Source organism: Coptis chinensis, chromosome 5 (assembly GCF_015680905.1).
Source record: "Coptis chinensis isolate HL-2020 chromosome 5, ASM1568090v1, whole genome shotgun sequence".
NCBI lineage: Eukaryota > Viridiplantae > Streptophyta > Magnoliopsida > Ranunculales > Ranunculaceae > Coptis > Coptis chinensis.
In genome coordinates this window covers 68,149,662-68,221,750 of record NC_141460.1, presented here as the reverse complement: position 1 = coordinate 68,221,750, position 72,089 = coordinate 68,149,662, and the positions used below count along the sequence as shown (strand labels likewise).

At 37.3% G+C, this 72,089-nt stretch overlaps 1 protein-coding gene and 1 long non-coding RNA gene across 2 annotated transcripts; one reads left to right on the top strand and one right to left on the bottom strand.

Annotated features, from left to right (window-relative positions):
• Nucleotides 1–16,458: 16,458 nt before the first annotated feature.
• LOC147498527 (binding protein) lies at nucleotides 16,459–38,536 on the bottom strand. Its single transcript, XM_086560490.1, has 25 exons — nucleotides 38,232–38,536; nucleotides 36,922–37,002; nucleotides 36,462–36,561; nucleotides 36,276–36,360; nucleotides 36,093–36,142; nucleotides 35,907–35,972; nucleotides 33,715–33,794; nucleotides 31,383–31,442; nucleotides 30,320–30,419; nucleotides 30,137–30,214; nucleotides 26,884–26,951; nucleotides 26,741–26,809; nucleotides 26,554–26,631; nucleotides 26,372–26,467; nucleotides 24,733–24,803; nucleotides 24,474–24,551; nucleotides 24,254–24,347; nucleotides 21,721–21,819; nucleotides 18,939–19,156; nucleotides 18,744–18,858; nucleotides 18,231–18,362; nucleotides 18,035–18,142; nucleotides 17,854–17,963; nucleotides 17,683–17,775; nucleotides 16,459–17,595 (listed from the first exon to the last, which is right to left on the bottom strand). Exons 1-25 carry the CDS (start codon nucleotides 38,301–38,303, stop codon nucleotides 17,094–17,096), a joined length of 2,703 nt encoding a protein of 900 aa, XP_086416616.1. The 5' UTR covers nucleotides 38,304–38,536; the 3' UTR covers nucleotides 16,459–17,093.
• A 350-nt stretch (nucleotides 38,537–38,886) lies between these two features.
• On the top strand, nucleotides 38,887–41,649 carry LOC147498526 (uncharacterized). Its single transcript, XR_015195511.1, has 2 exons — nucleotides 38,887–39,281; nucleotides 41,294–41,649. It is a non-coding gene; the product is annotated as an uncharacterized LOC147498526 (long non-coding RNA).
• The last annotated feature ends 30,440 nt before the right edge of the window (nucleotides 41,650–72,089 follow it).

The window sequence follows — 72,089 nt, the reverse complement described above, 5'->3', positions numbered from 1 at the left end:
CCGAATAGCCATCAAGAAAACAGTAGTAGGCATGACCGCTAAACGCGTTCTAGCATCCGGGTCAATGAATGGGAGAGGGAAGTGATCTTTACGGGTTCTCGCATTAAGTTTGCGATAGTCAATGCAAATTCTCCATTTCAAAGGAATGCGAAAGTGGAGATGCACTCACCACTTTCATTTTGCACAACTTGAATGCCGGACTTTTGGGAACAACGTGGGACAGGGACTAACCCGCCACTATCCGAGATAGGGTATATGATACCCGCATCAAGTAAACGTAGAACTTCCTCTCACTACTTCCTTCATGGCGGGATTAAGGCGTTGTGGTTCTCATGATGTCTTTGTGCCGCCATCAAGATGTATACGATGCGTGCATATGCTAGGGTCTATTCCCTTGATATCATCTAAGGACCATCCGAGCGGAGCGGTGTTCACGAATGACATGAATCAAACGTGCCTCTTCGCCTCCGTAGTCAAGTGAGCAGAAATTATTATAGGGTGACTACCATCGGGATCGAGATGCACGCATTTCAAATCGGGGGTAAAAGGTTTAAAACCGGAGTTGGAGGATTGGGGATCAAGGATTCGTGAGGGATCATCTCTTCAATGGAAAAGAGCGAATCCGGTTCTTTCAATTAGTTTTGCAACCAAGCATTAGGGTCAAATAGTGGTAACCGACTCTAATAATGCATGGACCTCCCTTTATGTAACGAAGTCATCGCCAAACTCCGGATTATCAAAAGAAAGAAATTGGTGTATCGTGTGGGGAAAAGAGTTTGCGAAATAATCATGTTCCGGACTATCGACCAAGCTTAATCTCGCCCTCCATTATAGGATCGGAAACTGTTTCATTAATTTGAACACGTTGAGTTCGGCCGTAAAGGTTCTCGAAAAGACAATGTCATTGAACCGTCCCGACAATTTATAAGAGCGTTGGCAGTTGCAAGGAAAGGACGCCCTAAGATGATAGGGATGGAGTCCGCGTGCTACTTCAAGATCTAGAATGACAAAATCAACCGGGTAGTAAAAATCTTGGACCTTTACTATAACGTTCTCTACTATGCCTTTTGGGTATTTGATGGAGCCGTCCCGAGCGAGTTTGCGAGTCATATTGGTAGGTTTTAATTCATGAAGACCTAACCGCTTAAATAAGTAGTAGGAAAGTAGGTTAACACGGCACCTAGGTCTAAAAAGTGCAATAGCGGTATACTTGTCGCCTAACGTGCATGGTACAGATTGGTCGAACTGGTCCTTGTACTTTACCACACCATTGGTAGTGGTAATCGAGGGAAACCGCCGCTGAGGAACGCTTTGTTGAGGTACATTCATTGACGCCGTTTGGTGGTACACATGTCCTTCAAAAACTTGGCATGCTTGGGCAAATGCTTTAGCGATCTAGGAAAGGTAAGTTTATGGTCAAATTTTGAAGGTTTCACGGATCTCATCAAAATGTTCGTCATGTTTGTTCTTTACCAAACGGGCGGGAACGGAGCTTTTTGGGCGGAATCGCGAGATAAGGATCGTGGTATCTTTTCCTAGAGACGTGGGTATAGATTTTGAAGGTACAACTTCGTCCGTTATAGGTTGTGAGGTAGGAGTTGGAAGGATGTTAGTCGGCTTCCGGCGATTTCTCGCCCGCATATGTATATTATTGTCGATGGTTCGCCGTAACGAAGAGTCGTAATGGCATTTACCTCACCCCCGGCTTGGATTACTAGGTCCTGGTGCATTGTTGAGTTCAAAGGCGTGTTTGTAGGCTTAGGGTTTGAACCGCTTGGCCAGGGAACACGCCTTTGACTTTTATGAGCTAACGGTGAAGAGACCATTGGATAGAAGCTAGGATTTGATTATGTTGATTCATGTATGTCGAAAGTTTCAGCCCGTTTTATCTGGCCGTGGATTGTACTAAGGGAGCAGCAGGAACTAGTTCACGGTTGTTATTCACGGGTTGATTTTGGTAGCCATATCCTTGGTTAGCGGGAACAAGGTTTCGGTTGTTTTGGTATCCCATATTTGCGTTGTTGGGAAAATTACTTTGCCCTTGCTGAAATTGTGGAGGATTTCCTTGACGATAGGAATTGTAGTTCGGGGTGGTCGACAGAACGTTGTTGCCACCTGAAGTAGCTTGTTGTTGGACAGGGGGTGCCCAAGCTAAATTCGGATGTTGTCGCCAAGGTGCGTTAGGGATGTTGAAAGCACAAACCTCTTCAGAAGGTTGGGGAGGACACTCGTATACCAAAGGACAATAAGAATCGGCGTGCTCAGGACTTAAGCAAAGAGGGCATGGGGAAGCGTTGGCAGCCATGACCTGTTTGGGTTTTTGTTCATTTACTTGTACCGAAAGAGCATCGACCTTTTTGTTTAGGGACTCGATTAGAGTTTTTAATTCCGGATCGGGTTTGACCTCGAACATAGACGTAACTTTGGTAGGAGTGTCTTTAGAAGATCTAGAAGAATCAGTGTTACCCCAATGGGTGCTTCGTGAGGCCTGTTTCTCAAGAAAAGTGTATGCTTCAGTAGCGCCCTTGTCCATGAAACAACCGCCGTTCATGATATCTAATGTTTCCTTTTGATGGTCAGAGAGACCATTAAAAGAATGAACGGACTAATACAGCGGTGTCAAGTTGATGATGGGGACATTCGAGAAGTAGATCAAGAAATCGCTCCACGCCCAAAAGGATTCCCCGGGGTGCCGGGCGAAAAGAATTGAATCTTTTGAAGCATTTATGTAGTTTTCTCCGAGTATAGAACTTTATCATGAATGCTTGAACAAGTTTGGCCCATGTGTCAATGGATCGCGGCGCTTGTCCGGCGAGCCAAACTAAAGCTTTATCAACTAAGGTGAAGGGAAACAACCTAAGCAAGACTTGTTCGTTGGTAACGGTCGGATGGCGGAAAGTGGTGACTACTTGTTGCATCCGACGAAGATGATTGTACGGTTTTTCATGGTCTAAACCATGGTAAACAGGTAACAAACCGAAAATGTTTGGCGGAATACGAAAATCACCTACAATCGCGATCGAGTTTAATGCAGAAGCGTGTCCTTCTGTAAAGAAGATAAAGATAGAATCCGAAAGGGTTTCTCGACCGTGAGATTTTCTTCACCATAATTAAAGGAGATAATGGAAATGGAGATGTTTGACGAGGTTGATTTACGGAGGAGGAACTATGCCTAGGAGATAACATAAAGCGGTTGTTTCTTGTATTTTTCGACGATGATATGTAAGTTCTAATTCCTTATGTTTACCGGACCGTAGTCTCATACAAATATGGATTTTAATTTAGTGCTCATAAGGAACGAATAATGACCGGAGTTTTTAGAAGTTAGGAAGGAGGGAGTTGAAGCACGCCTTCTAAGAATTGTTAACTTCGATCGGGGAAGCTAGGATAACGTGTGAATATTCAATGAGCGGGTTACCCGAGAGAATTGAGGGAGGTTGTTCGTATGCTAGCACGTTCCTTTAATTAGGCAACCTCAATTTTTCTCAAGTTTCTAGGCAATCGATGGAATAGGATGATGATTTATGATGGTGTATTATCCGGGGTGTTATTAAGATGATTTAGATGAAATTTTTAATTACTATGATTTTTTTTTTTTTTTAATTTACGTAATTAGTGTATTATGGAGACGTGATTACGAAATATGCAATTAAAAACGATAGATGCTAAAATAAAACTAACTAACATATACTAGTTACGCAGAAAGTCTACCCATGCAAATCTATATTACCTATACGTGCAACTATGTGTAAGTTATACGTGAGCTAGGGGAATGTCGAGAACGAACTCATGCAATTGAATACCGCGTACGTGAATTGATGTAACATACACATACAAAAATATTCTAAGCAGGTGGTTTGACGCTACGCATATATCAAAATATATTCGAATCATATTAATTGTGTTACGTGAATATATGATGACGAACCACCTTTACATATGCATGTAGAGAGTTCTCATGCCAACATACAAATATACGAGGTAAAAACAGGTTATAGCAAATAATATCCTCGACAAAGTTTGAGGAGTTTAAGAGTTTGAAACCCAAGGCCCCGCCGATTCCTCGTGATAGCGTCGACTACTCCCAAGCTTATGCTTACTAGAAAAAACAGGACCAAAGAGCCCAAAAGAGTCTTGAAAAGGAAAGTGGCTCAGACACGAAAACCGGAGTGTTGATACTCGAAGTTAGTTTCGCTTTGTTTACTAATTCGGTCTCGTCCGAGACTCTTTGTCCGTTTAGTACTTCAAATTCTACGGAGTATTTAGATCGTGCTAATGAAAATAAACAACTTGGCTCACAGTTATTTGTTAGTAGAAAAAATTACGGTAAAGAGTTAGTATTGTAACAGTAAAATGAAAATTAAAAAGATGATGAGGTAAAGGGGGGTTTTATAGATGTATTCCGGTTATTACGTTAAGTCCAGAGTCCTTGGCGTGCAGCAAAGTATTTGCATTTGATAACGCTCTTTACACACGTTTATTGGTTTTCGGTTATTTATTTCCTTAAGTCCGAGGTCCACGGTCAAAGTCCTAGGTCCACAGTCAAGTCCAAAGTCCAAAGTCCAACGTCCGTGATAGTCGTGACGCGTTTTAGTCAAGTTACCTTACTCACGGGATTGGTAGGATAGGTCGAGTAAGGGATCGCCCAAACCTTAGGGCTCGGATAGGTTCAACCGGAGTTACACTTTAAGTGAGTAGGATTTTTAGGTTTCTTTTTAGTTGGTTTTTTTAATTAAAATAACGGTAATGCAAATAAAATAAATTACTACGGTGATTATATATAGGTAAACAAAAGTAGAGAAACAGGGAGAGAGTTAATCATGCTCATGCAAGAATCATTTTTCAACGGTTTTATTACTAAATCACTACATCTCTAATTCGCCTCGCTTCGAGACGACGCCGAAAGTATTGATCCCTAGTGCATGCCCACATCTCTAGGTCGCGATTTCACTAGCATAAGGAGTTTCGATAATACCTCATTTACGGTATATTATTTCAGCTCCCGCACAAGTTCACATCCGATTTGACGAATTGGAGAGTTTGTCGACACTGCAGAGTCGCGAGACATTTTGTAGCGAAGGCTATTCCGTTTCGAGCATCAACTTCTAACTTTGTACTCGATCATTTTGGGACCGGATGTTAATTCTATGCCTAATTCTAAGTAGTGATTCTAGAATATTAACGAAGTCAATCGGATTTTCACACGAAGCAAAGATAACCCTCCCCCGAGGGGATTACCTCATCATCATAGTAGGAATAATAAAACTTGTTTGTATACATTAAGTAAATAAATGCAGGATGAAATTAAACAAGACAAAGAAATGATCATTTATTAAGGGTAAAATAACTATCAGTATTAAGCTTGAAATAAAAATGGGGAAGGTAAGTAATCTTGAAGAAAAGAAAACTAAACGTAGCTAAAGCATTAATATCTTTGAAGACCTTATAATGAAGGCGACCCCCCCTTCATATATATAGCGATACAAGAGTGACCCGTGAATATTTAAGGTTTTGTTTTATGATAATTGAATGGTTCGAAACCAAACTTTGTTTTCATTTGTTTTAAGTTTTGTCCTTTTGCCATTTTAAAGTTTTGTTTTTAGTTTATGTTAATTCACCTTGTTTGGTTTTGAATTGTACGCGTCTTCTCTCTTGGGATGGTATCAATTTGAAACCATCATTTCATTTGCCACCGCCTATGCCGACTCATCATGCCTTTCGGGCCCATGAGAGTGTGTCCACTTAGTGTGTCCATGTCGTAATCCATGGCCGAAATTGGCGTTTTTACTACTTTTGTCCTCAAGCAGAAGTTCGTTCCGCCCGTCGCTATGGCAGCCTTCACTAGTTAACGTTGGCACCTAAATTTATCCGATTTGAGCATCGGAAATTTGTCGCTTCTTCATATGTGGGCCCGTTCCGCTCGTTCTCTTTTCATTCTTTTGGAAACCGAACACCGCGGTCGAGTGGGAAACTCCAAATATTCTCGTATTCCCCAGACTTTGATGCATGTTTTATCACTATATTCATTTTTAATTGCGGAAACCCGCAAAATGCGAAAATATAATTATTACATGATTATTAAACACATAATCGACCAAAATGCTATGTCTCTCGGGGTTTAATATTACAGTTTTGGGTGCTTATCATCGGGCCAACTTATTTTGTCCTTGATGGTTCCTAATTATGAAATAGTGGGTTCATGAGTTACTTTTCCCCAAAATTTGTCCTTGTGAGTTACTCACAAAAAATAGTGTCCTCTAGAGTTACTTTTTCCCCAAATTGGTCCTCTGGACTATTTTTATATCTCGGGCAGGCTACGTCGATATACTATTCTAACATACTATCTTGACATACCCAGCCGACCCTCAGATCAAACAGAATCTAATGGCCAGATCTACTTTTAGAAAACCAAGCAAATAAAAGAAAATGGGCCACAAGAATTATATTAGAATCACACTTAGCATAACTTTATTTGTTTAGTACTTTAGTTATATTAATTCTCTTGTACCACATGATTTTACATAAAAGAACTATATGCGTGGACTTCAGTGTCCTTTGCTCTCTATTTCCACTCAAAAGATTGGCTCCCATTCAAGAACAAAATTCTTAGTAGTCAAAAGGATTATATGATCCAAAAGAGACCAACATAAAGAGTGAGAAGTGATGATTTATTCCAAGTCAGGAATAACAGGACGTACAGAGAACATCTTCACTTTCTTCTTTCTCGAAACCAAGACAACAAAGCAATACCATGAAGAAAGAAAGAAAGAAAGAAACTAAAGATAACCATTTCTAAACCTCTTCATCTGCCTTCCGGGTGTAAAGGGAAGAGCTCTAGAGTTTTATTTTTTCCTTGTTCTTCGTACAACATGTTATCCTCTTCCAAACACTCGATCACCCAACTCCGATGTTTTCTTTTGTAATGGCTATCTTCCTCCTTTTCCCCTTCTCCCTGCATCAACAATATATAATATATTTTAGTCACAAGGGACTAGTGAGAACAGGTAAAGTTTATATGGAGAATTTAACTGCAACCTTTATCATGAAAACTTTGGATGTGTGGGATAGTTGACGTCAACGAAAAGGGGGAAATGACAAGAGCGTCAGAATATCAAATTGGACAAAGTCAAATTTTAGAGTGTTTTGTTTACGGTGGAGAAAAGAAAAACGTGAATAAAGAAGACTGAGTGGTTCTTGTGAAAAAACAACGTGAATGAAGAAGAAGAAAGGGGTTTTTTTTTTTTTTCTAAAAGAAAATGATATTTTCGTTGTTATTGGTGGCTCATTTTCTTTTATTTGCTTGGTTTTCTTGAAATAGATCTGGCCATTAGATTCTGTTTGATTTGAGGGTCGGCTGGATATTTTCTAAATCCCTTCATCTGACTTTAGCCAGTCCCTATATATATATACTAGCTTGTAGGCCAGTGCATAAGCACTGGTTCTTTTGAAAACATTTAGATTTTTTTTAGAAAATTGGGACTACTATTTTAGTCGCTAACCTGTTTTAATTTTCTAACAAATAGTTTTCAATGAAGTTTTAATTAAGTTTGAAAAACCCATTTTTTCAATTGGGAGAGAGATTCTGTTTTAATAGAATAATGATTCCCATTTCAATTAGATACGTAGATTTTCTCTTAATTTTCAATAGAGAAGGAATTCTCATTTTAATAGGAGAAAGATTCCCTCTTTAATTAGAAGTGTTATAATTTGTTTTAATAGAAGAAGAATTCCTATTAAAATAGGAGAGAAATTCCCGTTGTAAAAAAGGATTTTCGTTCTTCAAATAGGAGAGAAATTCCTGTTTTAATAGAAGATGACGTGTAATTTTAATAGAGCTCGAAAAATACTCCTTGCGGGAGCTTTAATATTAAGATACTAACTTGTAGGCCCGTGCATACACACCAGCTCTTTTGAAAACATTTAGATTTTTTTTAGAAAATTGGAACTACCGTTTTAGTCGCTAACCCGTTTTAATTTTCTAACAAATTATTTTGGTTTAAATACAGAAATATGCAACGTACTTAGGTCCTATTAACACTTGTATCAACATAGAATTTTTTTTCACAAACGATATAATGTACTATGCCCGATTTCACAAAAATAGCAATCTGTTAGGTTCCGTCAGTTAAGTGATGATGTGTCATTGTTTTTTCATTTTCGTTTTATTTGTATTTTCCACTTGGCATGCCACATCAGCATTTTCTACCAACTCAGCATTGCCAACTCAGCACTGCCAACTCAACATTTTCGTTTTTTTAAGTAACTAAAAAATAAATTAATATTTTTTTTGAATTAATAAATATATAAAAAAGAATAAATTAATAATTATATAATAATAATAAAATAATTATATAAAAAATAAAGAAATATATAAATAATTTATTATTTTATTTATTATATATATTTGAAAATTATCAAAAAACTATAAATAATAATAAAAAAATATATATTATTTTATTTATTATATATATTTGAAAATTATAAAAAAAACTATAAATAATAAAAAAAAAAAGATTATAATATAAAAAAATATATATATTTATATATATATATATATATATATATAATAAAAAATATTATTTATATATTTCTTTATTTATATATATATATATTTTTATAATTTATAGTTTTTTTTTTTTATAATTTTTAAATATATATAATAAATAAAATAATATATTTTTTATATATTTTTCTTTATTTATATATATTTTTATATTATAATATTTTTTTATTATTATTTATAGTTTTTTGATAATTTTCAAATATATATAATAAATAAAATAATATTTTATTTATATATTTCTTTATTTTTTATATAATTATTTTATTATTATTATATAATTATTAATTTATTCTATTTTATATATTTATTAATTCAAAAAAAATTATTAATTTATTTTTCAGTCACATAAAAAAAAAAAAAAAAAACAAAAAACAAAAATGTTGAGTTAGTAGTGCTGAGGTGGAAATGCTGAGGTGGAAATGCTGAGTTGGTAGAAAATGCTGATATGGCATGCCAAGTGGAAAATACAAATAAAACAAAAATGAAAAAACAATGACACATCATCACTTAACTGACGGAACCTAACAGATTGCTATTTTTGTGAAATCGGGCATAGTACATTGTATCGTTTGTGAAAAAAAATTCTATGTTGATACAAGTGTTAATAGGACTTAAGTACATTGCATATTTCTGTATTTATACCAATTATTTTTAATAAAGTTTTAATTAAGTTTTAAAAACCCATTTTTTCAATTAGGAGAGACATTCTGTTTTAATAGGAGAAGGATTCCCATTTTAATTAAAAGTGCTAAAATTTGTTATAATAGGATAATAATTCCCGTTATAATAGGAGAGGAATTCCCATTGTAAAAAAGGATTTCCGTTTTCAAATATGAGAGAAATTTATATTTTAATAGGAGATGGCGGGGGAATTTTAATAGAGCTCGAAAAATACCCCTTGTGGGAGCTTTAATATTAAGACTAGCTTGTAGGCCCGTGCATATGCACCGGCTCTTTTGAAAACATTTAGATTTTAAAAAAAAAATTTGGGACTACCGTTTTAGTCGCTAACCCGTTAATTTTTTAATAAATTGTTTTAAATTAAATTTTAAAACCCATTTTCAATTGGGAGAGAGATCATATTTTAATAGGAGAATAATTCCCATTTTAATTAGATATGCTAGATTTTCTTTTTTCAATAGGGGAGGAATTCCCATTTTGATAGGAGAATGATTCCCGCTTTAATTATAAGTGTTAGAATTTATTTTAATAGAAGAGGAATTCCCGTTGTAAAAAAAAAAGATTCTCGTTTTTCAAATAGGAGAGAAATTCCCATTTTAATAGGAGATGACGTGGAATTTTAATAGAGTTCGAAAAATGCCCCTTGTGGGAGCTTTAATATTAAGACTAGCTTGTAGGCCCGTGCATACGTACCGGCTCTTTTGAAAACATTTCGATTTTTTTTAGAAAATTGGGACTATCGTTTTAATCGCTAACCAATTTTAATTTTTTAACAAATTATTTTAAATGAAGTTTTAATTAAGTTTTAAAAACCCTTTTTTTCAATTGGGAGAAAGATCCTGTTTTAATTGGAGAATAATTCTTGTTTTAATTAGATATGCTAGATTTTCCCAGGAGGAATTTCCATTTTAATAGAAGAATGATTCCCGCTTTAATTAGAAGTGATATAATTTGTTTTAATAGAAGAGGAATTCCCGTTATAATAGACGAGGAATTCCCATTTTTCAAATAGGAGAAATATTTCCGTTTTAATAGGAGATGACATGGAATTTTAATAGAGCTCGAAAAATACTCTTGTGGGAGCTTAATATTAATACTAGCTTGTAGGCATGTGCATACACACCGGTTCTTTTGAAAACATTTAGATTTTTTTTAGAAAATTGGGACTACTATTTTAGTCGCTAACCCATTTTAATTTTCTAACAAATTATTTTAAATAAAGTTTTAATTAAGTTTAAAAATCCATTTTTTCAATTGGGAGAGAGATTATGTTTTAATAGGAGAATGATTCTTGTTTTAATTAGATACGCTAGATTTTCTCTTAATTTTTAATAGGAGAAGAGTTCTCATTATAATAGGAGAAGAATTCTCGTTGTAAATTAGAATTTCCATTTTTCAAATAGGAAAGAAATTCCTATTTTAATAGGAGATGATGTGGAATTTTAATAGAGCTCAAAAAATACCTCTTGTGGGAGCTTTAATATTAAGACTAGCTTGTAAGCTCGTGCATACGCACCGGCTTTTTTGAAAACATTTAGATTATTTTTAGAAAATTGGGACTACCATTTTAGTCGCTAACCCATTTTAATTTTCTAACAAATTGTTTTAAATGAAGTTTTAATTAAATTTTAAAAACCCATTTTTTCAATTGGGAGAGAAATCATGTTTTAATAGGAGAATAATTATCGCTTTAATTAGATATGCTAGATTTTCCATTTTCAATAGGGGAGGGATTTCCATTTTAATAGAAGAATAATTCTCGCTTTAATTAGAAGTGTTAGAATTTGTTTTAATAGGAGAGGAATTCCCGTTATAATAAGATAGGAATTTCCGTTGAATAAGAGAAAAATTCTCGTTTTAATAAGAGATGACGTGGAATTTTAATAGAGCTCGAAAAATACCCCTTGTGGGAGCTTTAATGCCCGATATTAGAAGTAGATACTTATTTTAAAGTTAAAATAAGTATGTAAGTAAAACATCACCTATAAAATGAATTCAACTCTAATTTTTTGTGGGTATTACCTACATACCATAAAGATCATCTCCACAAAATTTGAACTCATTCGGAAACCTCTAACCTGGCTAACAATTGTCGTCATCTTTAAAAAGAAATCTAACGGTTCAGAAAATAGTATTTTTGCAATAATATTTTGCCTAAGTTAGGATTTCCAAATGAGTTGAAATTTTGTAAAGATGATGTTTATAGTGAGTAGATGATATCCATAAAACATTAGGTTTGAATTCATTTTCTAGGTGAAGTTTTACTTATGTACTTATTTTAACTCAAAATAAGTATGTACTTCTAAGATCCGATATATATATATATATATATATATATATATATATATATATATATATACTTAGCGTCCAAGCAATTGTAACTATTGTTACTATATAAGGAGAAGGTCTTCTTCCATTCTTCCATTGTAATCATCGAAATATAATAAAATTAGTCATTTTCCAATCTCTTATTCTTTGTATTAGTTTCTACCATTCCAACTGCCACTTATTTAGGTAGTGCGATTTTGGATTATTGGGAGGTACGGCAAAAAATGTACAACAAGTCTATAACTTTACCAGTGTCAACTGTTTTAACTATGACAAGGATTTGGGAGGATAGTACGCAGTACTTGCGGTACTGATCACCGATAATCTGCAGATCCAGCAATCCAAGGTCGGAGTTGATAAATTCAATAGTGGAGGTTTAGATATGCAGGAGTTTAATTGTTTGACCATCTCTTTCATCTTGTCGGCTACATATAGTACAATTGTTGGATTTTGTTTCATTGGGGTTAAATTGTTTTGGTTGCTCTAATCAATTTGGCTGTTTGATCGTGGTTAGAAAATTATAGTGCAATGAGTGTGATAGTGTGGAATTGTTGCGGAATGGGTCTCCCCACAATAGTTAGATTTCTGAAGGAGATGTTGGAGAAAGATAGGCCCAAGCTTGTGTTTTTGTGCGAAACGAAGGCTGGTATGCAGAAGTAATGCAAGATCATTAGAACTATGACTAGACTAGAAACTATCAATTTTATGTTTTTCCTTCGATCGGTTTATCTGGTGGATTATGACTATTATGGAATGATGACTGTGATGTGAATGTCTTATATGCTGATTCGTGGATTATTCATGTGCAAATACATGAAAGAAATTCTTTTGCGTTGTATTTTTCTGGAGTTTATGGCAACACTGATCTTTCAATCTATAGAATTCAGTGGGAATTTGTTCCTTCTCTAAAACCAAGTCCTAATTGTGCCGGCTCTGTGCGGGGGATTTCAATGATATAGCTAATGCTTATGAGAAACGAGGAGGACGACCAGTCATGTATTGGCAATTATAACACTTAAGGACCCTTATCGATAGCTATGAGTTTTTGGAAATGGGATTTGTAGGTTCAATTTTTACATTGAACAACAAGCAGCATTTCCAAGAGAATTGATCGCGTCCTTTGTAATGGTTGTTGGCGTCAATCTTTTCCAAATGCGGTGGTAATTCACAAAGCTACCCTCGAATCTGATCACAAAATTCTGCATATCAAGCTAGATAGTCCAAAACCAAGATTAAAACGCCCTTTTCGTTTTGAGGTGATGTGGGCTACTGATCCCTATTGTAAAGAGGCTATTAAGAACCCAATGGATGTTAGTTTTCGAGGATCAGCTTCTTATAGTCTATGTAGGAATCTGTTTGAATTTAGAGGTGCTTTAATCAGATGGAATCATACACATTTTGGCCACTTAGATACTAGCTAAACTTTATGTTCTTCAGAAGAAATTGGATGAGTGTCGGGTGCTGGGTGCAACAAGCTTCGAACTTAGCACCGTCTGAGGACCAAATATTGGAGGAGGAAAGTATTCTTAAAGAATACGAATGGGTTCTACAGTTGAAAGACATTCATTGGGGAATGAAAGCTCAACATGACTGGTTTGGACAAGGAGAGCTAAATACAACATATTTTCATATTGTGGTCCTGAAAAGAAGAAGGAATGATATTAACTTGCTAATCCAAGCAAATGGGGTGGAATTAATAACAAGAAATGCCATTGGTGAGCACTTATTGAAGCATATATTATTCTGAACTTCTCACGTCATCAGAACCAGACTTAGACTTGGAACTCATGGAAGTTATCCAGCCTATGGTTTCAGAACTTAACAATGAAGAATTGCTTAAGCCAGTGACTATTGATGAAATTAACAATGCAATAAAGAACATTGGATCTTACAAGGCTCCTGGTCTGGATGGTTTCCATGCTTTCTTCTACAAGAAATATTGGGACGAGGTTGGCAACAAGGTGATTAGTATGATTCAAATTTTTTTTGATACGGGGACTTTTGCTAAAGAAATTAATCATACACACATTGTTTTGATACCGAAGTGTCAAAATCCATCAAAGGCAGACCAGTTTCGACCTATCAACCTCACAAATGTCACGTATAAGATGATTTCAAAGATCATAGTGAATAGAATGAGGCCAGTTTTGCAAAAGGTTGTAGGACCATATCAAAGTGCCATTTTGTCAGGGAGATCAATTCATGATAGTGTCCTTCTTGCTCACGAGGCCTTTCATGTGATTAGGAAGAAGACTAATGTTAGCTCAAAGTTCTTTGCTCTCAAACTGGATATACATAAAGCGTACGACAAAATAGAATGGAGTTTTCTCGAAGAGGTGCTGGTCAGGTTTGGTTTTAGTAGAATTTGGATTCAAAGAATTATGTTTTGTATCAAAACTCCTACTTTCTCCATAGTTTTCAACGGCTCCCCTTATGGATATTTTGCTCCTACCAGAGGATTACGGCAGGGTGACCCATTGTCACCCTACTTTTTAATTTTATGTGCTGAAGTACTTTCCCTAAATCTGTTAAAACTGCAACAGCAACAAGTGTTACGGGGAATCAAACTGTCAAGGAATACAGCTCCTATCTCCCACCTTATGTATGCAGATGATGCTTTGATTTTTGGGTTGTTGATGAAGCACGTGCTCTTAATCATTTACTTGGAAGGTATTGTGAATCTTTAGGGAAATCCATTAATAGAACAAAGCCTCAATTGATTCATCACAAGGCACTTCCTCCAAGATTTAGCAAGGTTCTCTTCCACATTTTCAGAGCTCCGTGTACAAGCAAATTCCCTATATATCTAGGGGTGCCTTCCAACTTAGGAAGGGCCACGGTGTCAAGCTATGGGCAAATCATTCAGAAGTTTCATAACATACTTGCCAGCTGAAAAACAAATGTTCTTTCTAAGGGTGGCCGATTGACATTAATAAATTCTGTCTTATCTGCCTTGCCTACACATGCCATGTCTTGCTTGAAATTACCTCTTCAGGTGATTGATGAGATGGACCGTATTAGAAGAAGTTTTTTGTGGGGACATGAAGTTGGTGTAAGGAAGCTTCACTATTTTTCTTGGGACCTAGCTTGTAGTTTGATTGTATCTGGAGGCCTCGGCATCAAAGACTTGCAAATGCAAAATCTGGCACTATTGGGAAAGAAAGCATGGCAACTATGCAATCCTACATCTCTTTGAGCCAAACAAATGAGAGATAAATATTTCCCGGGTGGAAAGTTCATGCGCGCTCCTCTTCACTCCACTGCATCTAAGGTCTGGAGAACAATTCATTGTTTAAAATCTCTATTAAAATTGGGGATACAATGGAAAGTGGGAAATGGATTTTCCATGTATGGAATGATGCTTGGATACCAGAGACACCCTTAAAATTGCCTCTGTTAAATCAACCAAGTGGTTGCAACCTTGATAGAGTTGATGAATTTGTGGATCCTGTAACTAAACAGTGGAATTATCAACTAGTCAATCTCTTCTGGCCAGAAGTCTATGCAAGAAGAATTATGTGTATTCCTCTTTCACCAAATGCCTCTCGAGATATTCAATTTTGGGCACCTTATAAGCATGGAAATTACACTGTCAAGAGTGTTTATAAGTGCATGCTGGAATGGGTAGATAGCAATTACACAAACAAGATACCAATCTTTTCGAAAGTGTAGAAGGTAAATATACCTTATAAGATAAGATTCTTTTTATGGCAAGTCTTACAAAATGTGATTCCAACAGTTGACATCTTGAGAAGTAAAGGATTCTTGGTCAATGAAACATATACACTTTGCAATGAATGTGAAGAAAACCCGATGTATATTTCGTCAATTGTCACTTTGCCAGAATAGTTTGGTTTGGGATTGGCCTAGGACCTACTGTTAATACTAGGAGTTGTACCAACATGTATGATTGGATAAATATTATGGTGAAGTGTTTCTTTGATACTGAGGATGATGAGCAATTTTTCATGGTCATGGGAGCTACTTTATGGTTCATTTGGCTTGCTCGAAATGAAGTCAAGTTTAATAGAAGAATACAAAATCCATTAGGATATATTATCAAAATGAAGAAACTGGTGGAGTTGATGAATAAGATTGGGGAAGGTAATTTGAGAGAAATGAAGTCACTATATATCAAAGCGAATATTGAATCCTTTTTTTCCCGATATATATCGCAATTTCCGATACGATATATATCGATCGATATATACAATATAAATTATTGACTTTGACCGATATTGTTGACTTTGACTAAATATTGTTGACTTTGACTGATATATTGACGATCTTTCCGATATAATTGACGATATTTCCAATATATCAACATACAAAACAAAATTGATATTTCCAATATTTCCGATATATCTGATATATATCGGTTTTTAGATACATTGAAATATTTATCGAATTCAATATTTTGGGCTTTGGATTGGACAACCATTGCTGAAAAATCAAACATATCAAGTGCATTGTATAATCAGTTCTTGCCGAAATTTGTATTGGTTTGGGAGGACATCCCTCCCAATTTCTTAGGTGTTGTTCTGAACTTAGATGTAAGGAACTTTTGTACCGACCGAAAAAAAAAAAAAAAAAAAAACCAACAACGGGGAGTTGAGGAATTTGGGTGAGATAGCGCTCTTGGGAGGAAAGGATGAAAAAATCCCAGGAAATCAACTATAAGTATATGTTCTATAACCCTATAGGATTCCAGCCTATCGACCATTTATCATATATATATGGCACCAAGAGTGCATTTGCATCATCCACCGTTGCTCATGGGCAGGAAAAATCAGAACGGCTAGTCTATTTAACCCTACCACGTTTACACGACATCTGTTTTTTTTCTTTAGTTCCTCCTCTGTTTCTCTTGCACAGAGCTCTATACATAAAAAGAAAAGGATCGAAAGATCTTCCAATTTCAAATAATTCCTCCCAGCTATAACTGTAGCTAAGTGGACAAAAATAAATTACAGTCGGTGGGATTTGTCCCCAACTCTTATTCTTTTCCAAACTAACCCTCCAAGCCTTCCCCACACTACTCGATCTGTAAACAATCCCTCCGCCCCTCCCCCCCCCCCCCAAAACTTTGAAACACCACAAAAAAACAAAAACATACATGGGGTTCAGATTATGATACCCCTTCTATCAGTTGGCTCACATGACACCAGTATTGGCAAACATCAGCAATGAAAGCCAGAAAAATGAATAAAACGCATTTAACACCGCAAAATGTTCAGCAGATGCAACAATATATTGTCCCTTTTGTTCCTTTTCAGTTTGTGGCAAGCAACCAACAAACCTAACATGGATGCTGTCAGAAACCACATTACCAGGTAAAAATTTTCTTTGATCCCTCAGTGGTGTTTTCTCTGCACGTCCTGTTAACTAGAATAAGCAACGTGAAGATCACTTCCCCTGCAGAAAATCTTCCATTCTTGCGAAACAGGAACTTTGGTGCTGCTGCTTCCCAAGTCCCACTTCCTTGTTGCATGAAAAAAAAAATAAAGAATAAGATTAGCCGTCATCGTACTGAATATGGTTCGGAACCAGCGACATTGGCACCATTTGCTGCCATTTCCAAGGAAGAGTTATTTCCACCATTTGGCGCCAACAGGGGACTACCCTCTTCACTGGCTTGTCTAGTGTCTGCAATATTGGGCAAGCAATCAGAACAGCCTCTTGAAATTTCACCTTTCTTCTCAATAGTTTCTTCATTAGAATTGCTGTCCTTGTCCGAGAATTCAGCAATATTATGCTTCGGCACGAAATCTTCCTTCATGGATGATGAGAAACTGCATGTTGAAGGGGAAGTAGCATGAACATTATTGCTCAAGGTCTTGTCCAGCCTTTGCTTTTTTCTCAGCTCCTTTTCCTCCTCATTGGAAGATCTTCTTTTCAATTTATGAGTGGATTTTTCTGTTCTTTCATCTACAGAAGAATTTTCAAGCTTACTTCGGGATGGGGGATTATAGTCTTCATCGTCATCGTCATCATCATAGTCTACCAATCCGCCAGGTATTGGTCTAAAAAGAGAGGTAAAAGCTTATAAATATTCCAAACGACCCATGAAGAGGACAGTTGAATGAGTTTTTTTATGAAGTTAATAATACCTTAAGCTGAATCTGGCTCCGTTTGATAGAGCGGGTTGAGCTTCTTGCTTTCTGATGTGTGATGACTGAGCAGACGCACTATCCTCTTCATCGCTGACGAATAACCAAGTTCAACACATCAGTGGGAGATGATAAATGCTTTATCACAACACTCATCATTTATGTACAAACCTGTCCTCATTAAAGTAATCTTCCTCTTCTTTCTCAAGAGCACGTTCATCAATTCGCTTTCTTGGGTCCACCACATTGACAGTGCCTCTTACTTCGCTGTTCTCATGGTACTAATGAAAGGAAAACTTGTCAGAATTTCTTGGTATTAAAGAGTTTCCGAGAGAGAGAGAGAGAGAGAGACCTGCTCATATTTAGCTTTTAATGCAGTAATACTTGCGAAGTTATCAAATTTAACTAATTGATTCCAAAAGGTATCAATTAAATATGCAACCAAGGTTTTGAGATTCTCCTGCAAAACAATAAAAAGAAAAATATTAAGTATGGCATCAAAAAATACTCATACTGAAGGATTAGAATGGTATAAGCGAGATGAGCACCTTTCGGATATATTCAAAAAGTTCCAAGACTGCAGAATTGAGCAAATTGTATCTATTACCATTACGAACAAAAGCATCCACTAACAGTTTGAGAAGATTGTTCTTAACAATGTGAAGCAAAAGCTGCTCATCCTGACAATCAAGAATGCAATTATTCTTCGGTTAGACACTTGAAAACTGTTCTAGTTCCATAAATAAAGAAAGGCAGAGTTAAATAAACATGTAATCTTTAATTGATATCACAACAAACAAAATCATTACAACAAGCTAACATCCTAAAGGATAAATGGGCATAGGATATAAAAGTGGTTGCCTTGTATAAATGGTAATAATCAATAGAATGATAGTGGGTCAGGATGATGTGGTAATAATGAGAAAGCATTAATAAAAGCACCAGCAACATTTACATCCACTTCTCAAATGTGGAAAATTAGATATCAAGAAATACAGAGACTGATTGTCAGAAAACACATGGTTTTCCGATTCTTTAAGGTTCATAACAAAAACACTCACGTGTCGAGAAATAATAGTGCGCACAAATCGAATAGCAGCCACCACTAGGTACTTTTCCCTTCTAAGAGTGAGATACAAGACTTTCCCAATCACATTATTGAAAAGAAAGTTGCACCTGCAATGCACACAAATAAATATGTAAAATAGTGACCATGCACGCTGCCAAGTGGAGGGATAAAACTAAAAGAAAATTACTTTATCCTGTAGGGATGGTGAAGAACACAGAAGCATAGCAGTTCACAGATATTTGACAAAATTTCCGGCTTTACGACAACAATATTTTCATCCTTCCCATCAGAGCCAGACGATTTACTGACTACATGAGCAGCATCTTTCGGTGAACACGATAAGACTATAACTTCTATCAACTGGTCCAAGTGCTTCTCATAAAAAATCTCTATAATGGTGTCTCTCTGCAGTGCAGAAATAAACATGCAATATATTTAGAAAAAGGATTACGAAAGCAAAGGAGATACTTTGAAAGCGTGTTATACTGAAGAGTGTAGATGGTGTAATCTTACAGGCCATGTCAGCAATAAGTTTCCAAATAATAAAGAACATTCAGTTTCATACCTCCATAAATAGAAGTCGAGTAGGTTGCAGTGCAAAAATACCATATAAGAAATTTTAAACTAACACAACATTATTACTTATATGGGTTTAACATTCTGAATACTCGACCACCAAAGCCATAATACCAACTATGTAGTCACAGGCTCAGAGAATGGCTAGACATGGGGTTGATCCTAGAACCTAGCGCATGGCACCCTCCCCACCATAACTGAGTGCCCCCCTTGTGTCCACCACGATTAACTATGAAAGGTATATTTTGGAGTATGTGTCCTAGTTATTCAAAAACACAACCTCACTATAAATATTTGAACGAAACCGAAGTCAAGACTTGATCACACCGAGAATTCCTTGTTGCTTTCCCAAATCCATCTCCTTTTGACCTCCTCAAAAGACTCTCCTTGATGGATAGTCAAACATAAGAGATACACTACTTTCCATCTCCCAATCATTTAAACCGCTCCTAAATGCAACAATCCATACTACCCCTCGACTCCCTCTTTCGATATAATCTGAAATTTTTGCCTTTTTGTTAGAAGCCAACATATACATATCACTAAACTTCATCTTCAGTACATATCTCCCACCCACATGTCCTCTCAAATACCACTTCTGGGTTTAAATTTTACACCTTTGACAAAGCCATCCGACCACTAACAATGCCCCTCCAAAGTGTAATCCCATATGGATTTCTAGAATTCTAGGTTCCTTCACAAGCCACCTACTACCCCATCTCCATAATTTGCTGCCACAACCTTCCGCCACACACTCTCCTTTTCCTCCCCATATCTCCACAACCATTTTGCCATCAATGCTCCATTTATTAGCAATATATTTTCACACCCCAACCCCCCTCTTCTATTTGGAGACAAACATTTAACCAAATGAATTTTTGGTTTCTTTTTTTTTTTTTTGATCGGTAAATAGATATTTCATTGATATAAAAATATAAAAACATAGAAATAGTAGGATGAGGTATCCTTACATTGAAAACCAACTAAAAGAAAGAACAACATCAAATGTACACAAAAAACAGAAAACACCGTTCTCAAATCAAAATATCTTCCCATCTACACACAAAGTGCTCAAAAGGAATTTTTGGTTTCTCCCCCACACATCCCCAAATGAATGTTCTAAACAATGTTGTCAACTCCTGAATCGAAACGGGAATCATTTTCCATTTTTACCGAATCGTAAATCGTAAGATTCAAGCCATAATATATATAGGGGTTGTAAATTTTTTACATATATGAAAAATATTATATATATGTGTGTACCAACAAGAAAGATGCTTACAAATCTCCATTCCACACTTATAATACTCTAAAAAGTATTATATATGTATGGAATGGAGACATAATGGTCGAAATTTATGAAAAAATACTGAAATTTCGTTGAAAATGAGTGAAATGAAATTGGTCTAAGGAATAGAATATGGGCTTAAGTTATATGGACCTGACCCACCCAAGTCTAACCCAGGTCCATATAAGTATATAACCCATATAAAACCTTCGCAAGAAAAAAAAATCGAGAAGGAAGAGACCACACCGGAAAAAAAAGAAAAGAAAGGAGAATAGAAGAAGACGAAGTAGAAGAAGAAGTGTATGAAAACGTACCTGGTAAGTTCTCTAATTTCTTTCTATCTTCTATTTTCTTCTTTCTTCTTTTCTTGTTCTGTACTGTTGCTGTTTTTTTGAATCGAAGGAATCGTTATTATTTCCGATTCCTACGATTTTGCAATTCGAATCCCGATTTTTTACCGATTCCTGTCATTAACGATTTCCTGGTACGATTCTAATCTATTAAATTACGACTCGACTCGAGTCGTACGATTCAAGTCGAGAATCGTACGACTTTGATAACACTGGTTCTAAATAACTTCTCAAGATGCTTTACCACACCCTTTGGAATTGGAAACAATGAGAGATAGTAATAAGGAATATTGGCAAGAGTACTTGGACAAATAATTCTTCCACTGATTGAAAACCATTTGGATATCCACCCCACAAGCCTTCATGTACCCTCTCAATAACTTTCCCCAAATTTCCTTCGACTTACTCTTAGCACCCCAAAGGCAACTGCAAATAAACTGTAGGCCTTCATAGTAGGATACGTACCATTGTTAGGTAATCATGTATTGGAACTGACCTTCCTTAGCATCCTGCTAAAAGGGTCATATTTGGAAATTGGCATCTTTCCTATATACTACTGTCTACTGTGCATTGACATAAAAGTGAAAGCTCTCGTTTCACCACTCACAAAACAAAAAGGAAAGTCGGACAGGTAATCACAGTTACAGGCACAAAATCAAAAATTTACTCAGCTCAGGGAAGAACATGAATTGTGCAATAAAACTAGCTACAATATTAAAAAGCACCATAACAAATGGAAAGGAACTGAGGGAGACCTGTGATCCAGACAACGTGTACGAGTCCAACAAACTGCGTAGAATTTCAAGAAACTGACAATGCATGTCGTCCCCAAAATCCGTTATCATCCCTTTAACCTGTATGTAAACAATTGTAGGTGCTCGCCCATTAGTTGGCATTTGCAAAAATAGATACGTCTTCCAACACAAAGAAAAGCAAATGCAGTCTATAACACTAACGAGAAACGAAGACTAAGAACACTAACTAAAACAATAACAAAGTGGCACAGTACGAAACAAGAGAAAAAAACTCTATAATTGGTCAAAGTGACTCGAAAAACCATGATGCCAACAAACAAGGAATATCTTTTTATAATTAAAGAATAAAAAGAAAAATTACATTAAAAACACCATTTAGCAACTATTGAAGATGGGCATCCAACTTAAAACCAATTGGTTATAAGTGGAGAGGCTCCAAGACTTAAGTATTTTTCTGCATGGCTTAACATATCCCATGTGGGACTAAACATTTAAACACGCCCCCTCACGTGTGGCAAATACTTGAGCCTAACACATGGACCAACATACTTAAGTTACGTAGAGTAAACAATAGGCTCTTTGGGCCAAACACAATAGCCCGCTCTGATACCATATTGAAGATGGACATCCAACTTCAAACCAATTGGTTATAAGTGAAGACACCCCAAGACTTATGTATTTTTATGCGTGGCTTAACATATCCCATGCAACAGTAACATTTTTGGAACATATGTTAGGATTCATTGTTACTCTATTTTTTTCATCAAATTTTGTGGAGATGATCTTTATAGTGAGTAGAGCAATATCTACAAAAAAAATTAGGTTTGAATTCATTTTTTAGGTGAAATTTTACTTACATACTTATTTTAAATTAAAATAAATACGTACTTCTAAAAGCAGGACTGTATATACACAAAAATGCTCCTATGCGGACTTTTTTTTTTGATTGAGCTATGCGGACATTCACATACAAAATAAATCCGGGCCTAACAAAGAATCTCAATTCTCCCTCTCTTAATAGAAAACTGGACCCATCCTACTTAATTCTCTCTCTTTCTGTTATGACTCTATCCTTTCTCACGCTCTCTCTCCACTTCCTCTCTCTCCCTCTCCCTTTCCACTATTTCTTGTTTTTTATAGAAATCGTACTGTAAATCTCAGTTACAAAACTTCATTCAACAAGTATTCCACCTTACCAACAAAAATCTCTGAGTAACCCAACAACAATATTATCACTTGATTTTTTTTTTCACGCTAAATAAACTATCTAGCTCTCTTCTTTAAATCCAATCCCACAAACTCAAAACCAAAAAACCAAGAACTAAAACAGCATTGGAAGAGAACAACAACTCGGGTTCTCTTCATAATTTGATCACAACCCCCCCCCGCGCGCGCGCAGAATTATAGCTTTGGCAAACGATGGGGGATAAAAAGGACATCATCGCAAACATGAAGTCGTGCTTTTAACTTGCCTTTTTCTGATTCTAACGAGCCTTTGGTAAATCTTTGTGTCCTTTGCACAAAGTCAAGAAAAGACAAGTCACTGAAGAAAACTAACACCACCCAGTTCTAGTTACTGCATTTTTTTAGCTACCTCTTAACAATCAGAAACACACTATTAAGATTGTTCTAAACTTGGGAAGAATTGCCTTCATCGTGAATAGATGCAAATCGCCTTAGTTTATCTCATTTGGGATTGATAAAAAAGCAATTGATGCCTGACATGATCTCGCGACTCGACGCGTTGTGTGGGTGTGGGTGTGGGTGTGGGTGTGGTTGTGGTGTGTGGGTGGGTGTGGGTGTGGGTGTGTCAATAAATAAAATAGGCCGAGATAGCCTACAATACAATAGAAAAGCATTACAGCCAAGCGGCTAAAGACCAATCACAACATATCCAGACCCAGAAATTGGTCCACTCTAAACACAAATTGCTCAAAACGACAATTTCTAAACTCCTTGAACACGCTTTCTCCGGCGAATATTATCATCTATGCAAAGTACAATTTTCCATAATCCCATTTTGTTAGGCTTAAAACTTCACAATCTCTCTCCCTCTCCCTCTCCCTCTCCCTCTCCCTCTATCAAGCAATCCATTAAAAAAATGTTATAGGAGTCTTTATTTTCTTTCAATTATCTGCACTACTCTCGCTGGGTCTGAAGTGTCACAATTTCATTTGGCCAACCCCTTCAACAACCAATATAATCCCCCCCATCCCGCCATTTCTATTTCCATAATACAGCTCCTGACTTTATAACTGAATATATCTTCATATACTCATTTGCCACAACACAATTTGACATGTAATTTTCATTAAATTACTTTAATGGGATGTCTATAGCTCAAACTATCTTTTAGACTTGTGTGTCAGAAGAGGATAGTTGCAATCATAAAGGTCTTGAAACAGATATGCAGAACCCATTATCGAGAAAGAGAGAGAGAGAGAGAGATCAAATTCAAAAAATTGCAAACACTCAAGCACATCAGGCATATTTGCTTCAGTTATTATGGTAACACAATCAACTTCTTGCATACCAGAAGCCCAAGAAGGGCGTTGCCTTCCTGTCGAGTGACATACATCCGCAAAAGATTTGGATCTTGGTTCAAGAAAAGAATAAGAATGTCCGTCCTGCATTCCCAATAAAACAACTAAATTAGACCATGCCTCGTGATTACCACAACAGGATACAGCACCATTATACAATTATTTCAAATAATGGAATGACATAAAAAGTGTGCGAAGAATAGCATATACCCAGTTAATACAAGCCTTTTGTCTTGACTCCGTAATGCATCCGTAATGATGTCAAAGATGCCTTCATTCACAAGGTCCCTGTAACATAGCATGCAGATAAAGAGCACTTAATTAAGGTGATTAAACATAAAAATCCAACTGGATTGAATGACGAAAATGAATCTACTCTTACTGTAGCCACAATAGACATGAACTGCAAAACGAACTCTAGTAAGTATATAATTATCAAGATGAAAGCAATTAGCCTGTCACCACATACCTAAATAGTCGCATTTGCTGTACCAGCTGCAAACTCTTACTTAAGTTACAAAATTCATGTAGAAAATGAACCTAGAAGGAAGAGAAAATTAAAGATTGTTAACACCTATAAATAGGCATACCAAAGAACATAATAACGAGAACATCTACCTGACGTGTCAATCCTTACCTACCGCAAGTAGACTAAATAGATTACCATTCACTTTTAGAATAATCTACTGGAAGAGCGAATGCATCATTATGGCATACCCCAACTAAAGAGGATGCTACTTTAATGCAAGTAGCCTAAAGAATACCGAGTCACCTGTCTACAATCGATCTTTTCATGGAACGAGGTCTGAGACCTTAACTTGTGTCTGACACTGACAGGAATTACTACATACGACAGAAATATCTTGAAACCTTTAAATGACTTTAAATGACAGAAATATCTCTAGGATAGGCTATCTTGAAACCTTTAAATGACTCCCCAATTAACTTCCCTACTCTACAGACTGTTGACCAAGATTTTAAAAAAGGCATTGAGGTTTAAGCCTCAAGCCGCCTTAAGCCTTTTAGTTGTTTTGCGCCTTGAGGCTTAAGCCTTAGAAGTTTATACCAGCATACTGTGAAGCTACAGCCTTGATGGAGTGAGGCGTGCGCCTTGAAGCTTAGTGAGGCTCAGCCTCACTGAAAATCAGGTGTTAATCCCAGCAGAACCATTTTTGAAACATTTTTTCACTGTTTTGACAACTTAATCCTTAATAAATTCTTTAAAGACTAAAATTCCCCTATTAGGTTATGATCTTTTTAAGTGATGAACTGATGAGTAGTTGAGTACGAAGGAGCTAGAAGGCTACGAGGCTGAATGGAAGCTTGCTCGAATGCATGTTGAGAGCTGGCGACTAATATCTTGTAGAGGAATATGTTGATGATATTCTTGCTGATGAATGAACAGAATAGAGGCCTAGGAACCTTGAAACTATGATAATTTAATCTATTACATTAATCAGAGAGTGCCTTTATGTCTTTATTATGTCTAGACTAAGTTAAGTACTTAGGTATTTTGTGTTTTAGTATTATAATATATAGAAGGTAAAACCTTAAGCCTCATTACATTTTATTTATGCTATAGTAATTTCAATAATATGGCACACTGTTTCTCATTTTTCTGAATTAACAGCTCTTTTTCTTTATTTTTACAGTATTCTTTCTCTCTTTCATATTTTTACTCGTATTGAGGCTTAAGCCTCAAAGCCTCGCAGATGCGTTTTTTAAAACCCTTTTGTAGACCTTACTTGCTCTGCGAACCAAGCTACTTGGGCTCGGTCATAGGTTGTTCCGTTTTTGCCTTTTTGGTATATTTGAGCTCGTTCATGTTGCAATATGAAGCCAATCATGAACAAATTTTTGAGCGCACTTGAAAAATCAGACAAGAATGAATATACTGAAGCTCGACACAGAGACCATCCTCGCTAATACACTAACCAAGCTACTCGAGCTGGAGCGCTCAGTTGTGTTGCAACATGAGCGGGACCTGAACATACTTAAAATTCGTGTTTATGATTTATAAGCTAAATGAGTAGGGTGAGTTTGAGGGCGTTGTATAAAATCAACTCGGCTAAATCAAGTGATAGAAAAACAAAGAACAAATGTTATACCAAATTCTTCTTAGATTCAACAGAAATCGTGGAAGACCTCATCCTAGCAAACAGCTCCTGAATAAAAGTACTGTCATCCTTCAACGAAGACACTACCTACAACAATACATACATTATATTAGAAAAACATGGGCAAATAAGACCAAAATCAAATTTCACATAAGCAAAGTTGAGAATATCACAATGGCATTATTTGCATGTATTATAGAATTTAGACTTGCAATAGTAGCTTCGTCCAAGATTCTTGGCAATATGACATCCTAAAAAACAAAAAAAAACACAAAAATTAATCAGAACTGCCACTGCAAGTAAGAAAATATAATAATATCATCAATGTAAGTAATTAGTACAAACATTAAAAATCAAAACCTTTATGTAACCAACTCTGTATGTCTCATGAATCTTGGACAAGACCGAGGGATCTTTTATGGGAATGGCCTAAAGAAGATAAAGAAAGTTAAAGAGAGAATAAGAAACTCAGATCACACAACATTAAAATCGTGTTGATATACCTCCTTAAAAACAACATGCTCCTTCAGAAAAGCGCGATGATGTTGGATATGAGGAACGTCGGGGTCATCTGCCAAATAAAAAGTATCAAGTTTATAATAAAAAAATATGGTGCCTTATCCTATATATAAGAATTAAAATCATCAGTCAACTGGCACATGATACACCTACAGTATATGCAAAAAGGAAAAAAAAAGAAAGAAAAAGGAAACCCATTTAATACAAATGTTTCCAACTAAATTGCTAAGCCATCAATTTCTGCGAAACAAGTATTACTAGAACAAGTTTTAGATAAAATATTAAGATATTGAGACCTATCAGCTTTAGTTGAAATGAACTACACAAATCCTTTTTATCATCCAACGCCACATCTTCCACATTTCACATATCTTCATGTCTGTTTCAGTAACATAATCCTCTTCATTTCTTATTCCCTTAAACTACTTAGAATTTGAATCGATCAATCTAACAAGTAAACAGCCATAATCATCTTACTTCATCAGTTCAAATTATAATTCTCAATCGACACCCAAGCAAATTAAACTTGAAACTACTGTCGTTTAACCATGTAAGGAGAAAGCAAAACCAATCTCATCTCTGTATATCCCTTTTAAGAAAGACCAACAGTCCTTCAAAAACTGTCACAATTCCAGAGAGAAAGCAGGACCCATGTAAATTGAAGCGGGAAAAAAAGAAGTACAAATTCAATTGTGTCACAAAAGAAGTATTAAGCAGATTGTTTGTTGTTCCAAATTCAATTGTCAAGTTGATCAACCAACTTTAAGGGAATTATGTTTGACTTGAGACATCTCGCGTCTGGGTAAAAACCATATTGTTAACATAGATGTGCATATACTATTGTGGCTGTAGCGGGATACTTATAGTACTGGTATCAATAAGATATTTGCCATCTTGGAACGTTAACATAGTTGTATACACTATTGTCGTTGTAGCGTTAACATAAGATATAAGACATTTGTTTTATTGAGCTAAAAACAACTGGTGAAAAAATTAAGAAATAAGACGTCTATAGTTAGTTGAGATATCATTTGACAATAGTTTATTAAGGTTCTCATGGAATTTAGATGCAACAAATACACAGCTGTTTGGAGAACTTTTGCCGTCATTAGTTTCCCAAACAGAACGAATAATGTAGGTTATCACACAGTATCTTTCTGCTTGTTTTAATTGGTAAAGCATACAAAACATGAAGCTCTAACTGCTTCAACAAAGTTTTCTAACATTGCTTATTTCATATGAATAAATAGCAATCAAGTTATTTTCAATTGCCAAGAAAGTTTAGCCAGTCCCTATAAAATCCTTGTTGAAGCCCAAAACTCCTTTATTAAGCCTCCCTCTCACCAAATTCACAAAATCCTTCATTCTAGCAAGAAAAAAGAACCTTTGGTGGTTAACCAGAGATGGGTCATTTGACTACAACAACCTATCAGATGACGAAGGATACTGCTTTGTAAATGGCCTAATCAGTTTGAACATGCACAAGCTCAAAAAGTGGTTTCAAAGCCCACTTTGCTATCATATCCGTTTTATTATTTGACAGTAGAAATCTTCTTCGGGCGGTTGGGTCGGTTTATCATTTCACTGTCCTTGACAATAGCTGGCTTTTAATATACTATATAGCTACACTAGCGTCTAAATGAGTTTGTTTGACCCCTACACTCCAGCTTGAAAGGACAAAGGAGTGCTAAACATTTCTGTTTCTTCATACTTTGGCTTTAATTTAATATACATCAGGTCACTTATTTGTTATTTAATTTTCTATATACAGGGAGGTTGGGAAAGAACTCTAGAAACAATGTTATTCTCTCTTTTTCCAAGATTAAGCTGAAGTTGGTCCAACTAATAATGGTGATATTGACTTTGGTCCAACTTTTTTACGGGTATTTTGACCATATTGAAAAGGCAAACAAATTGACCAAGGTCAACTTGGTGGACTCACAGTCAAGTCACAGAAGTTGGACTAAAGTCTAAGTAATCTGAAAAGTTCAATCAAAGCCTAATTTCGCTATTAATAGTTGGACCAAGGCCTAAATAACCCTAATGAGTATGTGTACATTTAGCGATGAGAGAGATATAAGAGAAGGGAAGACACCATGTCCATAACACCTTGCTGGTCAAGCTGAAAGAGAAATAACGACCTATATTTTCAGTGGCACGACAGGTCAAGCTGAAAGAGATAACAACCTATATTTGTCAGTGGCATGACAAAATGCTAAAATGTCCTAAGATACAAGAACATGTGACATAAAACTAAGATCCAATCAAGTGATGACAACCGATGGACCACCTTAGCAACTAGGAAACATGAGTTAAAAACTTGTGTAAATGTTGAGCACCTATGATAAGTGGGCTATATGTTACTATATGTGTTATATTACCCACTGATCCACTCCAAAAGGATAAAGAAATATTACTTAAAGGAACACTATGCACAGGCACAGTGTTCATCGGGTCTACTCAAATCTTCCTTCTTTTTTTCTTTTATTGCTAAAATTCACTGTGTTTATAATAGAATAAAGGTTACAAGATTACAATCATTAAGGGAACAAGTAGCAAGAAACTATTCAACCACACTCGAGCTCCCCAAGGCCCCAAGTTACAATAGATCCCTCGTCTTAGAAGCTGATCCCAATTGCACATAAATCCCCAAATTTACACCCCTAGACAAAGACTAGCACATGCCCAATCAAAAAGACACTCTTGGACTTTTTTTATAAACTTATGCTCTTCTTTTTCTTTTGTGTTCAAAGACCCTCGAGTTTCTTTCCTTCCATAGTGTCCACACCATGGCATTTCTTTCTTTTACCATAGTTTCTTTTCTTATCTACTCGAATCTTCCTAAAAGGCAATGACCATGTTGATCTCAATGCGGATTTTGCATGCCACCAATTCTTCTTTCCACCAATTAAACTAACTCTGATCACGGCATGCAAGTACCAACTAGATAGACAAGGTGCGAATAACTTTTTTTAATCACTCAAAATTAGTGGTATGTTTTTATGATATCAGTGTTGAAGCAAGCACGACTCTCACATAGGACTCAAACACAACAAAATAGGTTTACCTGCTAAAAAATTAACATCTGAAATCATGGCAACACAATGATCTTATGCACCACATACTCCTAACAGACAACTTTCTCAATTGAATCTTTAAAAAAGAATAAAAACAAGTCCAAATGATGCTAAAAGAAAGTACGCAAAATATTAAGGCGTGAGTAGAAAAAGAACCTACATTCAAGAGATCCAATAATATCCATGATAAACTCGTCTCCAAATATTTTCTCAAAAATCTGAGGACTATTAAGCAGTACTGCACACACCCAACATAGAAGACAATTAGTTCTCAAAAATGAATTTTCAAATGAGGAAAATCTAAATGCAACACAAAGTAAGATATAATACTAGAAGCACTGACTGATTCCCTTGACAAGTTTGAATATCACGTGAAGACTATCGAGGTTTTCCAAGTCTTCACAGAGTCTAAACAAATCAATTAGCTTTGGGAAGAAATCTTGCTGCACAAAACAGGCATAAGATTCTAATCAGCAACAAGTCAACATAAAATTCGCCTAAGAACGGCAAAGCAGCGGGTGGAAAGAACAGAAACCATCGATACAAAATAAATGGTATACACGAAAGCAACAAAATAAACAATAGCAATTTTGTAAAGGCAGGACCGGAATTAAATTTGCATATGTGCATGTCTAGGGTGATCTTGATTCGAAGTGGAATGCTGCCAAAAGATATATTTAATGGAGGAATCAAATGCATAGTTTTTTTCCTGCTGAATTCACTGTTTTCCACCAAATTCTATAGCCAAGTACTGATACGAAAAATTGAACAAAGAAAATATAATCAAATTTACGGTGGACCAGGGAAAGCTTCATTATTCAACATGCATAACCGACTTCAGACGTGTACATAAAATAAAATATGACCACTCTGGCTGGAAGGACAAATGGTGACTCGGAAATTAAGATTTACATGTTGAAGTCAACATCATCCTCATACAATTCATGAAACACTTGTTACTATGTTAGTTCTAACAAGATTGTGGATGATTGTTTTAATGTTAGAGATACACAATCTTTGAAACCTTATCCACGTTTCCCACAAATCTAAATGGCTGCGAAACATATAAATAAACAAATTCATCCATACTAATCCTTTGCAAATTCAGGACCTCTCATTCCAATAATAAGAAAAAATTAAACACAGGAAATTCATTAACAAGATTATTCAGGTGCAGCTTCTAAACACATATACTTTGCAATCAATTTTCCTTCAGTTATTTGTACAGGAAAAGAACAAAAGGCATAGTCCATGTACGTGGCTTACAGAAGGGAAGCCATTAAACTTGAAAACCAATACTCGAGAAATACTGAAGTAATTTTTAAAATTTAAATTTCTTGCAAGCAATCATAACAAAATATTGGAGTGTTTCAACTTTCAAGAACCAAAATTTATGAGGAGCTTACATCATGTGCTATGAGCTCCGTCACACGCATCTGATCAGCAACGCCGCTCTCCACTACAGTCTGCAGTACATCATCTTATTAAACAAATAATCATTTCTAAAAAAAAGAAAGAATGAGTGAATTGATGCTTATAATGATGGCAATGCTAGTCATGATAGTATATTTTGGCAGAATGAAACTTTAAACAGTTACAATCTCACACTCCAAACATGGAATTAAACCCTAAAATCTGTTGATATTGCTGAACTAACATGTAAACAAATATAGACAATCATGAGTGCTAGGGGGGGCTGCGTAGAAGCTACTAGGTATGAACAGGGGGGGCAAAAGCTATAACCATTACAATACATGAATCCAGATGACATGTACATTAATGATAACAAAAATATGTTCACAATTAATATAATGTTTATATAAATGTGTGTGTGTGTGTGTATAAACGTATCCACGTTTTAACCGGATATGGGGATTATTGTTGAGATCTTTACTACAGTCCCACATTAGATATTCAAAGCCTTGCAGTACAGTATAAAAGTTGTGGTGCTCTCCACTCAATTGCCAATTGGTTTTGAGTTGGATGCCCAAATTTAATATGGTATAAGAGCAGGCTATTGATATTGGCCCAGACGGCCCATTTACTCCACGCCACCCAAGTATATTAGTCCATGTGTAAGGCTCAAGTAATGCCACTTGTGGGGCATGTTAAGAAGTTTAGTATAGTCTCACATGGGATGTTTAAAGCCTTGCAGTACAGTATGGAGATACGGCAGAGGAGAACCAGACTAATGGAAGGAAATCATTCAGGACAAATTTGGTGAGCCAGAGGTGGGGGACTGGCCACCCGATGTTTCTAGCTCCTATGGTTGCAGTTTGTGGTGTGGCATTCTCGCTACCAACAGTAAGCTTCAAGAAAATGTCACATACCAGGTGGGGCAAGGTGACAAAGCAAAATTCTGGAAGGATGTTTGGTGCGCGGATAAACTTTCCAAGAGGATTTTGAAGAGCTTTTTCGATGTGCGAGTGACAAGGATGGGCTGGTAAAAGATCATATGGTTTTGGAGAACAATGGGCTGACTTGGAATTTCAAATTGAGGCACGCTGTAAGGGAGTGGCACATAGACGGCGTCATTCTCATGTTGGATGCTCTTGCAGGGTTAACCCCTTCGGTGGAAGAGGATAAATGGGTATGGAAGCAATCTAGCAACGGTAATTTCAGTTCTCGATCCTATTACAATCTTCTGGCCAGCAGCATTCCTTACCCACCCCAACCTATAACTCCAAAACTTTTATTGATGGCGTGGTGCAGTGGTGTACCTCCTAAAGTGCAGTTCTTCATTTGGTGTTTACTACAAGGAGAAATACTGACAACGGATCAACTGCGTGCAAGGGGTAAGGATGTGGAAGCAGAGCATGCGCTGTGCACTCAAGTTGATGAAACTGCAGACCACCTTATATTACACTGCAGTTTCAGTAAAGGCGTGTGGCAAAAAATTCTACAACCAGTGGGCCTTGATATCAACCAGGCTATCTTCCCTCATTCAGTAGTCTCTTGCCTTCATAGCTGGTTGCGTCAAATACTACAGCCTATGGGGACTGCATTTGGCCTTTAGTTCCTTATGCCACATGGTGTGATGGTGGTCTATTTGGAAAACAAGGAACGATGCCATCTTTAACAACAAGCCAGCATCTATTGAAACCACAATTCGTAACATTAAAGCGAACTTGTGGCTTTGGATATCGATGCTTTCGGAGAGAAGGGGATACTGTTTTGGGAACTTAATGTTAGAGTGGGGATCTGTTATTTCAGATGTAACTTAGCTAGGATTTTTCACTTTTATGTTTCTTTCTTGTTCAACACCTTGTATTGGTGAGTCTCTTGCTCACTTTTTTCTTACTTTCTTCTCATATGAATAAGATGCCAATTTATCAAAAAAAAAAGGGTCTTGCAGTACAATATAAAAGTTCTTGGACTCTCCACTCATTGCCAATTGGTTTTCAGTTGGATGCCTAAATTTAATTACGATAACATATAAATCATAGGCAGTCTAAAAGAACTGGTAATGCTTATAAAGATGACTTTGCAACCATTCTTTTACCAACACTAGGCACATTATATTGGTCCCTTGAATTTTTTTCCAAAAAATATCCAAAAAAAACCATGTGAAAAGGAAAAGAACCAACCACAGGCCAAAATCATGATAACAAATAAAATATATATATTAATTAATTGACAAAAGGAACTTTTTAAAACATATGTTATATCATTCTAACTTCAACCAAAACATAAGTTTGAAAAAACAATAATATGAACACGATAAGCACCCATTTGGACCTTTAGGATCAAAGGAAGAGTAGATAGCTCAACTGCAGGTAATTCCCTCAAATCACTGTTGATACCATGATATGTTTCATCTGCAGAAAATAAAAATTTATACTCAGGCACAAAATCAGCAATACAGTTATAAAGAAATCTTTGAAATCAGCAACTAATTGCAACAGACTTGATGTACATGAAGTCATATATACTAGTACAAGGTTACACACAATAAAAAACACGTAGAAGTCACAACATAAAAAATAATAATAAAATGTAGAACAGGTATTTGCAGTCTGCTAACTTCACAAAGTACCATAGACATCCTTGAAATCAGCAATTAAATGAAAGAGACAAAGCAATCATGGATACTAGAAGAAGTGTACATTCAATAACAAAGCATATATACAATAGCTGACGCAGCATAAGACAGAAAGTGATCAGACCTCTTACACCTGAGCACTAAAAAAACAGCTAAAAACTGATTATCGGTAGAATAGGACGCGATCAGCCTAAATCTCCCATAAAAGCATATTTTTCAGTAAAAGAATTTTCATTGATAAGGAAAGTTCCCTCAGCAACGCACTAAGGAAGGTAATGACCCAATTACTAAGATGTAGTATCATTACAAAAAGAATAAGATTACACATGAGGTCCTCCACTTTAAACCTTCTCTTACACCTCTAGACGTGCAACCCCAAATGGCTTGTATACATGATGTGTGACTTGTTCAAGAATTAAGACCATTTCTTTTTTGTGAACAAAGCAACTGTTTTATCAGAATTAAGTGTGATAGAGGGGATAAATGACCACAAGGAGAAAAACAAGCTACATGAATGGATGTCTAAGACAAGCCTAACACCTTCATTGCAGTATAGACAAAAGTCCAATCCTACACTAAGGATTTTCTACAGCCCACAATCAGGCTCCACTTTGCCTTCAAAAATTCTGCTATTCTTCTCCGTCCAAATGCCCCAAGAAATAGCATGGGCTAACACCTACCAAATCAGACGACCAGTATGCGGTTGCCAGTTGGAACAGTTCCACCTAGACAAAGTGTTCACCACAAGCTGTTCACCAGGAGCAATTGATGAATAGATTCACAACATACGACACACTGATTTACAATATCCTTGCCCCTCTTCTTAAAATTATCAGTTGTTAAGATTCTTCTCCACATCAATGCGCACATAAAGAAGCAAACTTTTGATGGTACCTCAGATGTCCAAACCCTCTTTAAAGGCAAGACAAATCTGCCCATATGAAGCTCTCCCACTTTCCTCTTTTCAAGAATCTCAAACATCGACACATAGGAGAATGTTGTGGTGCTATCACCCCATCTCCACCATTTAAGATTCTTCCCCACACCAAAGCCCACATAAAGAAGCAGACTTTCGACGGTACCTTAGAGTCCAACCCTCTTTATTGGAAAGTCAAATCTGCCAATATAAAGCTCTGCCACTTTCTTCTTTTCAAGAATCGCATACATCAATTTAGAGGGGAATGTTGTGGTCCTATCACCCCGTCTCGACTAGTCTTCCATACAAATAGCCTGCTCAAAAGGTCACTACTGGACACAGTCTGATGCACTCCCCTCTCAAAGAACCCCTCCTTGAAATTCAAATTCCAGTCAAGAAATATGTCCCTTATCTTCAAAAAATTTGATCTTGTCCTCAAAATTTCTGTAATTTGTCCTTTTCCGTAAGTTCTACAAATGCCATGAAATAACAACTTCCGTCTTGCGTATAAAATTACCAGTTCGTTATGCTGTGACACTGCCATTACGCAATAGCTATGATCTGAGGAGAGCTGTTAGAGTGCTTTGGCTCTTTTATTTCTGGGATCTTTTTATGGAGTTTATACTCTGTAAACCCAGTTATTTTCATATCTATAAAGATAGATAGATAGATAGATAGATAGATGATAGATAGATAATGCCAAAACTAATTAAGAGACACATATTCTTCTCTCTTCTCCATATTTTTCTTCTTCTCCTATTCAATAGCTAAAATATAATTTAACCAGTGCCTAAAGACATAATTATAATTTTTGTACTTCAAATTTAATCACTTAGACCTGCATATTCACTGGTGTCCACAATGGTCATGCATGAGAAATTTGCAGATGTAAGGTTAGGTGCTAGCATGGTATACAAGTCATTGATAAGACAATGCATATAAATGGAGCTTCTTGAGCACAGAGTTATTTACCATTGGCCTGTGATGTCTCAGAGGCCTCCAGCGTATCCATGGCAGGACGAGGTCCAATCTCAATATCTACAGTGATGCCCAGAATTTCAACAAGATACGTCAGTCATCAAGTGAACCCCAAAGAGTATGATATTCACACTCAAAGTTCAGTCATTGGTAGCATATATATGTATACTGTATACATACCACTTAGAGAATTAAAATGCAGGTTCCTTTGCGCACTACAAATGTGATCCCTACAAACAATGTATACACAAGGAACATTAGAATGAAATAATAATTAAAAGAAAATTATATCTCAAAGGAATAATATAAAAAACAACATACATAAAACGAGGAGTAAAATAGAAGAAAAAACAAAGATATCACCATATATAAGAGCATCCTGTAGCCTCTTGAAAACTGAGAGCTAGTTCAGTTGAATACTCTGGATCTCGCCATGAGATTATTGTATCTTGAAAATCAATGAGTACCCCATGTTAGGAAACATAACATAAAATTATAATCAAGAGGAAGCTAATGGCAGAAAAGGGCTACTGAAAATTTAAATTTTACCTTCCTGCCGCCGATATATCTCATCGGATCTGATACGGTGTGCAAGTAATGTTTCATTGTCTTCTTCATCAGTCACAAACAAACCTAGATCTTCTGATCTCTGGGTGAATGCATTTATATACAGTCAGCACGTCATTCAACTTTTGAAACCAATCAAAATTTAGAGAGGAACTCTGCAACCTCATTTGATTAATAAAGTGAACTAAAGGATGTAGAAGTAGAGGAACAAAAAGGCCAGCAATTACCAAGGGAGAGATCACTGCTGAAAGGTTTTCTCAAGTGTTAGGACAAAAACACCCCCACCCTTAGTATGCAATTCTCATCAAGCGAACAAGTATACACAAGTGTGCGTGTTTGGGGAGTTTGTCCAACAACAGTTCAAAAACCATGGCAACAGTAATTGCTCCCTTTGAATCGCAGAAGTTCTGAATTAGTAAGCAAGATAAAAAAAAAGGACAACCTCCAAGTAATCAACAGTGACGTGCCCTGTTCCACGGTCGTCCCATTTCCCATCATCGTTCAAACGGTAGACTTTAACACGCTGTAAATTCAGAAAGGTCTTTTGTTAGGTAAACATTATCAGTAGCCATTGCTAATACGCAGATATGGATTCAATGACAATTGCAACAAGAATAGACTGGAAATTTGGATTGAATCATGGATCACATGCAACACTACCTTAAATGACATTTCACTCAAAGATGAATTAAGAACGAAAGCCAGTTGATTCACTGACTAGGGATAAACTATAAAAATACTCAATATAAAGTACTTGTAAATAAGTATATCTGGATCCTAATTGTAAGTAAATCCAAGTAGAAATGCCTTTGCACCTACAAAAAGTGTTTCTGTGCAAGAAGACCAAGTACAAAACATGCAAAATTGAGACGCCAATCCAGGTTCACTACTATAAGCATGTGCACAAGTGTTACCCGCTACTTCCGAGGCAAATAAATGTTGCATTTGCCAATTTAAAAATCACATTGAAATAGAGACACTATTTCTCCAATAATTGTGCATGGACATTTCCCCTAAAAAAACTAAGCTTGCCAAAAACATATAATTACATGTTGTCCAGAAAAAATTCAATAATGCACATAGAGTGACCTAAGAAGCACTGACAACTGAACCACCTTAAAAACACTTTTATTGCTTCTTAAAGTATTGACTTAATGATAAAAGGGCTGCATCATATAGGACGCACAAAATTCCAAATTAAGACTGTATTTGAATCATGGGATGTTTTCCCACCCTTTTTTTAAAATAGGTAATTTCACTCAAAACTCCTAATTCATAAGACTGGAAAAAATGAGAGTGTGGGTGGTATTAGAATTTTTGAGGAGGGGAAGTTCCCAATGAAATCAAATATACTCTAAAGAAAAGTAATGATTACCAGAAACTAAACTACCAAACTATACCGAATCTTGACACACCCAATATCTTTCTAAAAGAATGAACCCCGGTTACTTAGGCACATCAAATGCAACTCATTGTACTTCATTTCTGTCTTTCCTCAAACAAACATATTAGTCCCAACATTCCAAAGTTCATAAACACTAAGTATAAAGTTAAATACTTGAAGTAGTAATTTAAGTATAAAGAAGCTATGGGCACTATTACAAGCTTAAATCAAATGAGGTCCAGAATAGTAAAAAAAAAACCAACTTTATACAATTCAAAACACTACTAACAATCCATTCAAGCTTAATAATGAAAAATATGAGTCTAGAGCAGAAGCAAACACTAAAAATGAATAAGAAAAAGACTTACTTGCATAGAATTTAAGTTGGAAGAAGTTGAAGTAGCAGAAGAAGAAGTAGAGGACTTCCCTTGTGCTCCCATGATGATGGAGTCACTAATTGAGAAAAAGATACAAAATTTAAGTTTAATTAGGGTTTTTATTGGGAAATATTTGAAATTGGGGGAAATTGAGAATGAAACCCTAATTTTTTCTTTTTGTTATTATACAAGAGAGAACAGGAGAAGAGAGAGATGTCTACTCTTTTCTGCGTTTTCTCTCTCCCTCCGCTTTGTTTTTTTTTCTTCTTTTTTTTATTTGTTTGTTTGTTATTTATGTGGAATTTCCCCGCCTTTTGGATATAAAATACATTCCAAGTTGGTAGATATCTCAATTATACATGTGTAAAAATATCACGCATTCACACACGGTTACGATTGTTCATATATCTCGGTCCGAATTTCAGTATGTATCGTGGATAAACAAAAGAGAATAAATTTCAACATTCTCTTTTGTGTTTTGTTTATCCAATCTCGTACATGAGGCAAGTCTTCTCTCGAATATTCGAACACCATTGATTATCAAATTTGTACTGGTCAAGCTGAACGACTATATAGGCTGCACGGACCCTAAGTTTAAATTGAATTAAATGAAAAGGAAAAAAATATAAAAGAACATACCACATCGTAAGTATTGCACAGGTAGCACCACAAGAGAATGAAGAGAGAACGGGATTCAATCTTTTGTCCGCGTTGCCCATAGCAAGACTCAAAAAACCACATAGCATGCTTAATGACTCTTGAGTTACAATGTTACCCGAACTCTAAAGTTACATGCAAAAATATATGAGTAAAAATGGTGAAAAAAATCCGTACCAGACCAACCCAAGGCCCGCAGCCTAGCCCAGCCATCATAAAAAAAAATATCTCAGATAAAGAAGTGAATTTCAGAAGAGTGAAAAGATTGAAACGAGAAAAAGTAAATCATCTAAAATGGGACTGATGCAGAAGCTAAGGATGTTCGTTGCTCAAGAGCCGGTTACAGTTGTTTCCTGTCTCACGGCTAGTGTTGTTGCCTTGTTGGTGAGTTTTTTTCTTTTATTTTCTAACTGATGCCCTAATTTTGTTATGCTAAGACTGAATAGACAATGCCATGCTAAGTGTTGATTTATCCTGTCAATGAGTTTATCCACATTAGAGGCATAATGTGGTGTATTTGTAGAATTATTCCATCATGTGCTGCCCAATATGACCCATCTTTTCTTCTACAAACTTTAAGAACAACCTATAATACTGGCCTGTCATTGTACTATTAGTTTTAGAAGTTTAGGAACAAACATATTAATATGAAACGTTTAATGTTGGATTCTTGGTAGAACAAAAGATTTTCTTAAGAAAGATGAAAAATGAAAAGTACAAATGACAGAAAATAAGAAGAGGGGAGTCGTTAGAAGCTTGCTTGGTTGCTTGTGAATTGTGACAGAATGTAGTTCTTTGATAAGGGAATTGCATAATTGTGATACCTTGGGTGTGACCCGAGGAGGGAGTATGATGAAAAGGCGCTTAGCCCAAGTTTGGGTGACGGTTGCGCCATGGTGTGATCCCATTTTGCTTAGGCGGTTGTCTAAATATTCTGGCTATAACTAATTGATCTACCAAATCTTAACGTCAAGACTTTTTCCGGATCATTTGGCTGTGGGGTTGGTGAGAACTCTACAGTTAAGTGTGCTCAGAAAGGAGTAGTCTAAATATGGATGACCTCTTGAGAAACTGCTATCCGGAGTCAGAAAATCCCACACTATTAGAGGTCCACAATGGCTAAGTGGGGACAGTATCGATGTGGTAGGATAGGGCAGGTCGTTACAAAATAGTATCGGAACCGAAGACGGCTCGATCTTAATAAGGTGGGATTGTAATACCCTTGGGCGTGGCCCGATGAGGGGGTGTGATGGAAAGGTGTTTAGCCTGGGTTTGGGTGACGGTTGTGCTATGGTGTGATCGCACTTTGTGTAGGCAATTGTCCAAAGATTCTGGCCATAAGTAATTGATCTACTAAATTCTAACGTCGAGGCCTTTTCTGGATCATATGGTTGTGGGGTTGGTGAGAACTCCACAAGTAAACGTGCTCGGGCAGGAATAGTCTAAAGATGGGTGATCTCCTAGGAAGCTGCTGTCCGGAGTCGGAAAACCCCACACTGTCGAAAGCTCCACAGGGGCTAAGTGGGGACAGTATAGACGTGGTAGGATGGAGCGGGTCGTTACAAGAATGGTCTGAGTGGAGTTTTTCTTAAAGATGGAGACAAATAGATAGAGATGGAGAAAGATGTTGAAGAAAATCGAAGAATGGGTTTTCTTGCGCTATTAAAAGCTTGAGCGACAAACTTTGTAATGCTGGATTTTAGATAACAAATTTAAGGGAGATAAAATTTATTCAAGAAGAGTAAGAAGTGGATGAGAGTAAAAGGAGAGATGGGGAGAGGGACATAAGTTATTTGAAATAGGAAATGGCTCATTTTTGTTTTTGGTTTTGTAGAGGCATAAGGCAGACGACCCTGCTGTATGCCGTTTCCTGATAAAGGTCATTATATTTTGCCTTTTGGCTTTTATGGGGACTGCTTTTGAAAGACTATGTTTTGTGTCTCAAGTGTCATACTCTCGAGACTTTAAATGGTTCAATTCTCTGTACGGATGTTTTCCGTTTTCATGCTTACTAACATTGTTAAACTCTGTTCTTTTTCCATTTTTTTAAACTTGTCATGTGTTAAATTACCTATGCCATTGAAGCTATGGACGTGCACAAAAGATATTATTTTACAAGGACACAAACTGGAGCGAAGGAAATTGCACTATTTTCCTTGGCAACTTGTATGCACTCCAATGCGGATATTAGGCATCAATAACTTAAATATTAAGAAATTCACGCTACTGGGCAAGCAAGCATGAGTCTCCTCGATTCCATGTCAATATTGGCAATTCCAAATGAAAGCAAAATACCTTCCACAACATGATTTTTTGTTTTTGTTTATTTTTGTTTTTCGTTTTTTGTTGTTTGTTGTTTGTTTTTGGTTTCTGGTTTTTTTTTGTCGTTTTGCAAGGAACTTCCTAGTGCTGGGGACAATGGCTGAGATGGCACATTGGTGATGGTCGGGGTGTGGATTCTTGGTGAGATGCATGCATGGATTTGGGACACACCTTTCCTTCTACCATGATCTCCATATATTCTACTGGATATCTATGATTATGATAGAGTTTAGGAGTTCATTGTTCCATAGTTGCGACGATAAAACTGTCTTTTTCTACCCCTTTCTGATAGTTCATCTTCTAAGTAACGGTTTTGGGCACCTCATAAATATGGGGATTAAACTTTTAGAGTTGTGTATTTTGTAATTTTTCAATGGACTGATCTTTAATTTTGTTCACAAAAAAAGTATAAAATGAGATATTACGAAAAGCTAGTAATGAGTGACTCGCCGATAAAGATAAAGACGTAATTGAATGAATAAATTGGATGCTTAGCAACAAGTTTAGAAGAGCACCTAGAGTCAAAGACTGCAAATAGCAACCACCTGATGAAGGTATAATTAAGCTAATTGGGGATGGATCCTCTATTGGGAACCCTAGCGCGGCGGCGCAACATGGCTGGTTATGGGGCTATATACATAGTAATTCAAACTGTAGGATCGTACAAGCATAAATATTTGGAATTAAAACAAACAATGTGAATGAAGTATTGGCTATACTGGAAAGTGCTGAAGAAAATTGGTAGCTGTCAAATATTGTATATGCAATGTGAATCATGTACAAATAGACAAACAAAGGATTTTTCTACCACACCCTCGAATCACCCTTTCTTTAGTTAAAATACGTCTCAAAAAAACCCATATATTTAGGGGATTACCCCCCCACTAGATGAGCCCCATTCCCTATATATGGGAAATTAGGGTCTCCTCCCTAAATACACACACAAAAAAAATCAAATTGGCTCATCTAGTGGGGGGTAACACTAGTTCACCCTATATTAAATCAGCAAAACTAATATATTTTGTTTGATCAACGTTAGGAGGTCTCTTGGGATAAGGCTGTCATCAAAAAGTGAGTGTCGCCACTTTTCTTTTTCTTTTTTGAGACGTCCAAACTTCAACATAAACGTCCAAATTTCAACATAAAACTAAGCTTAAAATTCTTGATAATTGCTCGTTCATTGGTGAATTGGTCTCACAAAAATCATAGGAAAAGAGAGAAAATTTCAAAATATTAACACAACATTAGGCAAAAATATAGAAGTAGGGAGAAAGATATTATACTTGTAAAGGTGTTAATTAGTCTGGGCTTTACAAATGTGATTAAGGTGGAGGAGAAGGGGTTAGTAGATTGGAAAGACCGAATTCGTTCAGAGCGAACTGCCTACGTATCAAGCTCTCACTTCTGGGGGGAGTTGAATCAGGTCTGGCGTAGTTCATGCAGGTGGTATTTATAGTTATAAAGCATGTAGATCTGCGCAACACGTATACCGACGAGTACAAATGTGTGGTGGAGATTATGGATGCGTGTAGGGCTGGTGTTGGTAGGAATCCCGTAATGATGGAGAGTGGTTGTAGTTGTTCGTATATTGCGGTAATAGGTTGCGTAAGTATGGCTTTGGTAATGATTTGCATCTGGATGATGGATGATGTCATTAGATAAAACGTTCTGCGTGAGGATGTGCGAGTTGAGCTACTCTAGAGCGATCTTGTAGATCGGGCGTGCGAGCTGATGATGTGAGTCGCACTGAAGCCAGCTCGGAGGATGAGGTCTTAAGGTCAGTGTGGTATTTCTGTTATGCTGGACACGTGCCTGATATTTCTGAATGAGAATATCACTCCCTCACACAGCCCCATCTCAGTAGGTTATTTTGTACATTGAAGCGATCTGATGAGAGAAAACGGTGGCGCGTGTTGAGCATAAGTGAGGAGGCAAACAAACATGAACGGAAATACCAATCGTGCTACTGAGGTCAATGCGTGTTGTATGACGAACTGATGTGAGACAGTAGCTGGCACGTGGCGGGCACGTGGGAGACTGATAGGAAGGAACTGATGGCTTTGAAGAAAAAATATTAGGACGCTGTAAATGAGAAGTCGTTGCTGGTCAACTTGATGATTGATTTGCGGGAGAAGCTTGTTGTAGTGACTGAGTACGCTAAACATTGTCAGTCAGTTGCACGAAAGGCTCAAGGGGTGTCCGAGTGTGTGGAGACCATGCAATGCTGGAGGAGACGTATTTTCAGTTGAAAGAAGAGCGCGATCGTGGGGTTCTGGGTACAAGTGTGTTTGTCATACCAGGAGATGCTGGTAACGCTCCGTCGACCAGTGCTGCTCCTGCGGAGCGAGCTGACGTGCCTACTGATGATAATCACATTACTCTTGATGCTTTACCATTGCTTTTGGATGTCTTCTTCCTTGGTATAAGTTGTGTGGTTGTTTTTGAATTATGTTTCCTGATTTCAGCTTTTAATTGGTTGTATAACAATAGAACTGGTTTCCTGGGCTTGCCTGGGCAGTTCGCCTTTCTTTATAGTTGCAAAGATACTTAACGAACTGGTTTCCATGTAGGTGGCAGTTCGGTAGTTTCAAAAATTTGTAATCAAACCGATCTGGATTTCTGGGTAGACCCAGCAGATCGGTTGATTTACGAACTAGTAGTTTCTGATATTTGGTGTTTACATCTTGAATTAGACATAGAAGTGTATGCCGTGAATTCTGAGTATGCTGCAGTTCTAGAGGGCTTTCGTGTTCGAGTAAACTCGTTGTCTCTAGTTGACCTTAGGTATGTAGGGTCGTGACTAGAGACTAGTTTGTGGTGTTAAGTAGCATCTGAGCTTTAGTGAGCGTATTATGCTAGAGAATGTTTTAGCTCTGTAAAACGTTGGAGCTCGAATAAGAACGTTTGAACTCCTAAGAGTGTTTGAGTTCGATTGCACGTTCGGCTCATTGAGAGCATTATGTATTGAGTTGATCCTATAAATATAGGTCCTCAACTAGTGAAGTATTGTGGCTAAGTAGCCTATGAGCTCGAAAGAGCATTTTGTGCTTGAGAACGTTTGAACTCATGAGAGTGTTTTAGTTCGATTGCGCGTTCGACTTGTTGAGAGCGATCTGCACTGAGTTGGTCCTAGATATGTAGGTCCACAACTAGTGAGAAGTATTGCGGCTAAGTAGCCTATGAGCTCGAAAGAGTGTTTTGAGCTTGAGAACGTTTGAACTCATGAGAGTGTTTTAGTTCGATTGCGCGTTCGGCTCGTTGAGAGCGTTCTGTACTGAGTTGGTCCTAAAAATGTAGGTCCTCAACTAGTGAGAAGTATTGCGGCTAAGTAGCCTATGGGCTCGAGAGAGCGTTTTAGCTTAAGAAAGCGTGTTGCTCGTGGAAAGCGTTCTCCCTGAGTTGAGCCTAGAGTTATAGGTCATCAACTAGTAAAAACTGTAGAGGCTAAAAAGCCTATGAGCTCGAGTGTGCGTGTCAGCTTAAGAAAGTGTGTTGCTCGCAGAGAGCGTTCTCGCTGAGTTGAGCCTAGAGGTGTAGGTTATCAACTAGTAAGAATTGTAGAGGTTAAGAAGCCTATGAGCTCGAGTGATCGTGTTATGTTTGAGAGCGTTTGAACACCTGGGAGTGTTTGGGTCGAAAGAAGCGAGCTGTGCGTGTGTTTGGAGATTGTAATTACCAGCTTTGATACTGAAGAGTCGTGTATATATGGTAACAACAATAATAGTAAAAAACACAACGGAAATGAAAAAAAACTTTATTGATAAAACTTCTTTAAAAAGTAAGTGTTCCATGGACGTGGTAATGCTTGACCGTCATGTGTTTTGATCTAATAGGCTCCATTGCCAACAACTCGCTCTACTATGTAGTGGCCTTTCCATGTTGGTGCCAGTTTGGAGTCATCTTTAGTTTTTTTCAGGACTAAGTCGCCAGGCTGAAAAGATCGAGGATTGACTCGCTTATTGTATGACTTTTTGAGAGTCTGATGATAAGAGGTCACTCTGATGGTTGCTAGGTCGCTGTCGTTTTTAAAGTAAGTCGACCTCTCGAGCGAGGATGGAGTCATTATATCCTGATTCGACGATCTCGGACCGAGTCGTGGTGATTGTCAGTTCGGTAGGAATAACGGCCTCCGTGCCATAGCAGAGTGAGAATGGTGACTCGCCTGTGTTAAAGCGAGCTGTAATGCGGTAAACCCATAGGATGTTTTCCAACTGATTCGGCCATTGGCTCTTGTTCTTTTCAATCTTCTTCTTCAAATTTTCTAAAATTGCTTTGTTGCTGGCCTCTGCTTGGCCGTTGCTTTGGGCGTACTGGGGAGTGGAGAATGCATGAACGATCTTCCACTTTGCCAGAACTCCTTGACTATTTTTCCCTTGAACTGGGAGCCATTTGTCCATCACTAGTGCGTGGGGTAGACCAAATCTAGTGATGATGTGTGTCCAGATGAAGTTTCTGATGTGTGACTTTTTGACATGAGCTAAAGGGACCACTTCCACCCACTTAGCGAAGTAATCAGTGGCAGCAAGGACGAATCAAAATCCGGTGCTTTTCTGTGGGATGAATGGTCCCATAATATTCAAGCCCCACATGTGAAATGGCTAAGGAGCTGGCGATGTTGATTAATTCGCGAGCGGGCTGGATGATATTGTGGCCAAATGTTTGGCATTCGCCGCATTTAAGTACGTACTTCTTGGCGTCGATCTACATTTGTGGCCAGAAGTGCCCTTGGGAGCTTTGTGAGCCAAGGAGCGACCTCCAGCATGGTTCCCGCATTTGCCCTCATAGATTTCTGCGAAAATCAGCTGACCTTGTTCTGGGCTTATGCACCTCAAGTGAGGTCTACCCGCAGACTTTCTGAAAAGTTTGTTGTTTATCAGGCAGTAGCGATGTGCCTGGTATTGAACTTGTTTGGCTGTGGTACGGTCTACTGGTGTTATTCCATGTTGGAGGTATTCTATGGTGGGTTGCATCCATGTTTGACTCATCTGAATATCAGAGAGTGGGCACATAAGTCATTGATTTCCATGACGCGCTCAGCTTAGTAAGTGATAAGTACCCAAAACTTTGTTTTAAACCTCGTAGAGACATTACATTTGGGTCAATTATGTGTTTAATAAATGTAAATTAATTGTATTTTCATGTTTTCACAGGTTTCGACAGTCAACGATAAAATACACATAAAACCTGCATTTTAGTAAGAAATACAGCCGAATAAAGCTTGGACTTGAAATCTTAAGTATCAGCTAATTTAAAGTTCCAAATTGCCAACAAAGCTCATGGACTTAGAGAACCATGAAACAAGTTGAAGAATCCAAACTTGAGTCCCTAAGCCAGCTAAAGAAGAGATTTTGGTCAAACTGACCTTAAATCAGCCCGAAAGTCAGGAGAAAACTTCAAATGACAATATCTTCCGTCTCCTAACTCTGATTAAAGCATTCGACTAGCTAAAATGATCAGCGCAAAAAACTCTACACAATGGTATCTAGCTTCCAAAAAATGGTCGTACGGTTTGGAATATGAAGATAAAGCCAAAGCCTGTTACTATTTAGTCCAAGCCCATTACTATTCTAGAGAATATTCTCTAAAATATTACTAGAATATTCCCTAGAATATTATATTTTATTTGTAACCGTTAGATTTAGATTAGATGGATTGAATCTAGACAGTCAGAAAAACTATAAATAGAAGGGTCTAGTTTTAGTTTTTCTGATAGAATGCATCAGTAGGAGTAGAGTAGTTTACTGTTTTTCTAGTGTAATGAAGAATTTAATTTTCAGTTTTTAATTAAAATGTTTTTAATTCAGTTTTATTTTATGTTAATTAGAATAACACTTAGTTTTGTGATCTCAGCGAAACTCTGCCCGAGTGAGGATTATCTCCGTTAGGGAGGGTGTTTCGATAATTATAACGATTAGGAACCGAGTAAGTTCACCCAGAGATAGGGTTCTAAATCAATTCCACGCGCTAATAACGCTCGTTCAGAGATAAAGAGTCGTTATTAGGGATAAAAAATCGAGACTAATTCTTTTAACGAAGATATGATTCGCTCAAACGGATTTTCTATCTCCAAAATCAAAGTCAATTTTATTTTATTTTCATCATTTTCTCACCTAAATTCACTTTCACAAACATCACATGATCAAATTAGTTTTTGTTTATAAATAAACTTTTGCAATTTCATTGAAATGTGAACGAAATAACAAACCCGACCCAAATTTTTTTTGACGGTCGATGCGTGTCGGTCGATTACTTCGATGAGTAATTGTCTAGGGGCGCAATTTAGTGTTTAAGTAGCAAGATAAGCTAAACTATCTGCGTGGCGATTCTCATCACGCAAGAAATGGTGTATGGTGGCTTTCTTGAAAGAATGAAGTAACTGATAAATAACATGAAGGTATTTAGAAAGGTTATCTTAATGGGTAGTGTACTATTTAGCAATCTGGCGAACAACTAGGCGAGTCACTAAAGACTTTAAGTTCCTTGACACCAAGTTGTAACACCATTCTGAGTCCCATGATTAGAGCCTCATACTCTACCTCATTGTTAGAGGTCGCGAAGTCGATGCGAACTAATTTCTCAACCATAGTGCCATCTCGGGACACTAGGACGACTCCGATCCTGCTTCCTCCGGGATTGCTAGAACCATCCACAAAGAGTGACCAAGTTGACTTGTCTTGCTGTTTAGTGGGTAGGACATCTATTTCTAGTTCCCAATTCAGGTCATCAATAGGAAAGTCTGCTAGAAAGTCGGCAACGACCTGTCCTTTTTGAGAAGTGCGCGGGATGAACTCGATGTGATGTTCACTGAGTTCTTCTGCCCATACAGCCATGCAAGTTGTCTTGTTATCTTTGAGAAGGATCTTCTTCAGCAGGAGGTCGGTGAATACTTTGAGTGGGTGTGCTTGAAAGTAAGGCCTGAACTTCCTTGCAGAGTATAGTAATACGAGTACTGCTTTTTCAATGTAGGAGTAGTTCTTTTCAGCTGGTGTTAGCATCTTGCTTGTGAAGTAGATTGGCTTTTCTGAGCCGTTGTCCTCTTTGAAGAGAACTGAATTGATGGTGAAGTCAGATACTGCGAGGTAGAGCCCCAACGTTTCACCATGCTGTTGGCTTGGCCAGGACGGGTGGTGTTGTTAGGTATTCTTTGAGAGTAGAGAACGCTTGCTGGCATTGCTCGCTCCATGGGAACTGTTCGCTCTTTTTAAGAATCTGTAGGAATGGTCGACATTTATCTGACGCTCTCGATATGAAGCGGTTTAGAGCTGCCACCATTCTTGACAGCTTATGTATTTGCTTTTTTGTCGTTGGATCAGGCATATCCAAGAACGCTCGGATCTGGTCTGGATTAGCTTCGATTCCTCGCTGTGAGACTTGATAACCCAAGAATTTCCCGGACGACACTCCAAAGAGGCATTTCTCCGGGTTGAGTTTCATTTGAGTTCAGCGTAATTTGGAGAACGCCTGCTCGAGGTGACCTAAGTGGTCAACCGCTTTCTTGCTTTTGACCACCATATCGTCTATGTAAACTTCCATGGTGTCGCCTTCTGTATTGTCTTTTCTCCGCTTTATGCATTGTCTACTCGGGGAAACAGCTCTGCTAAAGTTTCTGGACGTTCTTTCAGTAGCGATATGGACAGCGCTGTGTTGCATACACGACAGGCATTGGTGAACGCCAATGCGGCAAACGACTCTTTGAGGCCGCTCTCCATACATAGTAGCTCAGTTTTGAACCATCCTAAGAAGGAGCGGATGTCTTCATCTTTGCCCAAGGTTAGCTAGAAAAGTGAATCTAGGTTAGCTTTTTTACGCCTGTTGTGGATGTACTGGCTAGCAAATAGATCGGTGAGATTCTCAAAGTTCTTTATCGAGTCTGGCTCGAGCGAAAAGAACCAATCGAGAGCACCCCCTTTAAGGCTTGCAGGAAACAAATGGCAGTGGAGATGGTCGAACTCCTGGGCACTATAGAGTGCTAGGCTCTGAATGTAGCGAGCCACGTGTTGACCGAGACATGTGATGCCATCGTAAATTGCATAGTGTGGTTGGATGAAATCTAGAGGGGGAGGGTTTACTAAGCACCTCAGCAGTGAATGGGGAAGCACGATACGTCTTCAGCATCTTTTGCACGATTTGGGTGGCGTCTTTCTTGACTGCACTCTGATCGATTTGTTGCAACAGCTCGTTAATCTGCTGATTAACTTCATTGATGTCGTTCTCAGCTATGACACCATTTGGGTTTTGTGTTTGCACTTGTACTCGCAATGCAACATTTTCCTGCCTGAGCAGGGTGATGTGCTCGTTCATTGTGCCTAGTTGGTTTGCTAAGCTCTGGTTTTGATCGTCGAGGCTTGCTATGCTTTGTGGGCTTGAGAGTTTTTCTTATGTAAAGTGGTTTCTCAAGAAATTGAGACCACAGACGGTGCCAATGTAAAGGTGTTAATTAGTCTGGGCTTTACAAATGTGATTATGGTGGAGGAGAAGGGGTTAGTAGATTGGAAAGACCGAGTTCGTTTGGAGCGAACTTCTTACGTATCAAGCTCTCACTTATGGGGGGAGAGTTGAATCAGGTCTGGCGTAGTTCATGCAGGTAGTATTTATAGTTATAGAGCATGTAGATCTGCGCAACAGGTGTACCAACAAATACATATGTGTGGTGGAGATTAGGGATGCGTGTAGGGCTGGTGTTGGTAGGAATCCCGTAATGATGGGGAGTGGTTGTAGTAGTTCGTATATTGCGGTAATCGGTTGCATAAGTATGGCTTTGGTAATGATTGCATCTGGATGATGGATGATGGATGATGTCATTAGATGGAACGTTCTGCGTGAGGATGTGCGAGTTGAGCTACTCTTGAGCGATCTCGTAGATTGCACGTGCGAGCTGATGATGTGAGTCGTTCTGAAGCCATCTCGGAAGATGAGGTCTTAAGGTCAGTGTGGTATTTCTATTATGCTGGATACGTGCCTGATATTCCTGAATGAGAATATCACTCCCTCACAATACTCAGAACTAATTAATAAAATTCCATTCTTTTTATCTTGGATCTTCATCATGATTTCGCTCTTTGTTCCTAAGATACACTTGCCATATATTGAAATATGTATTGACAACAATAGGTCTGAGACCTAAAACTATTCCAAACATGGATGTGGCACAGAACCCTTGCCCACATCCTAAGAACCGCACAAGTAGCTGCACAAGAGATAACGAGATTCAACGGTGCTTTGTCCTTGCTACCCATAGCAATCAATGCAGACTCAAAAGCCGAATAGAGACCAAAAAAGGTAGTTGTACGTATTCTTACACTAAGAGAATTGATTCTCCATTCTTGGGCATTGTCTTATAATGGGGATATGTCCCATATACCCAAAAAAGAAAGAAAGAAGAGATATTGGCATTTTTTAGGTGCTAACTCTCGGCAGGTGGAGAGGGAAAAAAAATGAGAGAATAAGCTAGGGGTTCGACACACAAAGCCTTGAAGGGAATTCAAGGTCGACAACTTCGAATTCAAGCATATCCAACCCAATATAGGACAAGGTTAATATAAGACAAGGCCCAAGAATGGATAAAAAAGTGGGGTTACACCTTGCTACAAATTAATTATATAACCGAATGCTTGCCTATAGTGCTATACTTGAAGGTGTAGAATATGCGGTTCAAAGGAATTGGAAGAAGTTGTGGGCTGAATTGGATTTGGCTGTTGCAGTCCATGCTTTTGGGAGCTCACAACTTCCATGGGGGATGAAGCAAAGATGGGATAAATGTAAAGAGAAGCTAGAGTACTGCAAGATAACATTTACATGGAGGGAATGCAACTTCTCCACAGACAAGGTGGCCAAATATGCAGCAGACTTGCAGACAAATGAACAACTAGTTTTTTTTATGTAAAACCACCATGGATTACCACATGGGAGATTCCACAACAAGTTTACTTTAGATTTGACTAAAAATCCTAATAGTGCTAATGTTATAGACTTATAGTGGACTATAGGATACACATGTACCATGTCCATTTTTTTTCTTACTTTCATCAATACAATATTTGCTTACTTAGAAAAAAAAATTAAAAATAGTCAAGAACTCCAAGTCTCTTGACTCCGTTCAAAATAAATTGAGTATGAATTTTTTAAAAGCACGTTGGTTAGTAATTCTTGAATTGATATCAACTGGTGCACTTTTGTGTACGGTATAAGCATATAACCATATATGTTCCTTGAACCATTCATTCTATACATTTAGAAAATATTGTTAAGTCTAGGGAAGTGCTTCACGCCTTCACACAGAGCACTTCCGAGTGCTTACAAACTAAAAACATAGCCAAACTAGCACACACAACAACAATGATCTTACTATCTTAGGCTATTAGCTAGTCAATAAATCTATAGTTAATTCCCATCATCTTCTGACATTGAGGTCTTCCTTTAACTAATTCAGCTGTTACAATTAGTGCACTAGCCTCAACGCCCCGTGTCTAGCTGCTCTATCTTAGATCTAGTATATATATGGTGGAGAAACATCAAACATGCATGAGATCGACTGCTTTCACCCACTCTCTCTTTTGGCTTGTTTTGCTTTCTTTTTGCTTAACACCGGAGTGAATTCTCTTTGAAATTCTGCCCTACCTTCCACCAGTCTTGAGTTCACCAATAAGAGTTCTGAGCTGGTGAAATAGTTGCAATCTGAGTTCCTTAGCTAGCTTTAGTTTCTGGCATCATATCATCGTTTGACCACTTGAGTTAGTTCACAACTATTGGGTTCTCTAATAATCTACAATTGAGACTTACAACAGTCAGCAGCTTAATTGTAAATCTGAACCATCTTGATTATTTGGCACAAACTATACAAGTGCATTTGATAAGTATGGTTGAGGACTCACCATATATATTATCTGCAACTATTAGTACACTACTTCCTACAAGAACATGTACACCATTTTCTGTGGCATCAGGTACATCAATCAATCCTTTTTTCTGGAGTTATATCGTAACCTTCATCAACTAGACCAGACCCTTCACCAACTTGAAGAGCACTAGTCTCACTAATACTTAATCACAGTAGAACAAGTGGGTTTCCAAATTGAATTTGTGGATCGAGATTTGAGACTAACAAATTCACAACTTGAATCAAATTCTATATCTGCTGGTTATATTAGTGTTGTAAGTTGCGAAGGCGCAACCCATACTTGCTCTTTCTTCACTAATTAATTGGTTTCTTAGGTTTAAGTGCTTAACTACCACTCCCTCTTCGTATCATATCGATCAATACCCTTGGTAGCTAGGCTCTTTAGGTTAGATATGCATTTCGAGGGCGTTAGTCTGACTCACTTTTTTTTTTGGCTTGGTACAAAAGTCCATTGGTCATAACCAAGTAGCGGATGCATGTACAGTTCAGCGGAGCACTTTTTTTTTTCGATAACCCTGCTTAATTTATATCATACCAAAATAGGAATACAATTAAAGTTTGTACAGCATACAGGTAGAGAACTCATATCTACCTTACTAGCAGCCCATCCAGCAAGATCGTGAGCCTCCCTATTAAAGCACCGTCTTAACCAGCTAAAACTAGAAGTACTAATGATGGCTTTAACTATATTTTGCAAAGACCAATCCACTCTGGACTCCCGATCCTTCAAATTGTTGATTATGTTGATGCTGTCTCCTTCAAACATAAACTTCCCACCTCCCGGATGGATGCTTCAGCCTTTTTTGCTAGCTATTGTCAAGAACTCACTTTCCTCAGTTGACTTGGCCGTAAACCTCCTCACAGCTGCAGCCAATAGAACTCCCTCTTCTCCCCATGCCATAGCTGCCCCTACTCCTTCCTTGTTATGTTTGTTGAATGCGGCATCAAACCCAACATCCACAGGGTGAGTTTGTTGCTTCCTTTCACTACTCAGCCCATGTCGAGCTGTGTGATTAGTTCTTATAGCCTGTGTATTTCCAGTAGAAGAAGAAGCATGTGAAATTACATTATTATTAACATTATGAACAGTATGAACATTTGAGTTATCAGATCTAAAGTTAGAAGTAGAGGACTCCCTGTCAAAAGCTTTAAGTCTCCTCTACCATTGTATGCTTGTTGCTGTCAGAATTGATTCCCTTGTTGCTGCCCCCTTATCAAACTTTTCAAGGTTCCTATTGATAAAAGATAAAATGATAGTTTACCTACGAAATGAACGATGAACTCAAAACGTAAGTAAACTAAAACTTAGTATTTGTCTATATTTATCAAAGTTTTCTACTCTCAATTCTATCAAAATAGAGTGGAGTAACAAATTCGTTCCACTCCTAGTTCTCTAGCATGGAATGATTTCATAGTTAACTAATCGGTCTTAAGTCTAATGAGAGTTTTCGAGGGAATTCTATACTACGAGGTGAATGAAATTAACAAGTTACTTAATAACTAAATGATATCAATCTTGAATGTGAATCTAGATAAAGAATTAGAGGAAATTGATTCCACCTCGAATCCAACTTAATCACCTAGCATAGATGTTGTAATCCAATCCTTACGTTCTTATCAGAATGGATTGCTCGCTCTAATCCCTAATTAACATGACATTTCTACCAATTATAACTAGTATGTGAGGTCGTTTTACCCATTCTCATGGCTAAACAGGGACCTTCTTAGAATGGAATAGACTCTACAACGATTCTACACTTATACAACTAAGCTTTCATCAAGGCTTCACCAACCCTTATAATGGAGGTTTAGCCTTGATTCATCAAACCATCATTTCCCATATTATTATAACTAAACATCATATCAAAATTCTAACTTGACTAATTTAACTAACAATACTTCAATCTAATTTAACAACTCAGAAATGATAATCAACAAGAATTAAAACTAGATCTATAATTTGAAATGACAAAATCGAAATTGACAAATAGCTATTTTATTTATCAAACTAATTAAGAACAATGATTCTAAGAGTTTAATCTAAAATAAGAATTGAATTTAAACTAAACTTAATTTAATTAATGAAAACTAGATCTAGAATTATTTATTGTTTTAGGTCTAACTAGCTACCATTAACAAAGAGCTAAGCTTTTGTTTTTATATCTTTTCAGATCCAAAAATCGTGCATGGGCTTGGAGCCATGTTTTGGGCCAGAGAATCAGGCCCAAAACCCAATTATTTCAAATCCAAAAGGCCTCTTCAGCTGCAGTTGGCTTCAACAGACTTTTCGTCCACTTCTGCTCCTCTGATTGGGTCAAGGCTTAGACCATTGGAAAGCTCTTTCCGAGGGCGGTCGTTTTTGACATAAGGTAGGCTCAATTCGGAGGTCCGAGTCCAAAGATACGACCTCCGGAAGTTCTCTCGCTAACTTTGAGTCTTTGTTTACGCATCATTGACTTTGACTTTTCAACTTTGACCGGGCTTTAGAAAGGCTGTCTTCTTGAATTTTGGCCTTTAATCACAGAACTCCTTAGCAACCAACCATTGCTCCTTTATCTCATCAAAGTGGCATATTTCTGCACATAATTGACTTTGAAGCCTGAAACGCATAAAAACACGTAATAAGTATTAACTCTTAATTATTACTCACATAATTGGTCTAAAAGTATGACTGTTACAGGGTTAAAACTACAGTTTTGGGCTTTTATCACCTATTATCCCATATAGTGTAGGAGAGTGCATGCATACACTCCTAAGTTAGCAATGTTCTCATCTTCATTGTTACACCACTCCATCATCTCATCCAGCCAGCTTCTGGTAGTCCACCCCTTATTGGCTTCAGTTCTCAATCCAAGGGGAGAGGCTACCCATAGGGATTTAGTCCAATCACACTCAAAGAACACATGTTCCTGTGTTTCCAACTCCCTATACAAAAAATACAACTGGTTTCCTTATTACTTATTCGTTTTTGTATCCTTTCACCAGTTGGAAGGATATTCATATACATTTTCCATAATAACAATTGCTCTCTAGCTGCCTCATCCGCTTTCCAAATCCTCTCTAGCATTACTCTCCCACAGAAGCTCTCCTACGGCTAAAAGCAATCCTTCTCCCCAAAGCTTTGTTTTGAATTTCAAATTCAAACTAGAGTTTTTGGCTCTTCTTTGGTTCTGTGAGCTTTGTGATACTAATATTATCAGGGATACCAACTGTTTGTTATCTCTCTCTCTCTCAACTGTATTGAGTTAGGTTTCGATAGGGATACCATCTAGCCCTTATAACCCCCTCTCTATCTCCCCCCCGCTCGAAAGAAAGATGAGTAATCTGAGCATTGTGTTAGTGCGGGGAGAGGATCCTTCCTCTTCTAGATCTAAAATAGAGCAGCTACAAGCTGAAATGCAAAACCTTTTTACTTCAAAAGAAAAGAAGGTGGTTGATATTGTTTGCAAAAATAAAGATTCAGAACAGGAGGCAAAAGTATTTTGTTAGGAAAGTTGTATGGAGATCAGCATACAGTACTACAGGATATAGTAGAGGAGCTGCATCAAAGCTGGCAAACTAAAGGTAAAACGAAGATAGAGCTGATTACAAAAGGGATTCTACAAGATTCATTTTGAGAGTGAGGAAGAATATGACCAGGTGAGAAAAAATGGGCCTTGGATGGTTCAAGGGTTCCTTCTCTCAGTCAAGAAATGGAATTAGGTAGAGAACTTTGAAGATGAAACTTGTTTTGATCTTGTCAAGTTTTGGGTACAAATTTTTGGCCTTCCTACTAACCGGATAAATGAGGAAAATGTGGCACAAGTTGGCCAGAGTTTGGGGAAGGTTAAGGATATGGACCTCACATATGCTGCGGAATTTAAGAAACCAGTGGCAAGAGTTCGAGTGATCAAGGATGGACATTAAGGAAAGGCTGCTCAAAGGTATTGATCTGAGAATAGAAGAAGGTGAGATTTTACTTTTAAATATGAAAAACTGGAGATTTTCTTCTACTTCTGTGGAAGGATAGGACATGACCTATACTTTTGTAATCAAAAGGAAAAGTATAGGGTCAATATTCTCAAATGCGGTGGTTCTCCAAGAGACATCAAAAATAACTTCTCGTTCAGTCTGAGGGCCAATGTGTGGTTCAATGGTGTGATAAAATCGACCCCCAATTCGGTGACCTTTTGTGGCACTCCACAGAAGCCAAGGTCCGATCAGATACCAGCGAGAAATAGAGGTGGATCGGTATACCGGAGCTGAGGGAAGAGTGATATTCTTGCTACGCCACCTAGACAGCGACACATGGCGGGGGAGTGGGGTCCAGGGACAGTGGGATTAGTTACCGTTGAGACACAGTCCATGGGGGCCCACAGTGAATAGCTTGGTACAAAATGTCAGATAAGACAAGAGAATCAAATGTGACCGTTGAAAGCCCAAATAAGGAAAGAAGTCCAGCTGGTAATAGTTTACAATCTATGGGAACTGGGCTGGATAGTGGGCATAGTAGTGTTGGAGACTCTTATGGGCCGGATTGGGCCCCCCTGAATGGGGTTATGATGGTTTGGACTCCAGGACCTAAACTAGGGGCCATGGACCTGGATAGTACAGTGGCCCAAGGTATGAGGCTGAGGGCCCAGGAGGATTGTGAGATGGAGAATCTGGAACCTGCTAGGGTACCAAATGGCCTGCCTACACCTACGAATGCCTTTTCAAACTTATCTAATTTTCAATCGCCTGCTTTGGAAGTTGAGGTTCTGAACGCGCCTTAACCCTCACATCATGCCCCTCCAGGTATCGAGAAGGTAAACTTCTCCAGAGATGCTACGGGGCTATCTGAACCCACGCCGAATTTTCAATTTCATGGCCGTCCTACACGTGGTCGAGGTTTTAAGACCTTGGCATCTCGAGGTCTAAAGAGAAAGTCTCAAGGAAAAGGAATCCCAAATAAAGGGAACGAGGAGATAAGGTCCTTAGTAGTTCATGTTGGAGAAAAAAGAAAAGAGTGTGCTGATATTGGTGTAGAGATGAACAATAATTAGAGGAAATGGCTGGGTAAGAAGAAGTGTTAGGATTATTGAAAAGAGATCCAAGAAAAGCAAAGAGGTATGCTGATGAGGCTAGAAGCAGAGGAGAGGGACACAGTTTGATCCCACAGTATGCACAGATTATATCTATTTCCAGTGACTTAGCTGAGTCGGTGGAATCAGCGGATCAGAATGGTATGACTACTTCAACTTAACCATCCTCAACAGATTTGACAAACTTGGATGATACATCTTTTGACTCTAAGGGATCGGAGGTTGTGGATGATGGTATGGAGCAAGGATTCCCGGTGGTGGTACAACAAGCTGAGGATATGTTACAAATGCAACAGATCGACAATCAGATGATAACACCAAGAGTTGATCTGGGATATGAGACTGATGGGGAAGGACATATTCAACCCACCCCGTTAGTAGTGGACTCAAGTTCTATAGTAAGAAGGCTTCAGTACCAAGAAGGAAGCTCGAGCTATCAACAAGGGGTTGGGCTTGATATTCAAGGACATGGTTTTTATGGTGAGTAAAGTGGTTCTGATTGCAGTGGAGGTCTGTATTCATCTCCTCCAGGGTCCGCGGTGGCTGTCCCCTCATAGCCACCTCAGGATCAATGATGACACAGAATTGTCATGGAATAGGGACCTCCATTGTAGTTCAGAATCTAAAGAACCTAATCCGGCAACATCAACCGGATATTATCTGTCTTATGGAAACAAAAGCTAAGGAAAAGAGAATAAATAAAGTTGGTGATGAGATCAATTACAAAGGGAGATTCTGTATGTCTTCGGTGGGAGCAAGTGGTGGCTTGGCTATATTCTGGAAAGATGGTCTGTAGCTGGAGATTCTAGGAGCCACTAAGAATCATGTGACAGGTACCATTATTAATTATCCTGATATCCAGTCGTGGTGCTTTACTTTGGTTTATGGGGAACCTATATCTGCTAATCGTATAAGGGTTTGGAATGAACTCAGGCAACTGGCCCCAGCTATTAAAGGGCCATGGATGTTGCTGGGGGATTTCAATGTTATTTCTTCTTTAACTGAAAAAATAGGGGGTCTATTTTTAATACTTGCATGCTGGATTTTAATTCGTTTATAAATGATTTAGGGATAATTGATTTGGGGAATTCTGGGCCTAAGTTTACATGGTCTAATAATCGAAGTTTCAGGGACCACATTCTTGAAAGACTTGATAGAGTTATAGCCTATCCTGAGTGGCTTAAGATGTTTCCTCATGTAGCTGTTAAGTCTGTAGTTTGCACTACTTCTGATTATTTAGCTTTGCATATTAACTTGCAGGGTAACAGTAAGAAGATATATAAACCTTTTCGTTTTTTCAATATGTGGTTAAAAGATGAGACGTGTCTCCCTACTATTGAAGAGGCTTGGAGTATGGCTACTCATTTGAAACATGATTGTAATGTGATAACAAAACTAACTAAAACCAGGATCAACCTTAAAAAATGGAATAGGGAGGTTTTTGGTAATGTTTTTGGTAATATTAGGAGTATACAAAATAAGCTTGAAAATCTTATGACTAAAGATCTTAATGAAGCTAGATGCAATGAGATCAGATCTCTGAAAAGCTAGCTCAATGATTGGCTGGATAAGGAAGAGGATATGTGGAAACAAAAGTCAGGAGCTCACTGGCTTGAGTAGGGTAGGAACACCAAGTTCTTTCATACCTCCACCATATATAAAAGAAGAAAGAATAATATAGATAAGATAAAAGATGATAATGACATTTGGGTTGAAGGAAAAGATCAAGTAGGAAAGCATATTAACTCTTTTTTTTCAAAATTTGTTTAAGTCTGATATGCCTGTGACTAATGTTGATATTGATGCTCTCTTTACTCCTTGTATTACTGCCAATGAAAATGATATGTTGGTAAAAATACCCTCTGGGGAGGAAATTTGGCTGGTTGTTAAGAAAATGGGTGCTCTCAAAGCCCCGGGTCAAGATGGCTTCTAGGGAGTGTTTTTCCAATCTTGTTGGGAGGTGGTTGGGCCTGCTGTGGTGGATTGTGTGCATGATTTCTTCATAAATGGCATCCTTAACCCTAAGTTTAATGAAACCTTTATTGCCTTGATACCCAAGATAGCTTCTCCTGAACATATTACTAAGTTTAGGCCTACAAGCTTGTGCAATTTTGTTTACAAAGTAATTTCAAAAAAATTTAGCAAATAGACTTAAATGTCATATTCATAAGATTGTTTCACCTTTTCAAAGTGTTTTTGTTAAGGGTATGAACATTGGGGATAATATAGGGTTAGCAAGTGAGTTGTTCCACAATATGAAGACTATGTATAAAAAAAAGGATGGATGGGTGGCTTTGAAAATGGATATGGCTAAAACTTATGATAGGGTAGAGTGGTCTTTTCTGGACATTATTTTTGGAAACCTGGGGTTTAGTGATAAATGGAGAAATCTTATAAATCAATGTTTATCTTCTGTCTCTTTCCAAGTTTTACTTAACAGGTCTCCTTTGAACAAGTTCTTCCCTCAAAGAGGACTAAGACAAGGAGATCCCCTATCTCCCTATCTATTTATCTTAACTTCTGAAGCCTTATCTCGCATGATTAATGAAACGGAACAAGATAATAGTATCCATGGGATTAAGATTAGGAAATATGCTCCCCCCATAGCTCATCTCTTATATGATGATGATTTGTTGTTGTTCACTAAAGTGTCCCTTAATGAGGTTGGGACTCTTAAGTCTGTTTTGAAGGCTTATTGTGAGGTTTCAGGGCAAAAGATTAATTTTGATAAATCCAGTATGTTCTTTAGTAAAATTGTTCATGCTAAGCATAGGAAGATTTTAAAGAAGTACTGGGGGATGAAGGAGTTTACCACTGAGGAGAATTACCTTGGGGTTCCCATTGTTCTTACTAAAAGTAAGAGGGAAGATTTTGATTACCTTGTTGATAAAGTACATAATAAAATAAAAAGGTGGAGGGCTAGATTGCTATCCCAGGTTGGTAGAACTGTTCTTATCCAAGATGTTGCACAAGCTACCCCTCTGTATGCCATGACATCTTACTCCCTGCCTGCAGCTGTGTGTAGTAATATGGACAGGGCATGCAGGGATTTTTGGTGGCATGGGCATGATGATTCTAAGAGTATCCACACTATTGAGTGGGATAAACTCTGCAAACCTAAGTCCCTTGGGGGACTAGGATTCAGGAAGTTTGCTAATATGAACAAGGCTCTGCTAGCTAAACAAAGCTGGAGAGCCTTAAAAGATAAGGAATCTATATGGCACCAAACTTTCACAGCTGCGTATGGTAAAAAAAGGTATTGATATGGAGCAGAAGGTGCCTTCCAATGCATCTTTTTCTGGAAAGGCATAAATAAAAATCTTAACCTTGTGAGTAAAAGATCCATATGGAACATTGGAGATGGGAGTGACACATCTATCTTCAATGATCCTTGGATTAAGATGAATGACAGACCTATGAGGATTAAAGACATACATACCCCTATGGGGAATCATGCTCATTGGAAAGTCAAACATCTTATCAGGACAGATGGTCTTGGATGGAATAATGAGTTAATTGATGAAGTGTTTGACCCTGTTATTGCAGGAGTCATCAAAAGCATTCACGTCAGACCTCAAGAAGGGGGGAAAGATGAATTGGTTTGGTGGCCAGAAAAGAAAGGCAAGTTTTCTGTCAAATCAGCCTTCCATCTCCTCAAATCTAAAGAGTGGAGAGGTAGTGAGTTTAGTGGAGCACTAAGACAATAGGATTCCTACATACTTTTTATTTTACTCATAGTAACAAAATCTTCATATGAATCAACAATTCACATTATTTATTTATTGAAATACATACTGAATTAAACTACATATATAAGACATAAACCATGCATTACAGAAATGCAACAAGCTCGCATTCTACAAATAAGGGAAAATTATTCGATGGACAGTACAAATTGTAAGTCAAAAAGAAATCAAAACAGAAGATCATATTAAACAGGCTTTCTTCTAAAGCTAGAAAATCATTCTTGGACATCAAGATTTCTTCCTGGCTGACATGCTGATGAAATTCTCTAGCACTTTCGGAAAGAACACATCATGGGTTGCAGTCGCATCACTGAAACTCTTGGATGTCGTTACACATGGATTATTTAAAATCCTAACAAGAGCATCATAAATGTAGAAGTGGCCAGCCAGTGGACATTCACCACAGAACAAAATTTTAACATCTTCCTTAAGTATTCATATCTTCCATATGCGTAATCCGATTTCATTATCTGCAAATTGCTATACGGATTTAGACAAATGGGTTTTTGAGGCTTATCTTTGTTTCTCCTCTCTTTATCCTCCTCTATCTTCTTAGATGTTACACATGGACTATTTAAAATCCTAACAAGAGTATCATTCATAGATGGATATTAGGGGTGGTGTGTGGGGCGACGACTCGAGATTAGAAAAGCTCCACTATCACATAACTAATTGCCTAGAAAAATCTTCAAACTATAAGGACTAGCAACCCCAATTTTTTTTAGCAAACTTCCACTACCGCCACCCTCAAAAGTTTCACAACTATAATGAGAATATAATGAACAAAAAAAAAAATTGTATGGAAAAAAAAAACTAATAAAAAACATTCCAATAAACCAACGTTTTTTTTATTTCTCTTTTTGCCCTTACAAAATTATCATTTATCATTTATTTTGGGTCCAAAACCATTAAAGAGAGCAAATATGTCTTTGAATGTTTGATGGTGGTCGACAAGGGGGTCTAATAGTGGATATTGTGGTGATGATAGCTCGAGTGTGAGTTCTGAGTCTGCTAGCAGTGGAGGTCTGTGTGGTCTTCCTCTAGGGTTCGCGGTGGCTGTCCCCAAACAGCTGCCTTGCCAGAAATGATTCAAGCCTGGAATTGCCGGGAAATAGGTTCCTCCACAGCAGTTCAAAATCTAAAGGATCTAGTGAGGCAACACAATCTAGATATTATATGTTTGTCTGAAACAAAGGTGGGGGGAAAGTAGGATTAGTATGTTAAGTAAGGTGATCACATATGAAAGTTTTTTCTGTATTCTTGCTTCTAGGCTTCGAGGTGGTCTCACTCTTTTCTGGAGAACAGGAGTCAATCTTGAAGTGCTAGGAGCAACTGCTAATCAGATTACAAGTAAACTTTCTGATTACAATAGTAGTTTTCCTTGGTACTTTAGCTTTGTTTATGGTGAACCTAATGTGCATGCATCTGAGACATAGGTTTTGGTCTGAGTTAAAAGATAGTGCTCCTTTAATTCTGGGTCCTTGGATGGTTTTTGAGGATTTTAATGCCATAAGATCCCTTGATGAAAAAGTTGGGGGCAGATCTATTTTTACCAATTGCATGATTTATTTTAATGAGCTGATTAATGATCTAGGCCTTAGTCGACCTAGGGTACAAAGGCCCTAAGTTTACTTGGAATAACAATAGAAAAGTGAAAGATTATATTTAGATCAATTATGTTTATAATAAATAAGAGTTAGTAATGTTTACGTGTTTTTGTATATTTCAGGTCTTGAAATCAATTATGTGAAGAAATACGTCACTTTTGCAAGAGAAATGAGCCAAATTGCTTGCTAGAGAAATTATATGATTAAAGCCCAAGTTTCAAGGAGAAAAAGCCTTTTTAAAGTCTAGTAAAAGCTGAAAAGTCAAAGTCAACGCGGGTAGAAAAAGAACAGAAAAGTCAAAAGAACTTCCGCAGGCCGTATCTTTGGACTCAGACCTTGTAATTAGGCCTATTATATGTCAAAACGACCGGCTCGGAAAGAGCTTTCTAACGGTCCAAGCTTTGACCCAATAAGAGCAGTAAATATGGTTGAAAAAGGTGTTGCAGTAAATTCCTACAGAGAAACCCTTTTTGGACTTAAGTAATTAGGTTTTGGGATTGATTTAGTGGCCCAAAACACAGCTCCAAAACCCATGCACAAAATTGTAAACATAACCCTCTCCTATATAAACAGAATGAAGGCAAAACACTATTATCTATCTCTTCCATTTAGTTAGAATAATTTAGCTCTCTCTCTCCCTCCCATTAGTTAGAATAATTTAGCTATCTCTCTCCCCTTTCTTTAGTTTAGTATATATATTTTAATTAATTAGGGTTTATAATTGTAGCCTCCATAAAACCTCCATTAAAATACCTTCAAGTTATTATTATTATTCAATTCAATTGCTTTTCTATTATGTTTTCTTCTCATTCTTTTATTCATGATAGTCTCATGAGTCAAAGCTAAACTCCCATTAGAGGGAGTTTGAATGAAGCTTTGAGAGGACTTGATTTGTTAGTATAGATTGTTGTTTAGGGTTTCAAGTTTAGGTTTTTCTTGACTTAGAGATCAGAAAAGTTTAACCTAAACTAGATAATAGTGAGTTCACCATGAGAATGGGAACAAGCTTTCTCTCATGCTAATTAGTTTATGACTAGAGATAGTATAAAGTAATTAGGAATCATTAAAGGTCTAGTCTTTATATTCTAACCTTGTGTGAGAATATCTAGAATAAGGTTTTCTATACAAATCTATGTTAGTATGTTAAGAAATTAAAAAGTGGATTTCAATCTCTCTCTATTCTTCTCCATATTTTATTAAAGACATATTCAATTGCTTTAATTAAATTAGTATAAGTTAAATTCATATATTTAGTTTTGTAATATAAATTCACATCCATAAATATTGCTCTCACCATTGTTTTCTTGTGTTTGATTAGTTGAATTCGTTAAGTCTAGAGAGTTAAAAGTGGAACGATTCCGTACTTTATATATTGCATAAATATATATGTGAGTAGGAAATAAATAATTGATAACGTAAGAATAAGTTAGATAAATCTAGTATTGTTTTTTGAACTAGTGTTCAACTGAGCTTTGACTTTTTTTAGGGTCTCCCCACAAATCACACACAAAAAATTCGGGTCAACTCACTTTGACTTTTTTTTTGTGTATTTAGGGGGGGGGGGGAGACCCTAATTTCCCATCTAGTGGGGGGAAAATCCTAATTGGCTCATCTAGTGGGGGGTAATATTGGTTAACCCTTGTTTTTTTTACATTTATCACTAGATAGATTGGATCGAGCCTTACTACCCCCTGACTGGCTTGATATTTTCCTTACTATAGTGGTTATGAATGTGGTTAATGCTACCTCAAATCACCTCTCTTTGTTGATCAATCTTAAACCTATGATAGAGAATAATGGTAGACCTTTTAGATTTTATGATATGTGGTTAAAATATGAGCCATGTAAACCTGTTATTGATAAAGCTTGGCATGCAGTCACTCATGACCAGCCAGACTAGAAGGTGATCCATAGACTAAAGCATACTGAACAAAGTCTAAAAACCTTAAATAAAAAAGTGTTTGGTAATATTTTCTATAACATAAAAAAAGTTCAGAAGGATCTAGATAGGGTTTTACAACAACCTTTTAACCCTAATAACCATGAGAAAGCTAAGGTTATAAAAGCAAGGTTGTTTGATTGGTATGATAAAGAGGAAGTCTTCTGGAAACAGAAATCTAGTCAACACTGGATTAAATATGGGGGAAGGAATACGAAATTCTTCCACTTGTCTACAGTATACAGAAGAAGGAAAAATAATATTGATAAAATAAAGGATAATGAGGGCAACTGGAGGGAAGGTAGAAAGGATGTGGGTATAGCTGTTAAAGATTATTTTGATGATATTTATGCTTCTGATAACCCTGTCAATAATGATAGCATTCTTAATTTGTTTACTGCTTGTATCACTGATAGAGAAAATAATATGATATTCTTATTGCTTGCCCCTCTAGGGATGATATTTGGCATGTTGTTAAGAAGATGGGGCTCTTAAGTCCCCTGGCCCTGATGGATTCCAAGGCACTTTCTATCAACAATGCTAGGATGTGGTTGGTCCATCTATTATTGATTGTGTTAGGAATTTCTTTATTCAAGGATGCATGAACCCTAGCTTTAATGAAACCGTTATAGCTTTAATACCTAATACAATATTTCTAATCCTGGTCATATGTCTAAGTTCAGACCTATTAGTTTATGCAAATTTTGTAATAAGATTATTTCTAAAATTCTTGCTAATAGGCTCAAAGCTCATATTAATAAGATTGTTTCTCTTTTTCAAGGAGCCTTCATAAAAGGTAGAAGTATAGGAGATAATATAGGTCTAGCTAGTGAAAATTTTCATAATATGAAGCATATGAAAACCAAAAAAGAATTTGTAGCTCTTAAAATGGATATGGCAAAAGCTTATGATAGAGTTGAGTGGTCCTTTATAGATAACATATTTAAAAATCTTAGGTTCAGTGATAAGTGGAGACTCCTCATCTCCCAATGTCTTTCTACTGTTTCCTTTAGAGTGTTGCTTAATGGCTCTCCCCATTGATAAGTTTACTCCTGAAAGAGGACTGAGACAGGGAGATCCTCTCTCCCCATACCTTTTTATCCTTGTATCTGAAGCTTTATCCAGGATGATAGCCAAGGCTAAGAACAAGGGGGATATCCATAATATTAAAATCAGGACGAATGCCCCCCCTATTACCCATCTTATCATGTATGTTGATGATCTCATCTTATTCACTAAAGCTAACCTTACTGAAAGTGGACAGCTCAAAAGTATTCTTGAGGACTACTGCCAAGCTTCTAAACAAAAGATTAATTATTGTAAGTCTAGTATCTTTTGTAGTAAGAACATACGTAATATGCACAATTTTTTTTTAAAAATTCTAGAAAAATGAGGTTTTTTGATAAAAAAGACAAATATCTGGGTGTCCTTATTGTTTTATCACACAAAAAAAAATGACTTTGATTACTTAGTGGATAAAGTTCATGGTAAGATTAAAGGATGGAGAGCAAAAGTCATAACACAAGTGATCAGCTCCCAAATATGTGTTTTATTACCTCTTTATTAATGCATTACAGCCTTTCTTACGCTTAACGAAAAGACAACTCATAACTTTTATTGCTATTTTCAAGTTATGGAGATATCTTGACCAATTATCATAAAAGCAGTGTCTTAGCACCAAAAGGAGCCTTAATCATGCTTATTATGAAGACCAAAAGCTACTAGGAAAAAATTCCGAAAAAGTCAACAGTCACAAGTCAAAGGTCAAAAGTCAAAGGTCCTCAACTCTAAATACCCAAGATGGATGTCCTTAACTCAAAAGTAGGTCTTCCCTAAACCTATCTTGGTGAGAAAGAAATCAAAAAGCAAAAGCAAAAGCAAAAGGTGATGTGAGGTGTCTCAAGACTAATAGAGAAGGGCAAATCTGTAATTGGCAAAAGGATGGGTATATAAACAAAAAACAAGGGAGAGAGAAATCATCCATTATATTAGGATCCAAACCATTTGGTTTGCTTTACTTTTCTAGTTTTGTTTTTCAATTCAAGTTTTACTTTATTGGTCTTTATTTTCTTGTATTTCAATATTGTTATTTTATCTTGTTTATTTCAATCAATCAATATTTCCTTGTTCTTCTTGTTTCAATATTTCATTCAATCATTTGCTTTCAATGTTTTGAATCATTTTAATCTTTAACAACTTGATTTTCAATGTTTTCATTCACAACTAAACTAGCCAAGTCCTAAACTAAGAGTCTACATTCTTCCCTAAACTCCCAATCTCTTAACTTTAAACAATCTAGGATGAACCTCAACTTCTTACAAATCTTTGAAGTATACTTTGTACAATCTACAACTTCAAATGGTGCCGCTGCCGGGGGATTGAAGGATGAGAAGAGCTTGGTTGAGCACCTAAGGAGGAAGCACCCTTCTCACCCTTTTATTTCTATTTCTTTTATTTTTCGTCATTTTATTTCGCTGTTATTTCATTATTAATCTATTTTCTTACAAATCAGGGTGCGGAACCAAGAACCTGAAGAGGAGCTGAAGAAGTAGCCGGAAGACGATCGACTTTGGCCGGAGTCAAGGGGCAACCGCCCAGTCACCTCCAGTGACATGGGTCCAATTTTTTGACTGCGTGGTTGGTTTTTGATGAACTGTGGTACACCGAGCCCAGATTGTGTAATAGATTAGGATAAATCAGTGGAACTTGTTTGTAATAGTTAGAGATAAAAAAAAGAAAAATGTAAATTTTTTTAGGAAAAGTGGTTTTTGATTGATTTCTTATGATGAACATGAGTTAAACTTGGTTAAAGTTATACACTTACCAAGGGATTAGAGTTTTAATTGCCTTGGGAAATCTAAGTGTGTAAGGCAAGGAGAGAATCATAGCTCACACACTATGGATTAACTTGGTAATCAACGCTCTAAGTCCATTTGACTCTAGTTAATCTAAGGGATTAATCTAAAACTAGTTAATTAAATTAGTATAATATTAGTTTAGTTTTAAGTTTGGACCCTTGAAGGCAAAGTTATATAAATTGTCAAAAATCCAACTTGTAGGCTTTTTAAGTGGACCATTATTGTAACTTAAAATAGGGTAAAGCTCAAAAGGTTGGGCCTGATTCTTAGATCAAGCGCCAACCGACGTCGCCTTCACCCCAAGGGTCATGTACACCTTGGGCGGTAATTTCTAAACCTCCTCGCTACAAAGTGTAAGAGGATACTTGTGTGTTACTAAGAATGCTTGGATGATTATGTAATTTACATTCCAATCTCGTCTTTACATTTAACGTTAAGGCTGAACCCGAGCCCTAAAAGAACAAAAAGTGGGGTTATGACCCACTTTAGAATGGACGTTAGCGTGAAATATTTGTTACATAGACCAAAATAAAAATATAAAATCAACCAAGCAGAGCCAATTTAGTCACGTCCATCATGACAAACATCTAGCACGAACAAAGAGAGTAGTAGCGATCTTCCCCTCCCTCAGAAATACCATGGGTGAGATTCTTGGTGGCACACCATCTGGTGTAGTAGCGATATTCTTCCTCGACGCATGTAGAGCCAAAATCCTAGTTTCGCGCCTAACTGTTCCTCTAAACATGGCATAGTAAAATATAGACCAAAAGCAAAGTTTTCAAAACTCCATACTTGTAAAAACGAATTTCGAATTCTTGAGCATATTTTGCACCATTTGCACATGTTAGGATAGTTTTGGGGTCTTACTAAAAGTGTATGATACTGTGTTTAGGCACTTCTAGTATTAACAAGAATAAAACATACTCACATAGGAGAGCTCGTCACTCTAGACAATCTTGATGCTTGTCTTCCATCTCATAAGATGGAAGACAAGGTAGTACAAGCTGAAGAGCCTCTCTCCAACTTCTACACACCGTTGCAAGATGGGCCTCCATCTTGCATAATGACTCCATAATAATCACCGCCATGGAAACATGCAGCGGCGATTTTAGGATTCCACCGAACGTGTTCAATCTTCTACCCATATTTCACGAGTTTGAACACGAGCCACCGTACGGCATCTATGCCAGATACATGAAGTATATAATACATTTCATCATCCGGGCGTCACCGATGATCAGGTTAAGGTACGAGTGTTTCCTTTCACTCTAGCTGGTAAGAGTCATGCTTGGCTTCTCTCACAGAAGGCCGACTCTTTTGATACATGGGAAAAGGTTGTGTTCTCCTTCATGAAGAAGTACTTTCCACTGAAGAAAATAGAAGAGATAAGAAGTCGATCTGATTCTTGTTGTTTTGCATTTTTGGTTGTTTAATTGACAAAGTCCGAATGAGACAATTTTCGAAGCATGGGATAGATTCTCTGACCTACTTCATTTATGTATTCACCATAAACTAGAAAAATCAACTCTTGTCCAATGTTTCTTCAAAGGCCTTCTCCCATAACACAAAGTAACCCTCGACATCATGAGTAATGGTAAATTTTTGGATAGATGTGCAACCGAAGCCTTAACCTTTCTTGAAAACCAAGTGAAAAATAGTACCCATTGGGCAGAGACATAAACAATTCCAGAACAAACCAACCCAATACAGCTAAGGCTAGTGGTATTTTTGAGGTGAAATCAAATCCTAAGATCAAGACCTTAATCGAAACCCTCACAAGAAAGATAGATGCCCTCACAACCAAACCAAAAGACCAAACTTCTTAGCATGTCATGAACATAAATACCTCGCCATGCAATTTCTGTTTAAGCCTAAATTATATAGATGTCACCTGTCCTTTGATCACAAACCTAACATCACTTCAACCAGAAGAAGTATGTGCTTTCAATATACCAAATGCACCATGAAGACAACACCCAAACTTCGCATGGACGAATAATCCACAAACCCATCCACCTCCAAGTTTTAACAAACCACCAAATGCATTCAGACAAGGACAAGGACAAGGACAAGGTACCTATAACAATCAAAATAGAGCATTGGTTCTATCCCAGTTTAACCAGAACTACCAAAACTCACCTATCAACAACCAAAGAGACCTAGTTCCAGTCACACCATCAACTAGCGTCCAAACAAATAAGCCCACCGAAATAATGATATCTGTCCTGCAACAACAAACCCAAATCCTAGCATCCATGCAATAGGCTCTAAACCTGTTAACCCAGACAAGTGCATCTACAAGCCAAAAAGTTCAAACCCTAAAAACCTAAGAACTTAAGGCAGTCACAACCCTACGATCTAGCAAAACAGTCAACAACAAAGTAGTCTTACCATAAAACCCTGCACTTATAGAAGTACCAACTCCAGTACCAGAAATTGAAAGCTAGATACCTTCAAGTATCCCTGTCAATATTCCAGTCCCTAAACCAGTAACACATTCCCCTGACCCAGCTAAGAAATATAAACCAAGGGAACCTTTTCCAGCTCGCCTAATGATACCGAAAGAGGATGAAAATTTTGATGAAATCAGAGAAACATTCAAAAGTTTAACCATAAATCTGCCGTTTCTCGATGCCATCAAATATTTATCCAAACATGTCAAGTTTCTTAAGGATATGTGCACCAACAAAAGAAAAACTAACCTTCCAAAAGATGTCTTCCTTACAAAACAATTTCCATCCCTCACAGAGACCAACAAAATAGTCAAATATAAAGATCCTGGTTGTCCTACCATCCCTTACACTATAGGAGACAAGTGCACAGCCACTGCCTTGCTCGATCTTTGAGCAAGTGTTAACCTCATTCCATACTACTTATTCAAACAACTCGGTTTAAATGAACTTACACCTACAACTATGACCTTACAACTAGCTGACCACTCCATCAAATACCCAAAAGGCGTAATAGAAAATGTGCTCGTCAAGGTTAAATACTTTTACTACCCAGTCGATTTCGTTATCCTTGATAACGAAGTTGCTCATGATTCCATATCTATCATTTTAGGGCGCCCTCTTTTTGGCGACTGCCAATGCCCTCATAAACTACCATAATGGATCTATGACTATGTCTTTCGGAAATCTCTCAGTAAAAGTCAATGTTTTCAAGATGATGCAGCAACAGATAGAAGAAGAGTTAGATGAAGAGGTCATAAACAATTACAAACCGATAAGGCGATTGTAGTGCAAGAGTATTGTGACAGGACTTTCTCGAAAAATGATGTGCATAAGTTCTTATCCTTTAGAGATTTAGATTTCGATATGGATCATTACAAAGAAGATACCAATGCCTCCTTGGAATCCGTTCCTTTATACAATTCTGATGATGAGTTACCCACATATGAAGAGATATCACCAGCCCAAGTGTTTACTATGGAAGAGTATAACCCTATAGAAACCTTGTTACCCAAAATACCAACACCTACCCTTAAGCCTCTCCCTCCTGACCTAAAATATATCTATCTTGATAACGATGGTACTCATCCCATCATAATTTCATCCCAGCTATCAAAAGAGGAAATAGAGCGTTTGGTTAAAGTGATTCAAAAACATCGTTCTGCCATTGGTTAGTCTCTTGATGATATAAAAGGAATTGATCCAAAGATTTGCACCTACCGGATTCACTTGGAAGAAAATGTCAAAACCTCTAAAGAGCTGCAACGTCATTTAAACCCGACCATGAAAGAGGTAGTGAGGGAGGAGATCTTAAGATTACTGGATGTTGGAATCATTTATCCCATATCTGACAGCGAGTAGGTTAGTTCTATTCATGTGGTACCAAAGAAGTCTGGGATTACAATGGTCCGTAATGAGGAAGGCAAGTTAATTCCTACACGAGTTCCTATCATGTGGGGGATTTGTATTGATTATCGGAAGCTGAATGCAATCACAAGAAAATATCATTTCCCCCTGCCGTTTGTAGATTAGATGTTTAAACGTTTAGCATGACATGCTTATTACTGTTTCTTGGATGGGTATTCAGATTATTTTCAGATCTTAATTGATGAATCCGATCAGGAAAAGACTACCTTCACTTGCCCTTTTGGAACATATGTTTATGCTCGTATGCCTTTCGGTCTCTACAATGCACTTGCCACATTCCAACGCTGCATGTTACACATCTTCAGTGATATGGTAGAGAGATTTATGGAAGTGTTTATGGATGATTTTTCCCTATATGGATAATCTTTCGATAACTGCCTATCCAACCTTTCCAAAGTTTTGGCGCGATGTCAGGAAAAGAATATGGTCCTTAATTAGGAAAAGTGTCACTTCATGGTTAAAAAGGGAATAATGTTAGATCATATTGTGTCTAAAAATGGTATAGAGGTCGATAAGGCTAAAATAGACAAAAATTCTACTCTACCCATTCTACAGAACATCCGAGACATACGAGCCTTTCTAGGCCATGCTGGATTTTATCGAAGATTCATCCAAGATTTCTCAAAAATTACTAAACATTTAACCAATCTTCTTATAAAAGATGCACCCTTTGAGTTTAACTCGGACTGCATGCAAGCTTTTGAAAAGTTGAAAGTCGCCTTAATAATTGCACCTATAATTCAACCTCCTGATTGGTCAAAACCGTTTGAACTCATGTGTGACGTCAGCGGCTATGCTATTGGCGTCATTCTAGGTCAAAAACATGATAAAGGACCTACAATTGTTTACTATGCAAGTAAAACACTAAATGAGGCTCAACGG

Bases quoted from the DNA above. Each gene is read 5' to 3' on its own strand.
- LOC147498527 (XM_086560490.1), bottom strand. From the start codon at position 38,303: ATGGGAGCACAAGGGAAGTCCTCTACTTCTTCTTCTGCTACTTCAACT. The intron at 36,562-36,921 runs GTTGTCCTTTTT...GCATTCACCCAG, and splicing joins TCACTGTTGATTACTTGGAG to AGATCAGAAGATCTAGGTTT. The intron at 24,348-24,473 runs GTATATGCTATT...TTGGGAATGCAG, and splicing joins AAAAGGCTTGTATTAACTGG to GACGGACATTCTTATTCTTT.